At 39.2% G+C, this 72,089-nt stretch overlaps 1 long non-coding RNA gene across 1 annotated transcript; it reads right to left on the bottom strand.

The window, feature by feature from the left end:
* Positions 1-29,967: 29,967 nt before the first annotated feature.
* Positions 29,968-59,817, bottom strand: LOC125963448 (uncharacterized). The gene is made up of 4 exons (XR_007475447.1): positions 52,159-59,817; positions 49,408-49,495; positions 48,475-48,584; positions 29,968-32,088 (listed from the first exon to the last, which is right to left on the bottom strand). It is a non-coding gene; the product is annotated as an uncharacterized LOC125963448 (long non-coding RNA).
* Between the last annotated feature and the right edge of the window lie 12,272 nt (positions 59,818-72,089).

Below are 72,089 nucleotides of genomic sequence, written 5' to 3'. Positions count from 1 at the left end.
AATTAACAATGTCATGATAGTTTCAGGTGCACAGCAAAGTGACTCAGCCATACATAAGCGTGTATCCATTTTCCCCAAACTCCCCTCCCATCCAGGCTGCCACATAACATTGAGCAGAGGTCCCTGTGCTATACAGTTGGTCCTTATTATGTTTACCTATTTTATGTATAGTAATATCTGTATGTTAATCCCAAGATCCTAAGCTCTTAATTTATCTCCGTCCGACCTGCTATCCCCTTTGGTAACCATTTGTTTTCTATACGGACTTTTTTTTTGGCCTGCCTTCTAGCTAAAAAATTATCTTTAAAAAAACAGTTTAGGGCTTCCCTGGTGGCGCAGTGGTTGAGAGTCCACCTGCCGATGCAGGGGACACGGGTTCGTGCCCCGGTCCGGGAAGATCCCACATGCCGCAGAGCAGCTGGGCCCGTGAGCCATGGCCGCTGAGCCTGCGTGTCCAGAGCCTGTGCTCCACAACGGGAGAGGACACAACAGTGAGAGGCCTGCATACTGCAAAAAAACAAAAACAAAAACAACTCCAGTTAACGTTGTTTGTATAATAAGCTTTTTGTTTGTTTACACACAAAAGTATATCTTCTGCTATTGCTAAATTTCTGAATGATATTATTGTCTTCTTTCCTTATTAATTCAGGGAGTGTCTGTGTGTGAACACTTCGGGATGGGGGAAGAGTAGTGAGGGATGGATTGCTGGCTTTAGAACCTCTGGATGAAGTTTCCTGGAGATATTGACAACACCAAAATTTTGGCCTCAGGATATTGTTTAGGTGACGGAACTTACTGGGACATTGTTTAGGTGATGGAACTTACTGGCAAATGAACAGAGGAAAATGAGCGAAGATGATTTCAGAATGCTGAACACCTCCGCTGTACTATTTAAAGGATTTTTAATCCTTGATATCACTAGTGATCTCTTTAATATAACATGACCGCCGTGTGTGTGTGTGTGTGTGTGTGTGTGTGTGTGTGTGTGTATATGTATATATGAATTATTCTGTCACCTCCTCTGAAAAGACTAGAGCACAAATATTGATTTAGATTTTGGGGTTTTCTTATTATACAAACAACGTTAACTGGAGTTGTTTTTGTTTTTGTTTTTGTTTTTTTGCAGTATGCGGGCCTCTCACTGTTGAGGCCTCCCTCGTTGCGGAGCACAGGCTCTGGACACGCAGGCTCAGCGGCCATGGCTCACGGGCCCAGCCGCTCCGCGGTATGTGGGATCCTCCTGGACCGGGGTACGAACCCGTGTCCCCTGCATCGGCAGGTGGACTCTCAACCTCTGTGCCACCAGGGAAGCCCTGGAGTGTTTTTTTGTAAAGAAAGTAATTCCAAAATATCACCACCATAACAAATTGTGGCCTATATTCAATCAAAATTTTCCATTTTTTTATAGAAGAAATGTAAATTGTATTTCTGTGTGCAAAATAAAATGATCATAAGCATTTTCCGGTGGTGACGAGGTATGTGAAGGCAGTCAGGAAGGAGGAAGGCTTAGCAATTGAGGTGGGAGTTTGGATTCAGACTACCTGGGTTCATATATATGGCTCCACAGTTTATGTGTTGTGTGGCCTGGGGCAAATTACTTAATATCTCTGTTCCTCAGTTTCTCATGTGTAAAATAACATTTTAAGAAGTCCTTCAGTTAGAGATGTACCTAAGCCAAAACAGTTCATTGCAGAAGCAAAGAACATATATCTAGTATCCTAATACAAGAAATTAGGGTAAATCGATTGGCAAATTCAATGAAGAGGGATGAGAAGTTGAGGGAGATGCAACTTTAGACAAATGATTTCAGCAGATCCATTCAGGTGATTCTGATGAAGTGAAAGGTGTAATGAACAAATTATTTATGGGATCTGGTAGCACAGTTTTGAGTTCCTACTGGTCCAAAGTAGGTAAAAGGATAGGTGAACTCAACCCACCTGATGCTACCAGATAGGAAAAAAGTACTAAATGAATTTCTATCAGTAAAAAAAAAGGAGGATTGTTGAATAGATTTTGTGAAATAACTTATGCAATTAAAGAGTACCTAACTGAATGCTCTGTGAATGTTGGCTATTCTTATATTTGTTACATTTGTATGTTTATAGAAATATATTTTGTTTACATATTTTATTTTATACAATAAATAAACATTTATTTTATATATTTGTTTCATGTATATATTAATATAGTATTTATATTATATTTTAAAAGTATACTAGAAAAAATATATTGATGACATACTATCTTATTTAGGGAACTAGTGTCAAAGCTTGTGCAGATGATATTCATCAAATAGACCTACATCTTCCTTAACTCTTCCTTGTGCCTCGAGAAAGTGCTAGTGGATAGTGTTGTTTTAACAACTGAGAGTGAAAAGGTGTCAGAGATGGTCCCTAGAACATAGCTGGGATTCATGACAGATCCAGAGGGAAGAATACTACCTACTGAAATTCAAATTTCAAAATCTATTTCTTCATCATGAGAACTTAATGATCATAATAAACTTAATAAGATGTAACACTTCATAATCATTTAATTAGTTAATCTGCGAAACATCTTTGTGAAGTAGAAAAGGGGCATTACCCTTATGATTACTCATAGGATTCGCCAAGAAAGCAGTTGAGACTCCAGGCCATGACTCTCCAACATCAACTGCTCCACTTCCTTAGGTGACTCAGGAGAAATTTTGTCTGATCATAAAGATTGGAATAGTGTTTGTGAGGAAATTCTCAAGCACCTCATTACATTTGTACTCTCTGTTTCTATCTGCCCTAGATATCTGTAGAGCCACTATTCTTAGTTCACACTCGGTCAATTCTTACCAAGAGAAACAGAACACCCTAGGAGGAATGACTTCCCTTTTTGTTGTTTGCGTGGATAACCCAACACATTACAAGTGTCTTCAGCTGGTTTTTGCATATGTTCTCCTAGATTTATGAAAGGAGTAGACCACCTACTTCTCTTTCTTGAAGGTAAAAGGAACTGGATCACTTTCCAAATTTCTTGATATTTTGCCCAAATTCATGATCATAAAACAAGTTTATTCCAGATTACTTTGTGTTTCAAATACATATTCTCCTCTAACTAATTAGGTATAATTTAGAGGACTTAAAATACTCATCTCCATTCCTCCTGTCTTTACTTATGTCCTTATATGTTGTAGTAAATATAGAGAGAAACATTTGATCCACGGCATTAGTGCACTGAGGTTGTTCTCAGTGGGTAATATTTACTTTATAACAGCTGACCAGACACAAACTCTCTTTTCTCTGAATTATTTTTAAGTCCAACCTGTAAAGCAGTTTTTCAACATGTACTGAAATCAAAGCCGAGACATTTAGGCACAGAGTATATTCAGTAGGTTTAAAATATCCTGCTTTTTCTTCATTTAGCCTTTTGTCAACTATTTATTCACTCAATAAATATATATTTAAAGACTTGGTACCAGGATATGTACCCAATATGAAAAAAATCGTATAGTGACTTCAGTTTATAAACACTTTCACAAGAGTAATCTATAGTTTAAGATGGATAGAGCAGAGTAATAGTTAAGAAAACTGGTTTAACGCTCATTCTAGTCTAAATTCAAGTCTCCACTTTGCTACATATAAGATCTGTGGAACTGGAAGATTTATTTTACCTTCCTGTGCTTGACTTGTCTGTTAAGTGGAAAATATAACCTCTCTGTCATGCTGCTATTAGGAGGATCAAATAAAATAATAGCTGTAAAGCACTTAATGTATTGTTTGAAACACTGTAGTGTTAATAAAGTCTAGCTAGTTTTATAAAAAAAATTAGGGATTCCCTTTAGATTGAAATTTACTTCGTCTCTCTCTCTTTAAAAATTTTTTTTACTGTGGTAAAAGTCATATAATGTAAAACATACTATTTTAACCCTATTTAACTGTACAGTTCAGTGGCACTAAGTACATTCACATTGTTGTGCAACCCTCACCATCAGCCATCTCCCGAAATTTTCATCTTCCTAAACTGAAACTCTGTCCCCATCAAACACTAACTCCTCATTCCCCCTCCCCACCCACCCAGCCCCTGGCATCTACCAATGTACTTTCTGACTCTATGAATTTGACTATTATTCTAGGTACCTTGTATGAGTGGAATCAAACAGTATTCGTTTGCACATAATGTATATTGGAATGCATTTTTAAGATTAACTTAATATATATCCTGCAAACAGATTGTACTTTTTTTCCCCCTGTGCTATATAGTAGGCCCTCACCAGCCATCTCCTTCAAATATAGTAATGTATGTACATCAATCCCAATCTCTCAATCCATCCCACACGCCCCTCCCCACACTAGGTGTCCATGCATTTGTTCTCTACGTCTGTGTCTCTTGAAATTTACTTGGAAACAAATCTTTGAACCTGACCTGGTACATCTTCAGGCCGGGAACTTCAAGTCCCCTTTCTATCTGTGATGCAGTGAACAAAAGTGCCTGAAAGTGACTCTGGATGTTGGTTCTGGATTAACTAGATAGTTGCCAGAGACTAGGAGATGTTCCCTCTCCTAGTGGGAGGGACTGCTCCCAAGCTCAACTTCCCACCAGACCTGAGGTACCTCCCAAAGTCAGGGTACTACAAATCCTATTTGCCATCTGGACTTCAGGTGCTGGGCAGCTGGCATTATCAAACGAGACCAGTGAACAGCTGGTACCCCATCTCCAAGTAGCCTGTGTATTGCCCCACTGATAAGGCTGCTTTCTCATTTTTGCCCTATAAAAGGCTTAAGTGGCAGGAAGCAGTAGCCCTCTAGCAGAACACAGACCCATAAGACAGGAGCAGAACCTCTGGCTGCTGTGTACCTCTCTGTGGGATGATGGCAGTCAGAGGACTCATGCTTTCTCTTCTCTTGCAGATCCAGCCCCCTAGGGTTTCTTTTCCCAGTATAGCCTGTATCCTGTGATGAGGTAGAATTCATCTTGGGCCCAGTGCACCACAGGTGGTGGCCCAGAAGGGACTCACCGGACACAATACTTCCAGATTTCATTTCCTAATGGATTCCTTTTCAGTTTGCTAAGATTCCCAATGGGAAAGCTAACATAATTGGCAGCAATCCTGGGTCCACACCATTCTGGGATTTACTATTCGAACATTTCCTTCTGTCCATCCAGGAATTAAAAAAAATAAAATAAAAAACCCAGTTAATATTATCATCCAAGTGTTCAATAAAATAGAAAGGTTTTTTCTTCACAAAAAGTCTATGGATTCATAGATGGCAGAGACTCTTGATGAAAAGAATGCATATAATTTAGAAGATTTAAGAATGTAGCCTGTTTTCAGTTCTTTTGCTCCTGTATTAATGGAGTAATTTGCCTTTGCTTTTCATTCTGGTGAGTAAAATGAAGAATATGATTCTAATCAAGTTCACTATTTTGTTTGGAGACATAAATAATCGAAGCTATTATAACATATTTTTCTTGTATTATAAAATTTTAAAAATCCCTCTTACTTGAAATATTTCTATCATGTGTATACCTGCTCTCTTAGGTGGATAAGAGAAATAGCATAGCATAATGTAAAAAGCAATTTTCATTTCTTTGACACAGGTTAGGCTGAACTTTTTCTTTTTTGTCTTCATTGGTAGTTCTTATTTCTTTTTTTTTGTGAATTGCTTCTTAAATATTATTCAGATACTACCTGAAAGTATTTTTTAATTTGAAAATTCTTTATATTGACATTTAAAATAGACATATTCGAGTATTTTATCATTTGGTCACTTCTCTACTTCTTTTGTTTATATCATAAAATTCAAGCATGCCAGAATTTTACATTTTTGTATCATTTAGCTTTTTTCTTTAGAGCTTTTGTTTTGCTTACATGTTTAGTTCATCCTTTCCTAATCTAATATTACATAAATATTTATCTATGTTTCTTTGTTTTTTAAACAAATTGTCTATTTTACATTTAACTAATTTAAGCTCTCTGGAATAAACTCTGCTTTAAAATGTAATATAAAGATCTATTTTCTCCCTGGTAATTAAGGCTTTCTTTCCATAGCGATTTTGTTGAATAATCTCTTTGTAAATTTTTTGTATTGGTGTAACTCCCTTCTAGCTTCATTCTGCTCAGAAGCCTGCTTTCTGAGAGGTACATTCTATCATAATTCCCCCAATCATGCTTTTTATCTCTTTGCTCTGTTTTCTTCTACATCACACTTTTCATTACTTGACATTATACTTGACTTCTTGGTACACTTATCTGTTCATTGTCTCAGTCATGAGCATGTTAAGTTCCAGGAGAGCAGGAACTTTTACGTTCATTCATGATTGTATCTCAATGCTTTGAAAATGTCCTGCATATATAAAAAACAAAGCAAAACAAAACCACTTCCTATATAGTTATCGAACAAGGGAATACTTAGATACAATGTAGATTTTCTGCCTTTCATGTTATCTGACTTTGTAAATACTTTCTCCTTATACTGGATCTTTCTTCATACAATGGATCTTTTAAGATGGAATAAACGACATATTCTTGTCTGTGCCTCATTTGAGTAACTGAGTTCAATTGTTTGCTCTGAATGTCTCAATTTTGTTTTAAGTGATAGAAGCTCTGAAAAGGTTATATATCTCAGTTAGATTGTGATTGGGTGTTCTTTTTGTATAGATTGGTAAAGTAAATGATATGAAGTAACTTTATGATTTCAGATGCTCTTAAGTAAACAAAAACAGCAAACATGATCATTTTTCTGTAAAAGGAAGTAACTTATTCTAGTTTTTGTTTTTGTCTTTTAAGACTCCTTATAATGTAGTGTTATCCTAAGAGGGACAGATCTTATTTATTTTTAACTTTATTTTCCATGGAAGCTGTCAGTCCTTAGAAACAATTTGGCAGCTCATGGCACTTTTTTTTTCCTGCCAGTTCTCAGACGTGTAAAATCATGATAGAGGAAGAGAAGGAAATTGGTTTGATGGTCTCTGTGATATTAACTGGTTGCTGAGCAGAGACGGTAATCTGTCCTGAGTTCCTACAGGCTTTCAGGGAGTGTTTGCTAAGCTATAAGGAGTTTGTAGTTGGAATTCCACTGGCTAATTGGCTCTATATTATCACAACTGGAGGCCACTTAGGAAAGGGTGGAGCACACAAAGAACTGTGTGTAATTTATTAGGGTAAGGTCTGAGTGCCAACTACGTAGACCTCTCAATTCTCTCCTAGATTACTTGAGGATTGAAGCTCTAATTCATCTTACTAATTAATGGATTTAGCTTAATTGTTGTAAGTTTAGATTTCCTGCAGGAGCCCAAAGACCGGAAACTACTGTATGTGTCATACATCAGTGATGCACGTAAGTCAACTTGATCTTTTGGAGCCGTCTGTCTCCCTATGATGGCAGTCCCCCTGGCCATCATCTCAAAATCAAGTGACTTTGTCACCTTTATTCCCTCCCAGGAAAGATCCCTTGACTTAAAAGAAAGGTGATTGAATCACAGGGCGCATCTGTGCATACCCAAGATCATTTCTTCTGTTTTTCAACTGTTTCAAAAATTGTTTTAACCGTACTGTGGCAAGTTTGGGGCAACATTCATAAATTTTGTCCTACTTCTTTGTTGGCACACAGCCACAGGTATGGAGCCAGGGCTTTCTTGTGGAAAACTGTCACGTTTGGGGTTTGGGAGCAATAAAGTTCCTTTTCATGTGTGAGGTCTGGGAGCCCTTCAGCACTTCCTGCTCTGGGGATGTCAACGTTCATCTCCAGTGAGACACGGCAGATGGAATCCAGCAAAGCTGTACAGGAAGCCAGGAGATAATCTGGTCTCTGCACGGTGGGCCAGAGCAAGTCCCAAGCCGGCAGGGCCCATGGCAGAGGGCTCAGAGGAGGCTGCTGCTCCCTTGTCACCTTGGAGAAGACGTATCCCGGCTTCTTTCTTAGGCAGGCTTTGAGAAGGGAGCAGGGGGATATTTGAGAAGTTGCTTCTCTTCTTTTGGGCTCTTTTTCCTGTGTCGACATCGTTCTTTTACTTCCAATTATGTAAAGAGACAATATAGATGGGGCACTTTTCCCATCACTCTGAAGTAGGGCAAAAAATCTCCAAGCTGGACAATATTTTTTACTCTAATCCATTGGGTTCATAGGTCACTGGGGGATATGCCCAGTTGCCATTTGAGGTCATCGGAAAGAGAGGGGAGAAAAGCATAAAGTTAATCTAACTTGCTGATTGAAGGACAGTTTTTTCTCTCTCTGCTTTTTTAGCTTGCTGGGGGCGTGAGAATATGACTTATGGTTCAGGAAGGTAAGTTCTCAAGATAAGGTAGAAAAAACGACTCTCCTAGCGACACGATTGAATTAAGCAAATATCCTCTGAGCACGTTAGAAAGTGCTAAGTAAATATTTTGGTGTACAGTTCCATGAGTTTTAACACGTGCATAGATTCTTGTAACTACCACCAGAATACAGAACAATTCCAACGCAGCCCAAATACTGCATCACTGTGACCCTCTGTGGGCAGATGCTCCCCTCGCCCAACTCCACCTTTAATCTCTGAATTTGGTAGAGAGTTCTTTGATATATCTGACCCAGGAACACTATCCATAAGGGGGAAAACAATGAATAAATTGGACTTCATCTGAGTTAAAAAGCTTACTCCTTGAAGAAAACAGCGAAGAGTGGAAAGCCAAGCCACAGACTGGGAGAAAACACTTGCAAATCACCCATCAGACAAATGTTCATGGCACTTTGAGTGAGAGGAAATTGAATAAGGCATGATCTTTTTTCTACAAGAAACGGTAGTGAAGGGCAGCCAGAGATCAATATGTAATAAACTATATATGAAGAAGGATGTGACTAATGCTAAAATCATGGGAGTACATCAACAATACAGCAGTATTTGAGGCGGGGAGGGGGCTTTGTTCCAGCTTGGGAAATTAAGGATGGCTTCATGGGGGGCATGGAAACTGGCGGGAGGGGGTGTTCCGGAGAAGAGATTCATGGAAGAAAAGCTAGAGAAGTGAGAAAATACAGGGCATAAACGGGAAAAAGCAAGTAGTCTACTCTGGTCGGCTCCTGTGTCACTTCCACTTCACCGATGGCGGGATGGAGAATGAATACAGACCTTCTCAGTTTCTGGTACATCTTCTAATGAGCCTATCCTTCAATATTTATCCCTTCCTAGGCCACAAGGATAAAAAGGCAGCTCTCTCATAAGTAGAAGTTGCTCCCAAAGAATAGACTCCCTGGTTTTGCTGAAACAAAGAAAACCGTTAAGGGTCATTGAAAACAAACTGAACTGTTTTAGAAATGCAAATGTTAACTGCTCTGTGATAAGCATAATAAACAAAACAAGGAAACCATTTAGAAGGTTGTTTTTTTTTTTTTTGCAGTACGCGGGCCTCTCACTGTTGTGGCCTCTCCCGTTGCGGGCGCGCAGGTTCAGTGGCCATGGCTCACGGGCCCAGCCTCTCCGCGGCATATGGGATCTTCCCGGACTGGGGCACGAACCCGTGTCCCCTGCATCGGCAGGCGGACTCTCAACCACTGCGCCACCAGGGAAGCCCTTAGAAGGTATTTTTCAGACATTTAGGCTTTGATTAGTTATAAAGGCAGAGAAAAAGACCCAGCAGTTTGATCCTATTTGTCTGCAGATGGAGTCAATAATCTTAATAGTTTTGAAAGGTCCTGAATGTCTTGGGTCTCTTAGACACCTGCCACGGCTCCTTTGTGGTTAGACAATCTGTAATGGGACCAGTTTCCCCAAGTCATTTTTCCTGTGTACCATCAGGCTTAGATATAAATGAAACATAGGCTTCTGTAATACTTAAGCATCTTTTCTACTGGGCAACATTCCTGAAAGAACTGATTCTTTTGCTGCTGGTCAACTGTTGAAACAAGCATAGAATTAGCATTTAAATTATGTTAAACAGTGGAGGAGTGTCAGAATATAAACTTATGCCACTTTCATGTTTTAGATAGATGTCAGGCTTAACGGCTGCTTTTTAATTCTGTTTTATACCTTCTTTAATACAAATAAGATTGTATGCATTGAAAAGCTCTGATTCATGTCATTTACATTCATTTTCCTTCAGATATATTAGATGTGAAAGAGATTTTTCAAGAATTTACATTTACATTTTTGAGTGTGTATAGTACTGTGTGTTTTAACATGTGTATAGATTCTTGTAACCTCCCACTGCAAACAAGATACAGAATAGATCCAACCCCCCCAAATTATTCCCTTTTTTCTGACCCTTTTTAGATAAGCCCCCCGCCCCGTGATTTTGGCAAACACTATTAATAAATGAAAAATTGATAAATTGAATTTCATCAAAAATTTGCTCTTCAAAGAACACAGTTAAGAGGTTGAAAAGGCAAGTACAGATTGAGAGAAAACATTTGTAAATCATGTATCAACTAAGATCGTATATCCAGAAAAAAGAACTCTTGAAACTCAACAGGAATTGAATAAACAACTCAGTTAAAAAAGGGGCAAAAGCTTAGAACAAAGACTTCACCAAGAAGATAAAGGGCAGGCAAAGCAGCAAATGAAAAGATCATTAGTCATTAAGGCCATATAAATTAAAACCACACTGTGATACCATTATACACCTATTAGAACCAATAAATAAAAATTACTGATGATACAAATTGATAGCGAATGTGGAGCACCTGGAACGCAGAATGGTACAGTTACTCTGGAAAACAGGCTGAGACATCCCATGTGACTCCACAACCCCAGTTCCAGGAATTTATGTTAGAGAAATGAAAACTTAGATTCATACTAAAATCTGTACGTGTTTATAGCAGCATTATTCATAATCACCAAAATCTGGAAACCACTCAAATGCTTGTCAAAGGCTGAATGGATAACCAAATTATGGTACATCCATAACATGGAATACAAGAAATAATATAGCTGAATCTCAAGATAATGATGCTGGGTAAAAGAAGTTATATTCCATTTAGGGCTAATGAGTAACCTCTTCCTTTAAGGAATATCTCCTCTTATTCTGCTTATGAAACATCTTTTTCCTCCCCCTCTCCTCTCAGGCCTCAAATTATTCCTGCTTCTGTCCTGAAAATCTCATTTGTGCGTATTTTGGGTATCTTTTGCTACATAACAAATCACCCCAAACTTAGTGGCATAACACAACCACCTTTTTATTATTCTCATGGATTCTGTAGGTGAGGACTTGTCTTCGCCCTGAGACCACATTTTCCTGACAGCACCTAGGATTTGATCTTTGCTCTGAGGCTATTTCTTACTTTGAGGACACTTTACTAGCTGTTACAATCTCTCCAAAATTGCTAGTTGTTACATTTCCTCCAGCGTCTATGTTTCCTTCAAATTATAGTCAAAAACAAAGTAATTAATTCTTTAGCTTATGTCTTTTACTCTTTCATTTTATTTTAGGGTGTTAAAAGTGAGGGGACAGCTTTAACACTCTTCCTAAAATTCCTCTTACCTTGATCATTGAATTTAGTATGTATTCTCTTTCTTTCAAGCTGTCTCTGATAGCTTCCATGAGGCCCACGAAGCTTTTGTCTGTCATTGGGTTCTGAAACCAATGCCATAACTTTTAGATTTTGTTATAGCAGAGCCCACTTCTAGGTATCAAATGCAGTTCCAGTTATTGCTGTAACCACCCTAAGCTGGGAGTTGTGAAGCTTCAACCATTTTACTGTGCTCATGTATTCTCTGGGTCAGGAATTAGAGTGGATTATGGTGAGGACAGCTTACCCCTGTTCCATGTTACCTTATCAGGAACCTGTTGATGGCTGGGATATGATTCCAACAATGGGAGCTTGGGATCATCTGAAAGCTTCTTCACTCACTTGTCTGGGTCTTGGACTAGGATGACTTGAAGGTTGGTTTCATCCAAGTCTCAACCCAAGCATCTAGATACATCCTCTCCATGTGACTCAAGTTTCTTACATCATGGCAGCTGGGAACATCCAACGAGTCAGGATGCCAAGAGAAGCAGGCGGAAGTTGCATCACATTTATGACTTAGCTCTGGATATTATTGATACATCTTCTGCTCTCTGCAGCTTGGTACACCCCTCTCCCCTCCAGCCATTAAAGTCTTTCCTTCAGAGCAGTTGTAAGTCTTTCCAGACTCTTGAGTAGGGGACATAGATCTCACCTCTCATTGGAAAAAGTGTCAAAGAATTAAGAATGCTGTTTAAAAACTCCCACAGTGCCCACAGCTGTACCCATCCTCCCAGAGATCAAGTTATCTCTAGCCTGGACTTTTCTCCTGAACACTAGGCCCACAATTCACACGTCTCATAAATATTTTACTTAAATTCACCAGCATCAACAACAAACAGAAATGGACCCACCTAGAATCATATTTCAGAGCGTCTATCCCAAGAAGAGTACATAAGTCTATTCAACACAAGGTGATTTAAAATACCAAAAAGTCATAAGTAAGCAAAATGCCCAGCGATAAAAGAAACTGTGAAGTCAGCTCTAATATATCCACTGGATGAGATGGAAGATATCCATGAAAAATGATAAGTATGAAGATTATGTAGCAATGTCTTTGAAATATCACGTCATAAAAAAAAAAGAGCATCTTGTGATGGACACTTCCACTGCAATTAAAAGCAAGAAGATGTACATAAAAATATCATAAGAAAAATTGTCGAGGATCATTGTGTTGGGAAAGGTGACATTACGAATGATTTATTTTTCCTCCTCTCTTCCTCCCATTTTCCTTTCTGGTATTATATTACTTTAACAACCTAAAAAAGTATTTTTAAAATTCAAAACCAAAACGATCTGTCCCAAACTGAACTTGTCATTTCATACCTCCTGCCATTCCCCCCACCCCACCTTTTTTTTCTTTCCTTGACTCTCAATTAAAGCCATTATCATCCTCTTACTGGTCCAGGCTAGATGTTCAGAGTCATCATTCTGACCTTTTTATTTATTTATTTTTTAACAGTATTTATGTACAGTTAACCTCTGAATACCCCAAATTCTACTTCTCCAATATCTTTGCAATTATAAAATAATATATGGAATTATAAATTATAAAATAATTAATGGAATAGGCATAAAATTATTTTTAGAATTATATAGAACTATACTAATATCTACCAGGTTCCAATCCCCACTTCACTGCTTACTCTCTGAGTGAGCCTGGACAGGTTTCTCAGTCTTCCTAAACATCAGTTTCCTTATCTGGAGTGTGAGGATAGCATACGTGTCCTGTACATAATTTTGCAAGAGTTAAATTATACGATATACGTAATGGCCAATACAGTGTCTGGAATCAACTAGGCACTTAATAAGTGGTAATTATTGTACGCAATGTAAGAATCTTCAACTATAACTGTTTGTACTCACATGATTTCCTAGCACCTCAATGAGAAAAGCAAACACACAAAACCACACACACATTTAAAAGCAGGATTCTATATCGAAATAACTGTATCTAAGTATTTCTCACTCATTCTCTAATACAACCAATCAGCCTCAGGTGGCTGTAAAACAAGTTTACCATCAGAAATAAGATGCACAGAAAAATCAATAGCCTTGTGGTCAATATTAATCTCCCATCAATGAAGGCCCATATCTTTCACTCTTTATGGTAATTGTCCCAGTGATCTACTTAAAGTGCTTAAAATACTTAGAGGGGCCTGCTGATAGCATCTTATCCAGGCTCTGAGCAGCAGTGTCAAGGAACACCCAGGAGCTGGGGCTGGTTCTCCTGCTGTTTAATTGGACAAAGGGTCTTTGGGTGTCACAGACACCAGACCGTGTTTGCCGATGGGTCTGACTTCCCTCCTTCCTCTCCGAGATGAGGGTGGTTGTCCTTTCTTCTTCTGAGGCGTTCAGGGTTCACTGAAACAAAATAGGCCTGGGCTCAGCTCACCACTTAAGCCAGTGTTGTTAGGAATCTCATTGTATGCAGTCTAGGAGGCTTCGACATTAAATTACTCCGCTGGCAGCAAATGAGACCCCTCTTCTCCACGGAAGTCTATTAATATGCACACTTAGAGCTTATTGGCGTTGACGGCTGTTGTCCAAATAGCTCAGTTTCACTTCCAATAAAAGCCTACTATTCCCATAGAAATCTTGCTTCCATCAACTGACTTGCATTGTTCTCCAAATTAACATCAAGTTTAGGAATTTAAAGATCTACCGTCAGTGGGTTAATTTTGGTTCAAGACGCTTTGCCGAGAATGAAGACATGGTCTATGAAGGGTGATATCCTCCTTCCTAGCTATACCTTGTCTTCTTTTCTTTCTCAGCAGCTGACCCCCACTCCCACCTTAAATACCATTGTACCACCATGGAGGTCATGGAGGCAAGAATCCTTCCTGAGCTTGGTGCTTCCAGTAATTATGAAAAAGCACACTTATTTTTGAAGCTGAGACCCCATATAAGGCATTTGTAGACAGTGATGCCCCAGTATAACACACACACATACATGTAGTTGTGCAAAAGTTTAATGTCTAATGCACTTGTTCATTTTCAATTGTCTTTTAGATTTTATATGAACAGACTAATTCAGAAATATACAGGAGATCTCACCTTCTACATGCCTATATTCTATTTTAGGTAGTCGACCACATCCATTTTTATTTTATATTTTACCCAAACCTTTCCAAGTGGAACATGCTGTTTGAAATCATAATGACAGGCATTACTTTGATGTTACTTTTTATCTTTAACTTAGCCATCATTCACAGCTGCTTCTGCTTCGACTGAACAAGGCACTTAAAAAAGGGAAGATATTATATAAATTAAATTTTCATTTGTCTGTAACTTATCAAAAGATTGCACCAGTTCTGATTTACAGTTAGGATTGGAAATTAACTTCAAAGGGCAAGAAACGGAAAAGTGGAGGCATATTCTTTCATGGCTTATTACTGAAAAGGGAGAAGTGATGTAATGATAACAAAAAGGTCTCTCCTCTTGAACAATAGAAGAAATATCAATTCCTCTTGTACCTGTGTGTTTATATCCATTTATAAGCTTTGTCTACCTCTTAACCCTTTGAACTCATAACTACAATGCAAACAACTCCTATGATACAATCATTATCGAACTATGGCATAACAGAAATTAGAGCTTGGAGAGACATCAAGAGACCAAAAAAGGCCAGCCTACTGCTTTCAGGGAGATGTAGTATTAATAGAACCATTTCTAGATGTGACACAGATCAGAGAGTTTACCTGTCCAACTTACACCTGATTAGTGGTAAAGTGAACCTGGAACCAAGTCATCTCATTCATCCTCATTCAGTACTCTTCTCATTACTACGCAGGACCTAATTTTGCACTCCTCCAAGATCTCACATTTGATAAACCCCATCTGCAAACACTCCCTCTTTACTTGACACCTCTTCCATCCTCTGTGCCCACTCACTTTCTTTTTTGCTTCTCAAGCTTGTCCCCCTTCCATTCTTCTCCCCTGAGTAGAATCCAAAAATCTATGGGACTTCCCTGGTGGTCCAGTCTTAAGATTCCGTGCTACCAAGGCAGGGGGGCGCTGGTTCAATCCCTGGTTGGGGAACTAAGATCGCACATGTCCTGCAGCGGGGCCAAAAAAAGTCCCCAAATCTGTGCCACCAGCCACTTACGTAACACCCTCAATAAAATTCTAGACTCCTCCTTTTTTTTTTTTTTGCACACTGTCTTTATCCTCTGATGACGTCCATCATTGACTTTGTCATTTGCTGCCCTGACAGCACATATCCTCATAACTTTCATGACCCTAGACACTTTTGCCAGTGTGGGTCCCTTCCTTCATTAAAAAACATTAAAGCATATTTTATGACTGCTTTGGTATAAAGATAAAGATAATCTTCCACGCTGAAAGTTCATTATTCCCCCCTCTGATCTTAAAAGAAATTAAAACATTTTCCTGGACCCCTTAAAAGTATTAGAGGGAGTAGGCTCAGTATGTACTCTACCTGATGGATTAGTTGGCCTGGAGTTAAACCATGGAAAAGCATAGATTCGATCCTGTGCAGCATTAAACTTTTCTAGTCTATTTCTAGTCCATGCTTCTTACCGATATACACAGTCAAAAGAAAGACACTCAGATGTGCACAAAATGGACACTTCTCTCTATTCTTTGAAAAAAGTCAATATTGACTTTGAAAATCAGTGATGAATAGAGTGATAAGTGATGAAACCCAAAGTTGCAAGGGTTCAAGAGAGAATACGATTATGAAATGATAGGCAATCTGTATTCTCTTTATAGTACTTCCAGTATTTTCTGATTTTTAAACATGTATTATACATTTTAAAAATCAAAAAATTGACTTCCAAGAAAAGAAGTGGTGAAGAGAGCGTGGAAGAAACCAGAAGTTTAACTATGAATCTAAGAGAGAGAGAGGAAATAGTACAAACAAAGGAAACTTTTAGTCTGATAAGTATTAGGGAATAAACATCAGATGACCACCTGGCTGCTCTCAAAGCCCAGTTAAAATTAATTCTGCACAGGATCGAATTCTAGCTTCTGAGCCTCTCTTTTTCCTTATCAGTATCTCTGGCATTTCTCGCTCACACGTACATATAAAGACATATCCATATTTTATTGAAAGACAGAACTTGGAAAAGGAAACCAGCAGGAAGTGTATTTTTATTTTCTGTTCTTGGCAAGTAAGTACATCAAATTCTTCATGATTTAGTAGGAAGAACATTTGGTTTGGAGCTAGGAAAACTTGATTTCGGTCCCAAATCTCTTATGTATTAATTGGGTAACCTTGGGGAAGTCATGTCTTCTCTGTATTTCAGCTTTATTATCTATGAAATGAGCCCAACAATACTTTATTTGCCTAAAGGGAAAAAGTTAAGCAACGTAATCTTTTGAAAGCCCATCCAACATCATCTGATGCAACAATTGCAATGAATGGGTGAATATTTTTAATTGACCAAGACTGTTTATTATCTGCTAGGTTATCACTTGAAAAATATATCATTTCCACATAATGTCGTCTGTGACACTTAACTATAATTATAGTTCCAATGTGGATATATATGGATACATATATCCACATATATTTTATAACAACAATTTTTTTGTGTGTGGTAAGTTTGGGTCACATTACAGATTTTTTAAAGTTGCTAAATTCTATTAAACATAAATATTAGAAAGAGTAATTAATCTTGAGTATATAGTTGATAAATGTGATCTTTATCAAAATCTTAGGTCAATTACAATGTACTTTGGTTTCTTGATTGTAAATATCAGATAGCCCCTAAATATAAATTTTCTATAATTTGAAATTCAATTTTAGGAACATTTAATATGTGCCTAAAAGGTGCAAATTACTTTCTAGATGCTAAACATAGAAAGGTGAGTAAAACACTGTTCTAGCAGAAAGATGAGATGCAAAAGACTGTGAAACTGGACTAAGTATATATTTGAAAGAAGAAAAAAAAAGACTTGGGAGTTTAAGAATTGGAGAAAACCCATTCTTTTGGAAATATCACTAAAAGACAGGTGAACTACGTAGTATTTGTTGATTTCTGTTTTAAAATTTGAACGCCTATTTATTGTAAAGAATGTATGCTTAAAACATAATGTCAAAAGTACTTTCTAAACTGGTTATGTAACTTTATGCCCCTATCACCTATGTACGGAATTGTTAATTTCCTCCTATTCTTTCAACAATGACAACTATCCCATTTTTATGATTTTCAATGGCATTTTAGTTGGATAGAAGAATACTATTTGTATCTAATTTTGGTTTTATTTTTAACACCTTTATTAGTGCTATTTGAAATTCTTTATATATGTGTCAGGCTTTTACGTTTCTTCTTCTTCTGTAAATTGCTTGCTCATGCTTTCTGCCCACTTTACCACTAGAATATTAGTCTTTCATTTGTTGATTTATGACTGTTTTGTGTCTGAGGTTGCTGTTGTGAAGGGAAGATTCTTTCCCTTATGTTTTCTAATGGGTATCTATAGCCTACGTGGAAGCTGTAGATTATTTTTTAAGGCTTTTTTTTTTTTTTTTTTTGGAGCAGTTTTAGGTTTACAACAAATTGAGAGGAAGGACAGAGATTTCCTGTGCACCCTCTGCCCCCAGGCACGTATTACCACCCCATTATCAACATCACTCACCAGATGGGTATATTTTTTACCAGGAATGAACCTTCACTAACATTTCATCGTCACTCAAAATCCATAGTTAGCTTAGGGTTTACTCATGGTGTGTACATTCTGTGGGTTTGGACAAATGTACCATGACATATATTCATCATTATATCATAAAGAGTACTTTCACTGCCCTAGAAATCCTCTGTCCTCTGACTATTCATTCCTTCGACCCCTGGCAACCACGGATCTTTTCATTGTCTCCCAAATTTTACTTTGTGGTACATACTTTTAACCACTTACTAAGTGTTTTCATTTTGTCTATTAGTTTTCAAGTTAATTCTGGGTAGAGAAACATTCATCTCTAAATAATAATTTTATCTTTTCCTCAATATGTCTATATCTCTTTGTTTTTTCTTGTCCCATTTACTTCTCTGAAACATTCAGAAAAATATTAAGAACAGCCCGTTCAATGACATTTCCTCCAGTATTTCACTATTAAGTATGTTCAATACATTTTCTTCTATCATATAAAATCAGAAATAGATATTAATTTTAACCAAATGCCTTTCTGGCATCTATTCACAGTAGAACATTATGTGAAAACAAAGCAGGATACAAAATATTATATAGAAATGGTTATCTATGTGATATGTTTTTTGGATGATTTTTTCTCTTTTCATTTCTTACATAATTAACTAGTATTATTGTGTTAAAGATAAACATAGGTCACAAGCATTCCTTGGGTTACTAAATATTCTTTAAGTGATGTTACTATGCATTTTGTCATTCCATCTTGTATATTTATCATAATTTATTTAATTAATTGGCCATTAATGGAATATTTAGTCTGTTTTTCCCAATATGAATAAAGTTGCAATGAATATCTGTATACATCTTTATTTATGTTCATTACTGATTCTTTCCTTAGGACAAGCTCTCAGAATGATTTTACTAGGAAAAAAAGTATAAATCTTTTAAGGCTGACTAGGTACATTTGCCAAATTCCCTTCCAGAAATGCTATAAATTTTAATCCCTACTAGCAATATATGAAGATACCTGCTTTTCTTCATGTTTGCCAATATAGGAGGTTTTTAAAAAATTATTCCTTTACTTTTGGGGGAATCTAATGGGTGAAATAGTTTCTCATCATTGTTTTCTTTGGCTTTTCTTTCATTTTTAATGAGGTTAATCATTCTTTCATACATTCATTGACCACTTAAAAATTTTTTTTTTCTAAATTCTCTATTCATATCCTCAGCTTTTTCCTTTGCTTTCATGATTGGTAGGTTTTCTCTTCCCCTCCCTTCAGAAAAACCCTACAAAACCTGTATTTTTTTTTTTTTTTTTTTTGTGGTACGCGGGCCTCTCACTGCTGTGGCCTCTCCCGCTGCGGCGCACAGGCTCCGGACGAACAGGCCCAGCGGCCATGGCTCACGGGCCCAGCCGCTCCGCGGCATGTGGGATCTTCCCGGACCAGGGCACGAACCCGTGTCCCCTGCATCGGCAGGCGGACTCTCAACCACTGCACCACCAGGGAAGCCCCCAAACTGTATTTTATTCTCATTGTTTTATATTTTTGTTTCTTAAATTTAACTCTTTAATTGACGGTTAGAATTTTGATAGGTGAGTAGGGTGAAATGAAGAAAGAACTGTTCTTCGGAAGAAAGAACATAAATATAAGGCAACATGTTGCACTATGTAGGAAATTAATAAAAATAAGCTAAATTATTTATAGGTAATGGCTGATATTAAGGAAGGAGAGGTAAATAGAAAAGAAAGAGATTCACAACCTTAGCACAGGGGAAGATATTTCTAGGGAGCTTCTGTTCTATATATCTAACTAAGTATCTGTTATATCCACTTGGATGTCCCACATCATGCTTATGTCAACACTCATACTCACATTCAGCCTTACACTCATTCTCACACTCAACGTGATGAAAACTGAGATCCCCCAAGCCCACTCCCCCTATATTTCCTACGTCGGTAACAGTGCTCTCCAGCTATTGCCTAAGCCCCAAGCCCCGGTGCTATCCCTGATTATGATTGCATTATAGCCCAGCCCACATTAGTGCCTTGTAAGTTCCTGTCAATCCCACTTCCTCAATAGCTCCTGAAAGTGTCTAGTTTTCTCCAGGTGACCCTACCTCCGTCGAGGAGCATTTCCTTAATGCAGATTACTTTCCTCTCACCCAGATTAAGGCAACAGTTTCCTGTGGGATCTCCCAGCCTCTGTCTTGTTCTTTTCCAAGTCATTCTTCTCAGAGCAGCTGTGGTGAATTTCTAAAATGGAAACCCGATCATTTTTTAAAATTCTCTGGTTGTTACCAGTTACCCTTAGGTCTTTCCTGGTCATCCCATCTAAGATAACCATCTAATCACTCAATCTCGTCTCCTTAGTTAATTTTCTTTGTAATATTTACTCCGCCTTACATGCTGTTGTTGACTGGTTCACGTTTTTACAAACATTGATACAATTAGGGGCTCTCTTGTCTGCAGTGTGAAGTTCATAGAGCCGGGACCAGCTCTCTTGTTGGTTAACTCCACACCAGCATGTAGCAGGGTGGCTGGCACACAGTAGATGCCCATAAATATTATGTTTTGAAAACCCCGCACATTCCCTGCTACTTCCAGCTATTATGATTTGTTTCTATTTCTGCTTCCTCAGGATCTCTGCTCTCATTCAACTTAGCTGTGATTGATCCTTTAGGACTCAGCTTTGAGGTTGTATCACAACGAATTTTTTCCTAATTCCCTTCTTATCAGTCAGTGTGTTTCCATAGCAACCAATATACTGCCTTGTCATTGCATTGATCACCTTACGTTATAAACATCTATCTCATCTTGGTTTCTGTGGTAGACAGTAACCTACCTGAGGAGAGGATTTATATCATATTTATCATTGTATCCTCAGGACTTGGCAATATGTTTGGATCATCACAGAAGCTCAGTACATACTTACTTAAAAAGTAAACTATAGGGCTTCCCTGGTGGCGCAGTGGTTGGGAGTCCGCCTGCCGATGTAGGGGACACGGGTTCGTGCCCCGGTCCGGGAAGATCCCACATGCCGCGGAGCGGCTGGGCCCGTGAGCCATGGCCGCTGAGCCTGTGCGTCCGGAGCCTGTGCTCCGCGGCGGGAGAGGCCACAGCAGTGAGAGGCCCGCATACCCCCCCAAAAAAAGTATATTATAATATATAATAATTATGATATTTACATATTTATATTATCATGATTTATTTTTTATAAATATATTTAGTACACCACAAAATTGTTCATTTTGAGCAACTGAAACAAAACTAAATTGTGCAGAATTTTTTAAAAAGCATACAAATAAAAAAAACTTATAAATAATGTTTCTCATGCAAATGGTTAAAATAATATAAAGGGATATAATTCAAGTTTCTGGAAAATTCTTTGACACTATTGGCTAGCTAAGTTATAATGCAATAAATCATGTTATAATACAATAAATGCAATAGATTATAATAATGAACATAATAAGTTATAATACAATAAATCGTGTGATTACTGTCTTGTAATGTATGTTACATTGCCTCATTCCTTCATTGTCCCCTAAAAACCAAGGAAATCAAACAAAGATTTCTGTGGGGCAAAATGTTATATCCAATAAGTGCTTGGGTATTGGAAAGATACCTTCTTACTGCTAAAATTCTGTTGAAAACTGTTTTGGACATTTTGAGATTTAGTTATTTCTGGAATTTAGCGGCGGCATTTTCTAGGTCAGGCTCTCTGTTTTGGAAACTCATGGCCTATCTCGTTGGTGAAATTTGGTGATCTTTAGCCAGTGAACTGGATCACATTTGCATGTTTTAACTTTTTTTGAATTCTGCTTTAGGTGGGTCAATTCTGCTTTCTTTGGGAGGCAGGAGAACTTGAGTACAATGTCCCCTCAACTGTTTGAGGTAGCTTTCATGGTGGCATGGAATTATACACACAGATCCACATAATGATGAAATCAATGGCAATGGGGATAAACAACATCTAACAACAATCATTACTACCATCCCATAAAACTATAACCACTGATTTGTTAGTTTTTTAAAGATATATTATCTACCCCGCCCCCGCCAAACATCCGTATGTGCTATGCACATAAAATCTGTACCCTCTTGGAGATGTCTTTCATCAACCACTGGCACAGGCTGAAAAGTCTTAGCTTACCTCTAGTTTTATTGTTCAAAATAATTAATGTGCTTTCTATTTTAACAAAGAACGCTTCCCCCAAGAGATATTTATTAATTAACAATTTATGTATCGGGAAACAAAAATGCTACTTGTTTGTGACTCTCCATTTGATTGGAAAAGAACTATCAGGGCGGAAGATAGATAAATAGATTGATAATATCTTTTAAAATAATAATTACCATCATCAAAGTTAACATATTTTGACAGGTTAGTATATTAAAAGCCATTAACAAACAGCTGTTTAGCTGTAGGGAATTTCATTCTTAGGCTGAATCCAAAGATACGTGTAGGTATTTATTCAGTAATCAATCATAGAAAGAAAAGACCTTGAATTTTAGTTGGAAGTTTTTATTTTTATCCTTTTCCTCACTCCTGGTCTTTAAACCTGCTCTGAGGAGAGCTATACATGCCAGCCTAATGCTCATCAAAAGCAAGCAATCACAGCTAAATCAGCATGCAAAATGCCACTCAACCTTGGGCCTTTATTAAAATTTGCTGGGACTCAATTTGAGATAGCGATCATTCTTATTAAAAAGCAAAATGTAAGATAGTTTTTTTATATAAATCTCTGGATGGAATGGAATTGTTAATCAGCATAGGCTGATGTGATTTCTCTGTTGCAAATCCTGCCGAGGGCTCAGAAGTGGCACATTACCATAATTCGTAGGCTAGAGCTGGCAGCTTGAAAAAGACCTGCAAGAATCTTTAAAATGCTTAAGCAAAGCTGCAAGTCACAGCAAAACAACACAGGAAGAGCTGTTCCCCGGTGTTTCTCCTGTTATATAACGAAGTTTTGGCCTCTTCCTCTTCAATTGCTTTTCTTCGTGCTTCCCTTGTTTATGTTGCCGGGCGTTGTTTATAAACAACCTCTGGGCAGAGCATTTCTGCGCTGTCAAATCCGTCCATTTACCATGTTCTGGGCTTGCCATGGAGGTTGACTGAAAGAGCTTGGGTTTTTCTTTTAGGACAGAAAGTGGAGCCAATCAATTAACCACATGCACTTAATGCATTGTTTGTCTCCCATACCATATCCTTTCTCCCTGTTTGACATCACCCTCTGTAATTTCTGTCCTTTAAAAAATAGAGCGGCTTCCAAAAGATACAGAACCCTTGCTGGTTGCACAATGGCCTGTTTATTTAATGCCTGTTTTTCACCTCAAGAGAATATTGTTTGATGGGGGAACCAATCCTTGGATTGAGCAGAGTCAGAAATTTATATCATTTTTCCCCACTGAGGGAGGGTTACACTCTCTCCTTTGTGGAAAAACCCATGGCATATCCACTAGGGGACGTCAGCATAAACTGCAATCATGTGATTGGTTATATGGTGGAAAATTTACCAACAAAGGCCGTCGACTTTATGTGAACTGAAGACAATCTGACCTAACTGAATATTTACAAGGATTTTGTATGAGTCTATGGGCACGGACAACACAATAGACACACCTTTCTTATGAAAAGTCCAAATAGCTTGGTCATTTGTAAGCCAAATTGCTGTCGAATATTACGCGTGTTTAGGAGACTGGGGGTCTGAGGAAGAGAATTGCTCAGTGTCCTCGGATGTGGAGGTGTTGTATGGAATGGAGAAGTCGCTTTCTCCATCTTTTGAGCTATACTCTGAATTCAGAGGTGTTTCATTAGAACGCTAAACTACAATAAAAGTGAAAGGCTCAAACTTTTCATCAGGGATCAATGATAGCGTCAAGCTGGTTCATCATCAACGAGATGTTAAAAGAATAGCTCCTCTGGAGTGCTCTCATGAGGACACGAGTGGGCTTTCACTAGAAAGGTAATTTTTTTAGAGTGTATTTCAGCGCACGTATGTAAGTGGATGAGCACACGGGTTTTAATGAATGAAAAATATCTTCTCTTTTTTCATGGCAGCTGAGTTCTGTCGCCTTGATTCCACTCCTCAGGTGTACTCCGTGCTCATGAGGCTTTGATGGAACAGGGTGACATCTAAAGTTCTGTTAGGAAATCTGAATCTGTTCAAGTATGAACGGACATCAGTTAAATGTGTTGGAAATTTATTAACTAGTGGTTGGGAAATCCAGTGGGCAGATTTTTACTGTAACACATGAAAAACGGGAACAAAATTAAACAAGACCCAGAGAAGAGATGAGAGCTAGATTCAAGGAGATGTTCGATCTAACGTCTCCTTTTGACATCTCATCTGAATCCCTCATTAAAGCCAGAGAGCTGGAAATGGTTTTCTAGTTAAACACAGCAATCAGATTAAACAGATTAGAGGATCCGTGTATTTTTCACGTCCAAAAACACATTACGAGGGCATTGTTTCAGAGCACGGGCACGGGGGCTTGGCGGCCCCCGACCTTTCTTTCCCGTTTCTTCCTCCAAAAACGACTCTGATTGCTCAGCGTCACCGGGCACAGCTGGACTCCACAACCCCATGTGCAGGCGATGCTTCATCTGAAATGCTGGTAGTATTTGTCAGCTTCGAAGTGTCTTGAGGCTGCTTCTGGGAGATACAAGGAGGAAACTGATAAGGAGAGCATCAGAAGGGCAGTTAATTGCCTCCAGTCTCTCGGTGCTGGGAATATTTTAAATCTATGGGATTAAAGGCAGATTAAAAACTGTGGAAGCAGGGGCCCAATAGCGCTGAAAGATCACAATCAGCAAGGGTAATGGCAGAGAAAAAATGAATGTGGCAAATAAAATGACAGATAGGAAATTCAGATCCGCTTCTAATGCTCTGAGTTCCATCTTGTAAGCACAATTCATCTACGTGTAAATCATTTTTTGGCTTCAAGCTTATCAGCCAATCGGTGAATTAAAAATGCTCTTTCCTTGGAGGATTAAAGAGGTTGATTGAAGTCAGTGTGAAAACTGGCTAATAAGTCTGGAAATGTCAGGAGGGGGCTTCAGAGGAACTCAGTGTACTCCCCCCCCCACCTCAGTGCTATGAAACAGGAAGTTTGCAAAGCTATGAAGTTCTGTTACTTTGAGAAATGCTTTTGCATTTTCTGTGGGTGACAAAAGTGTCAGGAAGGAGTGTTTGGATTTGCAGGGTAAATGGAGGTATTTACACTTAAGACACCTAGGTAGGAAAATTTGAATGAAAACAATTGCTACTTACTTAGGGAAATCCATTCTCCAAAGGGAAGCTGTTATAAATCGGGGCCCATAACGTTAGCAGCACTAGGTGTCTTATTTTTAAGTTGTAGCACTGTGACAAGGAGTGTCTGATTTGGGGACCGTCAGTTTAATTGAAAATTTGCTGTTTATTTGGGCTCCTGGATTAAATGCACTATACTGTAAAATGTGAGTGAAAAAATTATTTCTCACTCAATTGAAATACTAGAGGTGGAGTCCGTTTCTCCTATACTAGACACTTGTTTTCTAAAACAACTTTTGTTTTCAAGTATGCGGCCATCTACAGTTTGGTTGAAATTTTCCTTAGAGGCAGTATTGATAAGGAGACCCGCGTGTTGGTTCTGGGCTTCACTGTGACTTCCGCAGAGGCGACAGCTCGGTGAGCAGGAAGGTGAGATTGTTCAGGAAGGCATTCTAAATGCAGGTGTACCCTTTTCACCCCAAATGCCCAGGTGACCAGGGAACTCCAGCACAAGCACCAAACTGAGACAGGTTGTGAGTCCGAGAAACACTTCTTTTACTCTTCTATAGTTTTTCATGCTCATCTGCAGCAAGTATCAGGTAATTACTTTATGCTAGACCTTGTGTTACATCCGATAGAGAATGACCTAGAATCTTCTAACAGCATGGTGAAGTAGGTTTTATAATTCTGATTTGATAGATGACCTAGCCACTTGCTCAAAGTGACTCAGGAAGAAAAGAGAGAGATCTAGATTCCAACCCAGGTCTGTCTGACGTCTAGAATCTTACCACACAGCAATCTCACGTCCCTTATGCATTTTGAAGAACAGGTAACACACACACACACACACACACACACACACACACACACAGCCTAATATGGAGAGGTAGTTTTTTAATATATTTATAAATCAAAGAGGTGGTCTTAAGATACAGTATTGATTGATACGGGGGTGCTAGGGCATACTTGAAGTGACAGATATGTTGTCTGATTTGAAGAGTCTTGGGAAAGTTCCTTCAGCCTTTTCCATCCTTGATTTGTAGGATGCCATCATTAACAATTTCTTTCATGGCATTAAGGTTTTCCTGTAAACTCAGCACTATTTTAAAAATCCTACTCTCTCTTGGTAAATTAACACATTCTGTTTCGATTACTTTAATACCTACACATTTATTAGGATGGAGAAGTAGGGCCAAAAAGGATGGTGGTTTGATCTTACCCCGCCCCCCCGAAGTCACCAAGATCATCTCGGCTGGGTTTCATTCGGGACTCGAGCGACTTACTGTCTTTACTTTGACCGGGTCTTCCTTTCCTTACTTGCTAAATGAGGTTACTCATATTTATTTTTCTCTCATTTCACCCTTTAACTTCCACAGAAATTCTAACAGTAGGAAGAGTCATTGGGTCCTTTGGTTTTGAGAGTGTGCATTGGGTCGGCTATCGGTAGAATCCGGTAGTGGACGGAATTTGCCTTGGCTCTTCCACACTCATGCTGGACAGATGTGGGGACACTCTTGCCTGGAACTCATGGCTCAGCTCTAATCTCTTATTCAGCATCTTGAACTGTCTTCCAAAAGTTTTCATTCTTAGTTCTAACACTTTCCCAGTCCTTACCCATACAATCTGGGAATTGATCAGTGCCATCTACGTGCAGAGGAGGACAACGAGATCAACCACTTTCTTTTCTTTTTTTTTCCTACTAACTTAATTCCTTGCCTGAATCTCTACTTCTCTATTTTTGGACTAGAATTTTGATAATTAATCTTTATTTACTTTAAAACTGTTACTGTTTTCTTCTGTTTTAAAAGCATTATGTGTTTGTTATTGAAGATTTGGAAAATTTATAAAAATATACAAAGAAAATTGAGTCCCTGCCATTCTGTGATGCAAGGCTAATCACTGTGAGCTTTTTGGGAATATATACATTTTGTTATTTATGGTCAAATAAAACTATATTTACTTTATTTTTAATAAAAGAGGAATTGATTTTTATTCAGTGTTGTTACTTAATTTTTCATGCAGTTTATCTTATTTTCTTATGCCAATAAACATTCTTCAACATTACATTTTAAAATTGTAGGTGCATAAGTGTAATATATGGATGAAACATACTTTGTTGAACTAATCCCTATTTATGGACACTGTTTTCTGTTTCCAATTTTTTGTTATTGTAAATAAAATACAAATGATCATCCTTTCACATTAAGCATTAATTAGTCTTTTCTAGATTTTTACAGTCAAGCTAATCATATTTATTGTAGGGAATTTAGAAAATACAAAAGGGAAACAAATTAAAAGAATCAGTCATAATTTCCATTGAACCATTCACATTCATTGTATATTCTTCCAACCCTTTTCTATAGATTTTGTGTGTGTGTGTGTGTGTTTATGTGTGTGTATGGTTACAAAAATGGGGGCCAGTTATTGATTCTCGATGCTATTTACAGATAACACTATTTGTCATGCACTATTCTAAGTGCTTCACATAGGACAATTTATTTAATTAAATCAATTTTTAATTCAACAGTCTTATGAAGTAGTTACTCTTGTTATTCCCATTTCATAAGTGAGGAAACTGAGGCACAGAAAGGTTAATTTAGGAAGGGTAGAACCAAAAGTCACCGGTAGAGTTTGGCTTTTGGACGCTAGACTCAGGTCCCTAGATTCAGAGTGAGCCTAGGGCTAGCAGCTGGGAAAGAGAGCCTGACAGCCATGTGATTCTCTGGTGACTTGGATTTCTGGACCGATAGCTTCCAGCCTAGAAGAATGCTTTTGGTCTGCCTTCCCCATTCCCTGAGGAGAGGAGCCCTGTTACATTTACCTGTCCTGTGTTTCTTTTCCTCAGGGCTATGCTCTGCTAATCTGATGAACTAACCTGGGCTAACGAGTAGTATCTCTTGGGTAGAAACATATTTACCTGTGAAAGGGAGCTTCTAGAAACTTCTCCATTGCATAAGTATTTGTGAAACTGGAAAGTTATTTAGGGAAAGTGGATTTTTTTTTCTGGTCTCTGAAATGGCACAATTTAACTGACAAGCCTCTCAAAAGTCTGGTTCTTGTACACACACATAGAAGATTATATTAACACATGAGGCTTCCTTTAAGACTGTCACTTTTTGAATGGCTTTTGCATTCAATTTTCTGCATAAAATTTCATTTTAGTAAGAGGAGTCAGGGATTCTCCTTAAATGGAAGTAGTATCCTAAGAGTAGAAGGGTTTATGCTTAGGAATCTTATTAGAATGTTCAAAGTTGAAAAAAGTGAAGTGAACAATCTTAGGGGCACAACGGGTGTTTCGGGACCTCAGATTATGACAACAAACAAAACAAGCAACGCTAGATTTTCTTAAAGAATAGAGCCTAGGAAATAAATGCTCTTGGCTTATCCTCCTCTACAGTGCTCGTGAGAGATTCATAATGGTCATTTCTGTTTGGCAATTTGTAAATATGAGATAGTCCTTGCTCAGACAAATAAGGAGTATTTCTCTCCAATGATGGATTTGGCCATTTTACACCATAGATAAGGCTGGTAAGCAATAAGCTCGTGGGGAAATTCAAGCAGAACTCCAGTTCCCTTTGCTCTCATTCAATTGTACCTTTGAAGGTCAGCTTTTGGAAAGATCCTGACGTTACATAAAGTCAACAAGATTACAGAATGTCCTTGTAAATTGTTCTCCCAACAACCACCACTTTGTTTTACATTGCCTTTAATTATAACCTTAGGTAGAAAGGCAGGAATTGCCAGGGCTAAGAATTCTTTTGCATTTGCATCACAAAAATCTTAAGATCTTAGGAATTTTCCATTTATTTTTTTACATTCTGGTAAGGTAGCTTCTGCCACACCCACAGGGACCAATATCGATGTTTATCTCTTTTAGTCCTGAAGGAAAAAGCCTCAACATGTACTGGTTCTCTGAGAATGGGGAAATAACATCCAAAGGACAAATTTGAGCAAAACATTTTCATTTTTTGAGGTCGGCGCGGCATTCTGTAATTCCAAGGGAAAACTCACTCATTCCAGTGAATTTATATCTGAAAGCAAAGAAAGGGGATGGAATAGGACTGGCAAAGAATACCCTCATGAAGCTGTACTCCTGCAAATTCAAATTGTTGGAGAGAGGTACTAGTTATGTCATGCAGATAGATAGCCGGTCTATCTGCTACATAGGTTAAAGTAAGTCCTAGGTCAACCACTGTGTGAATTTCTCATCATCATTATCAACTACCAAAGACAGAGACTTTTTCTCTCCTCCACATCAGAGTACCTATCCTCATCCCTTCTCTCACTCACTAAGTGGAGAATTTCAGATTTTCAGGTGCTGAGATATACCCCCCACCCCACCCCCCAACACTGTATTGCCTATTCAATCAGATGCCCTGTGGTCCCAGGACAGGCTCTGACGATGGGACCTAACCAGCTGGCAGTTCCACCTAAGTACACTGCAGGCTAAGCCCCACCTGTCTGACCTTTTAAACTTGCATAGAAATCTCTCTAAGCTCTATCATCTTTTTAAAAAAATATTTATTTATTTATTTAAATTTATTTTTGGCTGCATTGGGTCTTTGTTGCTGCACGTGGGCTTTCTCTAGTTGCAGCAAGCAGGGGCTACTCTTCACTGTGGGGTGCGGGCTTCTCATTGCGGTGGCCTCTCTAGGCACGGGCTCTAGGCACGAGGGCCTCAGTAGTTGTGGCCCGTGGGCTCAGTTGTTGTGGCCCACGGGCTCAGTAGTTGTGGCTCGCAGGCTCAGTAGTTGTGGCTCACGGGCTTAGGTGCTCTGTGACATGTGGGATCTTCCCAGACCAGGGATCGAACCCGTGTCCCCTGCACTGGCAGGTGGATTCTTAACCACTGTGCCACCAGGGAAGTCCCTAAACTCTATCATCTTTGACATTGCTATAAAAAAACCAGTTTCAGTGATAAGATGAACCAAGCAGAATAGCAGTCTGGGATACGTGGCACAGCTATATTCTTGACCCATATTTTAAAACTTTGGATGCAACAGACATATCTAAGTAAAGTTGTGCCTTGCTGGCGAAAAGGGAAGATTAATATCCAATAAATTACTTCCCCAAGCCCTGCGTCCTGAATTTCAGTTCTTAGTGCGCAATACTGTACTCCATCAAGGAAAATCAATTCATCTTCTTATTTTATTTTTCTCATTTTTTTTGATGAATGTGTTTTTATTTTCACAAATGTCTCAAAGGTCTTTGCATGTTATGAAATTTTAAATATATTATTAATATTTGATTTTTTTAAATCAAAGTCACAGAATTTTCCTCTCTGAATATGTAAAAGTAGAATAGGGTGAAGGATTATCGTTTGAGAATTATTTTGATCCAATCCTTTCTGGAGGCAGTAGAATTAATTTGACCTTTAAATGTCTACTTCAAACCTATGCATCTCTAAAAACATAATCTGAGTTAGGTAGGGGAGAGCCAAATCTCTGCTAAAATGGGACATAATCCATACAGTAGGTACTGAATTAAGAGATAAAGTATCCTTAATTAAAAAAATTGTAACCAGATCAAAATTAGAGATAGTCCCTTCTTTCCTTTTCACAGTTCCTTCTACTTTTAGGGTCCAGTAATGAATACATTATAGGGCTGGTTGACAGAATATGGATAGCTTTTCAATTTGAATCTTACCTCATGATCCTAGGATCTATTTTAGTTTGTCTACCTTATTTCTTCATCTATTAAATGATGGAAAGTTTATTCCTTTTCACCCTTTATAGCAGTATAATGTGGTGGAAAGAACTTGAGTTTTGAAGTCAGGGATACCTGAATTTGGGGGTTAATTTTTCATCTTAATATCTGGGTAATAAAAGGCAAATTCCTTAGCGTCTCAGAGTTTTATTTTACTCACTGTAAAATGAAATAATTATATTTTGATCTCAGTTTTATTATGACGGTTTATGAGATTACGTATGTACATCACGGACATACAGTAGATGCTCTGTAAACATCAATTTCCTTCACCTAATCTTCCTTCTCTTAGATCATTGCATCTGACAAGGGTTTATAATATTGAACAACAAGGCTAACACGTCTATAGCACTTACTAGGGCTTAGGTAATCTGCTAAGAGTTTGATATATTTTGTTAACTCATTCAATCCTCATAACGACCCTAAGAAACAGATGATATTATTATCTCAGTTTTACAGTGAAGGAACCAAGTACAGAGAAGTTAAATAACAGAACTGAGGTCACAAAGCAAGGAAGCAGAGAAGCTATGGGTCTGAGCCCAGGTCGTCTGTTTCTTAGGCCCCAGATTTAGCCACTAGCCTCTGACACCAGTAACAAGCCTGGCTCACCTGACGGGGCGGGCCTGATGGTAGTTGGAAGGCCCTTTGAAAACTTTTGTCCAGCGCTACCTGAACTATTTGAACACACATAGTATTCTTGGGGAAATATGTTTGGGAAACATTACTAAATCAATTTATTTGTTGTAAACGTTTTTCAGAGTGTCTCAAGGAGGCATTTGATACGTGAACGCATATTGCAAATCTCCAAGAATGTGCTCTGTGTGTGCGTGTGAAATTCAGTGATACCCCCAAATTATTTGACCGCACAAGTCTTTCAAGAAACGCTTAATAACACTTCTGAGGTGCACAGTTTAATACCTATGAATACAATCCAACTGTCTCCTTTCTTGGATGGGGACGTGGACATGCACCGGTAGGATGGAACTTGCTCTCATCGCAGACAGAGATGGGATAAGACTCAGGCCTTTGCTTTCAGATCCAGCGCTCTGGCCACGATACACCATGTAATGGTGCCCTAGGTAAGGAACCATAGTATTAGTTTCCAATATTCCTGCCTCATTTATTTGGTACATTGACTTGAACGGACATGTAGCTTTACATCATAATATCTTAGTTTTTTAAAAAGCAGGCAGTGTTACTTCAAGGGGCATAATCACCGCAGCAGCTTATGATGGTGTGATTTTCCTCTCATTCCTGCTTCTGGAGCTCGTGAAAGTCAGACATCAGGCTCAGGGCTGGAACTTGGTTGGTTATCCTACTCTCAAGTGCCCAGAGATCACATCTCTAAAGCGCTCTTTAGAGAAGTGGGTCATACAAATGAAACAGCTTTGAAACATGATTCTAAAATCTCTGAAATATTTTTAACCCGACCAGACATTTGAATATGACACTAGACTATCTAGCAAACAAAGGGTGTCATTGTCATTTTAACGATAAAAGGTGAATTCTGGGTAGGGGGTGGATTGGTAAATGCAGGCAGGACAAATTACAAAGTGATATGAATAGAATGACGGTAGCTCTCATAATACTGGAAATCCAAATTCCCGAATATTAAAGAACAGTGGAACTTGATTTGAATCGGTAGCCAGCATCTGCCTGTCCTTAATTTATGGAGAAATTATTTCAAGGGAAGGACGATACATTGAAGCCAATTTTCCAGTGCACCCTAATTCTCTGTAACGATAATGCATTTCAGTGGAGTCACTTGAGAATCTGTTGAGGATCCTTAGTGGTCAAGTGAGGTTTTGGTGATACAGGAAACTCAAAGTTTCAATGTTGGAGAATCCTGTGTTGTCATTCTAATTTCAGGAGAGTAAACACTTACATTAAAGATTGAATCAATCAATCAATTAAACCCATGAAACCAGGACACAGGAAAGATCTTGATTTCTGGAGGAGCGAATCTGAATAGGAGACGAGGATAATCCCCTGTCCCCCATTCTTCTCCCGTAATCACAGTGGGTTTACAGATGTTTCTCTGCAGCTCCAGTGGGCAACTGGTTCTGTAACGCCTGCAAGCAAGGCTGTGCGGAGCCTGTTTAAAATGATATATTTGATATGCAAATGAAATGCAAAGGCATAAAAAGGAGCAGGCTGATAAGACTCAAGGCCAATTTCAAGTGAGGGTCACTGTGGGGGGATAAACAATGATCAAATTCATGAATTAGATTTCTGTTTACCCTGCCTTTGTCAAAACTAAATATTTATTCATTAAACCAAACAAGGCTGGTGTGTACAGATGAGCAAATTAGCACATCAAAACCTTGGATAAGAATTCGTGGGAATCATAGGCCAGGGGGAGGAACCTGGGAAAAGAAATAGACACTGGAGTTTACAGGGTTTCTTCTTGATATTAATCAAGTAATATCCAGGCGATCTGCTACATCTGAGGCAAAAACGTCACCTAACAAAATTGCTGTTAATTAGCCTGGAATAAGTTTTAGTTTCTTTTATTGGCAGGATTGATGACGGTAAATGTATAGAAAATGATGGTAGCAAATTTGTTGTAACAGCAAATTTCAACTCACCAACTCTTGTAAGAGTATAGCCAACGGACAACAGAATCTTACACAAACGTGGTGAACTTGGTGAAACTACTATCTATGGCTAGTCCCTCACTTTTACCTCCGCGGGATTTTCTTAACTGTCCAGTTCTGGAATTTCAGAGTTTGCTCTTCTGCCCGGCTTCCTCCAAACTTTAAACTTTTAGTAAGAAGTTCCGCAGATATATTTTTCCAAAGTGCCCTGGTGTACTCACAGCGGGGTGATAAAGGGTTAAGTAGGATTTACATTTTTATGGGGGACCTCACCACCACCATCTTTTCTCCATCCTCATCCCTGGCAGCCGTTACTGCATTTCTTCTGCTGCGGGCAACTCCCCTTGCTTCCCTTTACAATCATTTCAAGTTTCTTACTATTTCTTGCTCCCTATTTCCAGACTTTTCTTTTTGTGTTCCTGGTCACACACAGGCAGCTAGTAGGCAGGCCACCTCGCTCTGTGGGTTTTGATTCCTCATCAGTAAAACAAGCCTTCACTCTTGTGATTCTCAACATTAGCTCTGCATTTAGAATCTCGGGAGAAATTCCGATTTGGGGGTTTTGGGGGTGTGGCCCAGGCATTGGTATTTTGGGGTTTTTTAAGAAGATTTTAATGTACAGCTAGGGTCAAGCATCACTGAATTTCTAAAGCCTCACTACTCGAAGTGTAGCAAATAATTCCCCATCTCAAACAGCACTTCTAAATATTTTATATATTTATAAAATACTTAAAACATCATTATACATCTATCTTTAGTCTTTGGCAAGTCCGAAATGATGCTCAACCCCAGATCTTTCCTTTATCCAACTATTAGGCCAATTAACTACAAATTCCCCCCAAATCCCCTTTTGGGAAATTATAAAATTTATCGTTATTTCTATTTTTTTCCAGAGTACTTTTAGGAGTTCTAACTCACCTTCAGTTTATTCTTCTGTGCTATGTGATCCTAGACAGAAAAGGATTTGGGTGGTTGAGGCCAAGAAAGAAATAGTAAAAGAGAGAAAAGTTTGTACTCTTATACGTTCTTAGAGAAAAGTAGTGTTTGAACATTAAAGCTCTCCAGGCTGTGGAGATGTAAAAACTGCATGCATATGTGGAGCTGTTATAATTCTGACAACCGAGGAGAAAAACACACAGCTTTGCACACATTTTCTAAGATTAAGAGAGTGGGGGGCTTTTATAGTCGCTTTCGTATACCTGACTAGGACCCTGGGTCCTGGAATAAAAAGTATAAATGAGGGTTGAAAACGGTTTCTCTTTTTACTCTTATCAGAGCTGAGAATGATTGAGAACCAACTTTTTCACGTTTTGATAACTCGCTGCCTAGGTGTTATAAATAGAGGGGAGAAAAGGTAGGTTATGACTCAAGTCAACATTTAAATCTTAATCTCACAGGCTTAGATCAGTTTTATGTGGGGTCTGGGACTTGAATTGAAATGAGTATTCCTCGTTAGGGAGCGGTGGTGATCTCTAAGAGACAGGCTTCCAAACGTAAACCTAAGTGGCTTTGTGGTTTGGGCCTGTGGTTAGGCAGAAAAAAAAAAAAGCTTCCCCCCAGCCCATGTATTTACTTCCTGATCCCTGGAACCTGTGAACATGGCCAAAGAATGAATGTGACCTTCTATTGCAAAAGATGTGATTAAGTGAAGGATCTTGAGAGGAGGAGTTTATACCGGATGAGCCAGGTGAGCTCTAAATGCAATCATGTGTTTTTTTTAAAAACATTTTTTGTTTTATGTTGGAGTGTAGTTGATTAACAATGTTGTGTTAGTTTCAGGTGTACAACAAAGTGATTCAGTTATACATATACATGTATCTATTCTTTTTCAAATTCTTTTCCCAACTGGGTTGTTACAGAATATTAAGCAGAGCTCTCTGTGCTATACAGTAGGTCCTGGTTGGTTATCCATTTTAAATATAGCCGTGTGTACATGTCAGTCCCAAACTCCCTAACTATCCCTTCCCCTTCCCTTCTCCCCTGGTAACCATAAGTTCCTTCTCTAAGTCTGTGAGTCTGTTTCTGTTTTGTAAATAAGTTCATTTGTATCATTTTTTTTTTTTTTTAGATTCCACGCGTAAGCGATATCATACAATATTTCTCTTTCTCTGTCTGACTTACTTCACTCAGTATGACAAACTTTAGGTCCATCCATGTTGCTGCAGCCACTGTGGAGAACAGTATGGAGGTTCTTTAAGAAGCTAAAAATAGAGCTACCACATGATCCTGCAATCCCACTCCTGGGCGTGTGTCCAGAGAAAAACCTGGTCCAAAAGGATACATGCACCCAAATCGTGTGTTTCTTTATGACAGAAGCAGGGAAAGATGAGATGGAGACCCACACAGATGAGAAAGCAACGTGGAGATGGAGGTGGAGATTCCACAGAGCCCTACCTAGGCCAGTGCATTGGTTTGCTAAAGCTGCCATAACAAAATAGCTCGGACTGAGTGGTTTAAACAACAGAAATGTCCTGTCTCACAGTTCTGGAGGCTGGAAGTCCAACATGAAGCTGCCAGCAGGGGTTGGCTCCTTCAGAGCAGGGCTGTGAGGGAAAGATGGCTTCCAGGCCTTTCTCCTTGGCTTGTAGACGGCTGTCTTCTCCAGTGTCTCTCCACATTGTCTTCCCTCCATGCCTGTCTGCCTTTGTGTCCACGCTTTCCCTTTATAGAAGGACACTAGTCACATTGGATTAGGGCTCTCCTTAACGACCTCACTTTAACTTGACGACCCATGTAAAGACCCTCTCTCCTCTCTGAGACTCTAGGGGTTAGGACTTTTTTTTTTTTTTTTTTTTTTTGCAGTACGCGGGCCTCTCACTGTTGTGGCCTCTCCCATTGCGGAGCACAGGCTCCGGACCCACAGGCTCAGCGGCCATGGCTCATGGGCCCATCCGCTCCGCTGTATGTGGGATCCTCCCGGACCGGGGCACGAACCCGTGTCCCCTGCATCGGCAGACGGACTCTCAACCACCGTGCCACCAGGGAAGCCCTAGGAGTTAGGACTTTAAGATATCTTTTTTCTGGGGAGGGAGGGACACAGATCAACCATAACACCTGGTACCTGGAGAAGCCTTAGAAGGACAGTCCCTGTTGACCTCTTTGCTCATCTTCTTGCCCGTGTCTGTACATACCGCCTCCCATTGTCTGTCATCTCACTTCTCCCTCTGCCTCCAGTGGAGCTAGAGTCATCGAGGCCATAGATAGACTGCATCAGACGGCTCATGCTCAACTGGATGCATTAATTGTAAATGTCTGCTGGAGGTCTTAGGTCTTGTTTCCTTGATGATTTAAATCATTCTGGAGAGGCAGTGAAGACTGATGATTTGGGGAGGGAGTATTTGCTGGATGTTGGTGAAGCAATATATCTACATTTTAGGAATATGGCAGTGAGGATCAAATGAGAAAATCTGTCTAATCAAGGCTTCATATTCAGCAAGAGTGAGAAGACTGGCTAGAGGTATGGGGTAAAGAGCCCATTTCAATTTGATAAAAACTTCCACTTTCCCCAGAACTAGAAAAAAGTAAGGATGCAGAGTTCTCAGTTGTATCCTCCTGGTAATCCCAATGTTTATCATTCATTATGCAATATTTTTCTATACGGTGCCTTGAGGTCCTTAGAGGATTTTCAGTCTAAAAACTGAATGAATAATAACTGATTTTTTAAAAATGCAAGGCTAGTTTGGAATGGAGAGGCATTGAAGCTAGAATGTGGCAAAGAAAAAAAACACAGGTAGGGAAAGAAAATCTGACACAGAGATGGAGTATGTGGTTACTTCCTGCTACTTGAGGGGCTTTATTGATCAACGATATCACTCACCTTCATGGGCCGGTGTTAAAATCCCCCAGCGCTAAAATGTCCCACTGGAGGTTCATTTGGGTTGGGTTTGGCAGAGTGAAAAGCCCATAAGCTGTAGAGAAAGAGTCAGACAGACTTGGGCTGGAATCCTGAAACTAGCATTTATTAGCTTTGCGATCTTAGGGGATTTATTTAACCTCTAAAAAGGGATATTTTAGGCTTACAGAAAAAGGTTGTTGTGAGGATTAGATGAAACAATCCTTGTGAAAACAGCTCTACGAGTGTCTGTCACACAGTGGGGTATTTGTGTATCTGTATATCTTCTCCACTCTCCACCAAGAGGTGGTCAGCGGGTTCCAAGATGTTTTAAACTCCAAACATTCTAGAGGAAGTGATGTATTACAGCACAGATACCTTCATCTTAGTCTGAAATAACCTTGGATTGTTAAATTGTTTTCTTTCCTTATGAGTGGAAACGGTTGGAATAATATGAAAGCATCAGAGGGTGAAGTGGGGCAGGGGCGGGAAGGTGTGAGGGGGTGACTTGGGTGCTGGAATGGAAAGTAGGACTCATTTGGGTTAAAAGCATAAGGAAAAGATCTTGGGACCTGGAGGAAAATATCTTTTATATTTTTCTTTTGGAACAGACTGGTCTTATCACTTAGAGTCCTATGATGTTATTTCTAAGTGGGTTGTTGCCTCAATTTGCTTAATGAAGTGTACAGAAAAGTGAAATTATGAATTTTATTAGAAATGATGATTTGGGTAAATAAGGTATAATTTCCATTCAGCTATAGTCAAATCAAACTTGACTGAAAAACTAAGTGATCTAATTTGGGACTAGTTTAAATGTGTTCAAAGTGCCTAGTAGACACCTAGAAGCATAAGACCTGCAACACGATTTTGTCTTTGTCTGTTTGGGTTGTCATAACAATATCATTGACTGAGTAGTTTAAACAACAAGTATTTATTTCTCACAGTTCTGGAGGCTGGGAAGTCCAAGATCAAGGCACCGGCAGATTCTGTGTCTGGTGAGGACCCACCTCCTGGTTCATAGACAGCCATGTTCTTGCTGTGTCCTCACATGGTGGAAGGTTGGGAGGGAGCTCCCTGGGGTCCCTTTTACGAGGGCACTAGTCCCATTCACAAGGGCTCCACCCGCATGACCTCATCACCTCCCAACCATCACACCTACCAGCCATCACACTGGGGGTTAGGATTTCAACATATAAAGTTCAGGGCAATACAAACATTCAGTGAAAAGCAGATAACAAATGAGCAGATTGGATCATCTTGGTCTTACTGAATCCATCCACAGTTGTGACAGCTTAGTCTCAGATTGCTGTGTGTCACTAATATTAATGTATATGTTAGCTTTTCTATTCTCAAGGCCATGCTATTTGCTTAAGTAACAAATAAAAGTAAGGCCTGACCAAAGCTTTTATGATACAGAAATATGATTTTTGAGCCTGATTCCTTAAATTTGAGCAGAACAGATATGCATGCATATAGTTTTCTCAAAATCTAGATCTTCTGCACAGATACTTTTTTGAGAACAGAAAACTTAAAACTTTATTGCTTTATTGTGGGGTATCATTGAAATAAGCATTTAATAATTGACAGAGGCTGATGGTGTAGAAGTGACTAGGAAATGATTGTGTTCCACATTTCCGATCCACATGGAATGTCTACTGTCAGTGTGGCCATCATCCTGTTAAACAATGTCAGACAGCACCACGTACAAAGGACGTCTGGGCTGAAAGGCGTGGCCCCAGCTGGAGAAGACAAAGTACTAAATAAACCCACTTGACCCACCATTCGGTGCTCATCCTGGCTATCTCTGTTCTGCAAGGGAAGGAGAAAATATATTCATGGAAAGACCAGGAAAACTAGGTTCCCACTTGATAGGCAGAGGAGGAAACAGAATCAAGGTCAGGTTCTCTAAAGACATCGAGGTAACTCCTTTCCAAATCATCTTGGTGAGTTTATACTCAGCTTTCATCTTCATGCTTCAAGATGCAGTTTGAATAGGATATTTGATAGGTTGATTTTCTGAGGGAGTAAGCCATCCAGATGATTCTTTTTTGGCCATGGATGGTTGGCTGTTAGGTGTTACCTCCCATCTCCACATTTCATTTCAGGTATTTAATCCAAGACTGACTCAGTTAAAAGTATCAATTACCTAGGGGAATTTCCTAAAGCTCTTTTGGGTTCTTTAATTCCAGGATTGGCCAGGAATGAATTTATTTATCTAGGAATGCTAAATATAGTGGCTTAGTATTAAGTGACAGACATCAGAAGCAGTTTACTTTGAGATTATCAGCTGTTTATTATAACTGGGAAAGTAATGAGAGAAACTTCAAATGTCTCCAGGAAGATTTTCTTGTGGATTTTCTTTTTCTTCTCTACATGCAGACCTAGTAAGACTGCATTGCACGTCTCAGTCTTCAAGGTTCCAAAAATATTTTTGGATCTTGGACTTCTAGCCTCCAGAACCATGACAAAATAAATTTTTGTTATTTAATTTATCCAGTCTGTGATACTTTGTTATGACAGCCCTAGCAAATAAATACACTTGCTGATAAAAATAAAAATGTAATGAATAAATAACGGTATGTATGGCAGATTTTGGCTTCAAACTTACTTTCATTTCAGTCTACTAGTGAGGTTGTATTTTGTACCTCGAAATTTTTTAGTGGATTTTGATATTGACCCCAAATAATTTGAGGATAGTGCACTAAAAGCTCAGCTTAGTTCAGTTCAGAGCAACGGTGATAGAAGAAAAATGGCTCAAGGTGAGCTTGGAGCAGTCAGCAGGCACTAGATCCCAAGGGCCATGTTGAAAATTTATTTTCAAACGCAAGGCTATTCCAGCATTCTGATTAAGGAAGTGACATCATCCAATTTAAGCTGTATCAAATTATACTGGTTGCTGTGATGGGGTAAATTGGATGTGTCAAGAATGGAGGCAAGAAGACAATTACGAAGCTATCGCCGTTGTGGAAGATGACAAGATGGTAGGTTAATGTAGGATGGTGACAGTGGAGAAGGGGGCAAATTGCAAATGTATTTTGGAGGCAGAATGGACAAGAGTTGGTAGGGAATTGGATGAGCAAGTTAATAAGAGGTAGATGTCAGGGATGACTACCAGGTTTTGGGAACAAGGAAATGTATGGATGGAATTGCTCTTTACTTAGATGAAGAAGACAGGCAGAAGGGGCATGAAGAGAATGAGTTCAGATCTGCAGCTCTTAAATTTAAAATACTATTGATACAAGACATCTAATAAATGGAGCTGCCAAGCATGTGTTTGGACACACGAATCTGAACCTCGGAAAAGAGGTCCAAATTAGAAGTCAAGATTTGAGAGACACTGATACATAAGAGAGGTTCGAGGTCATGGGTGCTGATGAGATTTCACCAGAGGAAATGTCAATTTAGAGAAAGCTTAAGACACGATTTGATATGGAAAAGTAATGGCTAATTGCCATTATTTTTGGCTGCCAGGCACCTAAACCATCACTGTGCTACTAGCCACAGTGACCAGTGCTTGTTTTCCTGCCAAAGTTTCCTGCCTCTAAGAACCAGTCAGTCCTTTGGGATGATTTCTGGTATTTGTCTTAGTTCCATAGTTCTGAGCCTCCCTCCGATTCTACAAGCTACTCATAATACTTAATTTGAATTATTTGTCATCCATCTTTGGCTATAGCTGCTTGTAGCTCAGAGCTCTAACTGATTTAGAGAAGGAGAAACTAGCAAGGCACTGAAAATAAAAAAATTTAGAAATGAAAAGAAAATTCTACTACTGGCTACAAATGTAAGAGGAAACCATGAAAGTAGAAGTCACATAAAACCGAATCATAAGGGGCCAAGAGTGTGAAAAGTTGCTGAGAAGTCAAGGAAAATGAAAACCATTGTCTATTGGAGTTTATTAATATAGTAACAATTCATGACCTTAGCAAGAGAAGTTTTAGGTTAACTGGAGGCATGGAAGATGAGCATGTTAAGAAAGTTTATATGTACTGTTTTGAGACATTCGGCTGTGAAGGGGAGGAGGGAGCCAGGGCAGGAGCCTGAGAAGGAGATGGGATCAGGATTTGGCATTTTTGAGATGGAAGGTGTTAGAGTAAACTTAACTTTGGCTTATGGCAATGTCCCATAAACACTGTGAATGAATGGGTGGGTGGATGAATGAGCTGAGTATTGAAGGGTAAGGAGGAACTAGATGGGAAGATGAGATTAGGAGAGACTTTCTAAAGAGAGAACACACAACAGTAAAATTACAGAGACCTGGTAGGATGAGGGTAAATTCCCTCCACCAAGGTTGCTCACATATTTATGTTTTCCTAGTGCTGCATATAGCTTTTGTCTCCTGAACACGTTTATTATAAACCTAACAGATACAACACGTTCATAATAGGAGAAATATGTAAAATAATAATATAATTTCAATGTTTTCAATGTACACATAGATCAAAATGATGGCGAGTAACATTTTCATATTTATAACTGACATTTGTCCATATGCTTAGAGTTTACAAAGAAATCTTTCCATATGTTATCTTATTTGAGCTGTGCAACAAATGTGGAGAAAAAGAATAAGAAAGGTCTTAGTTTAGGTTCTTCTACCCTGAAATATGGACTTGTATGGGATGGGACAGGATAAGAGAAAGGCCATAAAAGACTACTTCTGAGCTGTCCTGCCAGAGACCTGGGAGGCTGGGCATTTATGCAGTGACCCCTGTGCCCCACTGGTTCAGGACTGCCAGGGAGGAGCCCGGGTGGGATGGTAATTGCCCCGTACTTTTAGACTGGGCTGGTGCACGTACACAGTGCTTTCCAAGGTCCTCAGAGAAAGCCAAGAGGCAGAAAAGCTGCAGACACCAGCGCTTGTGCCCCAGGTGGGACACCTTGAAACGTGCCTATGGGAAGGAAATCCAGAGAAGAGAGGAGATATGTGTACGTAGAGCTGATTCATTTTGCTGCATAGTAGAAACTAACACAACCGTGTAAATCAACTATACTCCAACAAAAATTAATTAAAAAAAAAATAAAGAAAGAAACGTGCCTACAACTGCCCATCACAGCTATGCTAACAACAGATGGGCCTCGGGAATTAGCACGACAAACACCTGTTTCAGGTCCAAGTCTCATCCTCCCCAATTTCAAGATTGAGAAGATTGATGCTCAGAAAGGACCATGACTTTCTCAAGATCACATAGGAAGACGGGATTCCAGTTTAGGTTTATCTCACTCCAAAAGCTACGTTGTCTCAAAGCCGTCACGGAGGATCCACACAGGTCAACATAGCTTACTGCATTTAGTAAGGTTGCCAAGTATACGTACCATTCCCCTAGAAACATCATAAACAGTGTGGTGGGACTGATGTTTCACTCCAGATCAGATCACATGATGTGGAATCTGAACACAGGATCTACTGGCATTTGGGGAAACATACATATACACAAATATATTTCTTTTTTCCACTTTCATCCTCTTTGGGAAAACCTAGAGACTCCTGATTGCCTCACTTCAAGTCAAGAGACTGCAGAGTGAGAAAGCCCTTTTTCTGAGACCCCTAAGTCTGTTGAGAGCCTATCGCGAAGGCATCATTTCATCTGCTGGGCTCCATGGGCGATGTCTCAGGAAAAGTCTGACTTTCCAGAGATCTCTGCCAGAGATCAGACTTTCCTGATCTCCTTCTCAGTGTGAAGGGGTTTCCAGCTCTCTAACAAACCTCTGAACCTATTTCTAAAGGAGACTTGGTTTGCATACTAAGGGTCCTTGGGGATTTGGTGAGAGTATCGTCCTGAGCATGTGCTGTGGTTGCTAGTGCAAATGAAAGAACTAGTTTGTTTGTGTTTTAATTATCTCTTCTAACAAGATCTACCCAGCAGTATTGCTCCACATGGCTTGAAAGAATTTAATTAAACAAACAAACAAACAAGAAAAACAGCCATGCCTTTGTTGTTGTAAGTTGCTGGAATGACATCAGACTATGATTATGCCAGTGTGTAGAGATTTTTTTCTTTTTCTTATTCTCCTGAAGAAACTGCTCTTAAGACTAAGGACATAAACACTTAGGGTCACAACACATTTGTTTATGTATTTATTCTGGATTCTATGCAGGGTCTCCCTCTTTCCAATGGACCAGAAGATTGCAACTTCCAAGAGATTGGCACCCTTCTATCCCATGAAAAGGCCTAGAACTCTGTAGGCTAACTGAAATAGAATGAAAGGATTTCTGTAGAACATGAGTGCATTTTTAGTTCTCCAGAAAAGCCACATAGAAATAACAGAAGATGGCTGTAGTAGCACAAAATGTCAGCTCTGGGAATAGTTTTGAGACCAGCTGGTATAGCTATTGAAAGGTACAAGGGAAGGGACCAACCAAGAGTGGTTAAGTGGCCGAGTGGATTTCCTTGGCTAATAATGGCGTGAGACTTTATTCACAAAGGAATACATTGTTGTTTTCAGAAAGGGAATATTTCTACTGTAGAAACATGATTATATATAGACAAGCAATACTTGAAGATTCCTCAAACACTCATAGCATTGAAGTCCCTAGAAGACCTTACAGTTAGACTCTTCCTCTTTTTGTCTCATTTCCTTTCATCTCTTCTTCTCACGCTGTCAGAGGCTTGCCAGAGGAAGAGAGAGTAGATGAAATTGAAAGCAGACACTGATGGTCCTGAGCAGTTTAGATAAAGTACCTGCTGCAGTGGAGAGTCTCAATTTTTAAGAAGCTACCCAACCTAACAAATTTCTATGAAACACATGCTGTGTGCAGCCCACCATCCAGAAAATTTGTGGGTATAAAAAAAAATGAATACGGCATTGTTCCTGCCTACCTTCAAGGCACTTACAATCTGGTTGGCTCCATGGGCAAAGTAGTGTATATTTTTAAAATACAAATGTCTTTTGGAGGTATTTTTCTTACTTGAGAAACAGGAGACACGGAGCTGGGACAGAAAAGTTCATCTCTCTTTCAGTTTCAAACTCTCCATTGTAAAGGTTTGGGTGGTATTTAAAAGTCAGAAAAAAAGAGCAAACATTGCTCTTAGATATCTCTCTTAGTTACTCATTTTGTATGTGATTCTTTTCTGCATCACCCCACCCTAGAAGCCAATATATAGATAACCATTTATTTACAGTAATAGATTTATTTTTTCTGCGTTGAGGAAATGTGTTTGCAGGTTACTTACTACTAAGACTTCAGAACTGATAAAGAGGTATTGATATGTTCAATAACTTTTTTATTCCTTCATTCACCAGATATTTATAACCTACAATGTTTTAAGTCATAGGTGCTGGGTGTTTTGTAGGGAACAAAACAACAAAACTCTGCTCTCATGGAACTTATATTTTATGACCAATTCTCTCTAGAGAATAGAACAATGGAACATTATAGAACAATGGAACTATTAATTAAACCTCTTAATTACAGGAGAAATATACCGTTGCCAATGCGATGCTATCTGAAGAGTGCTTTTAAATTCCTTACTTAAAAATCCCTTTCCATTGCCCCTGTAGAGATGCCCTAAATTCCACCAGCTTTGCTCCTTACAAAACACAAACATCTTTGAGACAGACAACCATTTAAGACTTAGTGACTGTCAGCAAATCAGTAGAAACCTAGTGGATCCTTTTTAACTTCATAGGTGGCTCTCAGTGAATCAAGTGGGTAGCAGGTTGGTTTTGACTGAAGGATGGTGTCAGTCGGTAAGGAAGGCGAAAGGATTAACTCTTACATTCATGATTCAGGATCATGGGCTTCAGGAGGGGAAGACAGAGAGTGCAGAGCATCCGGAGAAGGGCACCAAAGATGAACTCATACATTCACTGCTTTGTTTTTGGTTGACCTTGATCCCCTCATGCTTTTCTGTCAGACCTCTCAGTCACTGTTCGTTTAGATGGCATAGAGATTTGCTGCAGATCACTGAGAAGAAACCACCACTGCCTGGTTGACCTAAAGTTATAGTTAGAAGAATGACTTATTACTGCATGTGACAAAATGCCTTCTGCCTTGTCCTCAAAATAAATGTTCAAATACTGACTCATTTGCAGTTTTCCAGAACGATCATGTTTAGATTTTTTGCTCTAATTATTTAATCTATCATCATTTTTGCTTTGACTGTGGGCTACAGTCTTGAAGTATAAAATCCCAGAGTCTGTGGGATATAATTCTTTACCCTTCAGAAAGGTCAATCACGGGAAGCTTTTCAAAATTTCAATCATCCAAAACATGGATCTTCCAATGACTATCCCACTTTCCCAGTTTGAAGCTGGAGAATTATTATTATTTTTTAAACAGACTGTGCCTGTCCCCCTGGAAGCACAGGTTTCTAATTGAAATGTTGACATGACCTTAAAAGTATCATAGCGTGAGTGGTGTTGTTCTAATAAATCTCATCCCTAATCCTTGGAGAGAACCTTAAGCAGAGATTCACTCTCTGTATCAGGTTTCATTTACTGAAAGACTTCTGAAGATAAAGCTCATAAACTATGAAGGGACAGATACAATGTGGGCTAAAGGGTTAAAGGGCGCAGAACGCTCAGTAATTCTCAGAAATGGGAAACAGATGTTGTTTGACATTTTGAAGCAGTTTCCTTCTTCTTTGCGCACTTTTCTGCTATCACGGTTTTCAAAGCAAAGATGTATGGCTGTAAATGAGAATTGCTTTGCAATGAGCTTCCTGCTTCGAGAACAGAGGGACCTAATATTAAGACTAATTTTTATTTAATATAGTGTCTTTTCACATAACGGAATCACAAATTGCATTGGAAAAAGGAACGGCATTTGTACCATTTATCAGGAAACCTCAGGAATTAAATAACACCTCATGAAAATGAGTAAATATAATTGGAAAGAAACACTACCTGAGCCTGGAACTCTCCTACATATTAATTTTTGTTGCTTGGGGAACTGCCCTGATTTACACTGACTTCTGGTGACTTCTATACAGATAAACACCTGCAGCTTCAGCCTTGCAGGTGCAAATAAGAAATCAGGACTTGGTATTATGTTTACAGAAAGAGGAGAGAAGAATCATGGTAACAGTAAATGATTAGCACAGGAGACTCTGGGAGGCAAGATCCAAAATGAAACAGTGAGCAGATAAACCCTCAGCTGAGCCATGGACTCCCCCAGATGGAAGCTGGGAAAGTATGGGAGACTTCATATCACCAGAGTGATTTCCTGGATGGCAGGGAGGGACCAGATTGAGGGGAACCACTGAATGAACAAAAAGAGAAGTGACAGTACTGGAATTTTATAAGGTGCAGAAAGTAAACCTCTTCTCTATTTAATTTGTATCTCTGCTACCAGTTGTGATATCTATTTTGGCTTATGAGATGTAAAGCATGAACGATTGTTACATTGGCTCTTTCTGTGTGCTGGGGAGATGTCTGTTGGTTCCAGAGGGGTGTCAGATCAGAGGGAAAGTTAACGAGATGGACTGAACTGCGTGAGGCGTTGACGGCTTGTTCTGGATGTGTTCCCATGGCTACGGGACACCGTACTTACGCAAAAGGTGTGAATTTTCTGTGCTTATAAAGTCCAGTGTGTAATTACTTTTACTATGCAACATTTAATATTTAGGGAACTAATATAATAAATAAAGCAACAATATGAGCAATAGTATATATTTAATAGATAAATGTAGCTAACTATTTGACTAAAGCTACTATGGCAGGTGGGTATATATATAATGGAATATTACTCAACCATAAAGAAGAATGAAATAATGCCACTTGCAGCAGCATGGATGGACTTAGAGATTATCATACTGAGGAAAGTAAGTCAGAGAAAGAAAAATATCATATGATATCACTTATATGTGGAATCTAAAGACATGATGTAAATGAACTTATTTACAAAATGGAAATAGACTCACAGACTTTGAAAACAAACTTATGGTTACCAAAGAGGAAGGGAGGGAGGGATAAATTAGGAGTTTGGGGTTAAAATATACACACTGTTATATATAAAATAGATAATCAACAAGGACCTACTGTATAGCACAGGTAACTATATTCAATATATTTTAATAACCTATAATGAAAAAGAATATATATACTCATATATATATACATATATATATAACTGATTCATTTTGCTCTACACCTGAAACTATCACAACATTGTAAATCAACTATACTTCAATATAAAAAAAGGGAATTTTATGCCTTGTAATCACCATTAGCTGTCCCAGTGCCTTGTATGTAAGTCAACATCAATAAATGTTTGATAATGTTGCTAATAACATTTGTAATGAAATGAATCGTCAGTAAATATAGAAAAATATAATATATGTGAAGTTCCCATTTATGCCAAACACCATGGAAATTTATGGCTTAGGAGGGCTAGCGGCATGTATCAAATCTTTGGACGCACTGCTGTGCTTCCCAAGACAATCATCTTACTTCTCTGGGCTCACCGTCAGGAGTTCATGTACAACAGCTACATGGGGCTCCAGGGCTCAAAGCAGAGCCAATAAGCATGGAAATGATATTACAATTTTCTCTAAGATGAAAACAAATGCCTTTGTCTTCATGGCATGAAAACATACTACTTCTACCTAGAGCCTTGTAGGATAAGGGTCTGAACACTCTTAACAGAGTGGTTTATGCCGTGACCTTTCTTCATGCCATTGTCTTTATCATTCGAGTTCTATCAGTTGCCAGGATTTTGGTTTCTACAAGTTGGTAATGCTGCCTCGAGGTTTCTTGTGGCCTAATGAGAATGAAGTAACATGGAAGATGTTACTGCTCCAAGGGGCGGAATGCCACCTCCACAGGGCTATTCTCAGGCGTGTTTGGAGAGGCCAGGGGAACAGCTGAGGTTGGGTCTCCACCAGTAAGAGAATCCAAAGGCATATCCCTGCAATAGGGGCCAAGAAACCTAAAAACCATAATATAGAGTATTCATTGGTATTACTGCTACTTCTTTATTAAGGCTTCAGACTACTGCCCTTGCCTTTAGGTTTATGTATCAAACACTTGATAGCACACACCGTCCCCCCCACCACCAAAGATATGGTTGGACAATAAGGTTTTATGTTCTCACCTGAGAAATGGGCATTCTTGGTGGTGTACATCCCTGGTTATCTGCCTCCGTCAACCTAATACTTGTGATTATTGATGTGGAAAGCACACCATTGTGCTGTGGAGAGATTCCTGAATTGTAAGGAATCAGGAGATAGAGTTCAAATTCCACAGTCTGTCATCTCTGTGGCCCTAAGTCCAATGAATTCACCTCTCTTGGTTTAGGTCTACAACATGTGAAAGGTGGATTAGATGAACTAAAACAGGGGTCCCCAACCCCCAAGCCACAGACCGGCAGCTGTCCGTGGCCTGTTAGGAACTGGGCTGCATAGCAGGAGGTGAGCAGCGGGCGAGCAAGCGAAGCTTCATCTGTATTTACAGCCGCTCCCCATCTCTCATATTACTGCCTGAGCTCTGCCTTCTGTCAGCATTATGGTGAGTTGTATAATTACTTCATTATATATTACAATGTAATAATAATAGAAATAAAGCACACAATAAATATAATGTGCTCGAATCATTCTGAAACCACCCCCTCCCCACTCTCCCCAGTCCGTGGAAAAATTGTCTTCCATGAAACTGGTCCCTGGTGCCACAAATGTTGGGGACTGCTGAACTACAAGATCCTTGACAGCCCCAAAATTCTTGATTATTATAATTTTAATGTGAGAATTGCCCACTGGCTATTACTGATACGCAGGCAATGGAAAACAATCCATCAGAGCAAGGATTATTGAGGAGCTCTTTTCTCTGCAGTGACTTGTCTCAGTGGATTACACAATGTTCAATAAGAACTTCAGTGCCTTTTATTACCATGATACCTCTTCTGCCAGAAGATGCTTTTGCCCCAAGAAAGCTTCATGGCTTTTTCCTTCACCTCCAGGTTTCTGCCCAAATGTTACCTTCTGGAGAAGTGTTTCCTAACCCTCCTATGTGAGTTGAAACTCATTCTCACCTCAGCACTTCCTGTCCCCTTTCTCCACTCTATTATTTTTTTCTCCATCATACTATCACCATCTGACATTCTGTATCAGCCAGGATCCCTTCAAGAGACAGAAACCACATAATTAAATTAACAGAGAGAATTTAATATAAAAGAATCTTAACCAAGCATTAGAAAACTGAAAAGAAAAAAAAAAGGAACTGAAGTTTCACAGTGATGGTAACCATAGGAAGCAGCTAGGGCTGTGTTTTGGGGTTGAATTGTGTCTTCCCTAAAATTCATATGTGGAAGTCCTAAATCCCAGTACCTCTGAATGTGGCTGTATTTAGAGATGGGGTCTTCAAAGAGACAATTAAATTAAAATGGCATCATCAAGGTGGACCCTAATCCAATAGGTCTGATGTGAGGACACAAGGAGGGGACGGATGTCTACAAGACAAGGAGAGAGGCCTCAGGAGAAACAACTCTGTCCACACCTTGATCCTGGACGTCCAGCCTCCAGAACTGGGAGAAAATAAATTTATGTGTGTAAGCCTCTAAGTCTAGGGCACTTTGTATGGCAACCTGAGTGGACTAATACAGGCTGGAAGAACAACAGGAGGAGGTTGAATTTATTAAAATTTAGAGGCATGGAGGTGGGGCTCCCTTGGCTGAAATTCCGTCTTCTGAAGAAGGGGCACTGCCTCTCTGGGGTGGGCATACCTCAAGCAGTGCCCCTTCCCCAGAGTGAGGGGTACAGTGAAGCTGGTTCTTGCAGTGTGGAAAAACTGCAAATTGGAACCACTGGCTGCTTCTGGAATCAACTGTTGCTTTGAGGGTGCAGAGCCATAGCAGGGGCATTGATGGCAGGAGAGAGGAAGCAAATGGGAAGCAGCAGTTTCCATCTTCCTGCCCAACCACTGCAGGCTCCCTCCAGTGCCCTCTGTTGGCCGAACCTAGTAGAGAAGCTGGCCAAGCCCAGAAAGACTGCAGGGTCCCAGCCCCATCATGGTAAAGTGGCGTATAGAAGCGGAAAGATGATAACTTAATAAAGCTTGCAACTCTCTTTTCTGTCTCCCCCACTAGCAATAAACTCCATAAAGGCATGAATTTTGTTTTATTTCTGGATCCCAAAGACTGAGGAGAACCTGGAATATAGTAGGTACCTACTAAATGTGTATTGAATGAATGAATAAATGAATGAATATCTTCTAAATTCTGGAAGGCACTTTGGAGGAAAAAAAGTGCAACATTTTACCAATGAGAAAACAGAGGCTCATAGAAGCTAAATAATTTTGGAACTGAGTAAGTATTCTATAGCCACAACTTTCTTCCATCAGTCAAGTAAGCATGGATCACAAGGTATGGCAGGCTGGACCTTAAAAACATTTTGGAGTCTTTGAGTTTTTCTGCTTATCTTTATGGGAATTTGTGACTTTGGAGTCAGGACATGAGAGGTGATAGTTTTGTCTAAAAATCATTGGTTGACAAGAGATGCAAGAAAGTGTGGAAGGATGTTAGTAAAATATTTTTGGTGATGTCTTAAATAATTCTCAAATTATCTCTGTAAGGTAAGTTTTATGATGACCATTAAAAAGACAGGGATCAAGATAGAGAAAGTTCAAGTCATTTATTCACTGCATTAAACTGTTTAGTGGATCAGGTAGGCATCAAAGTACCTAAATGTGTATCTAGGCGTGGAGTACCAAATCATCATAATTTCCCTTTAGGTTAATCACATTAGATAAATTACCTAAAATTTTGTTCTAGTATGTGGTTTTTCTTCTGAGGAAGATGATTTTCAATTGTAAGTATCTTATCCATCTTTCTTTCTTTTATCTTCTTCTTTCTACCTATCCATTCTCTTCTGATTAATGCACCTCTCTCTACTATTTTAATGATTAGACAATTAATTGAAGACTTCCAGATTGATTATATAAATTAGGATTATATTCTGTTACATTCTGATACAAATATCCTAAAACAACTGGCTTAAGCAAGATAGAGTTCATTTCTGTCACATGAAATAGAAGCATTGCATAATGTATTTCTGGAAATCCACAAAACTCTGCTTTACATCTCATTGGTCAGACTTTAGTCACAAGGCCATATCTAGCTGCAAGGGAGGCTGAAAATGCAGTATGTTAGCTGTGTGCCATGTCAACATAAATAAAATTGAGATTCTGTTACTAAGGAAAAGAGATCAGACAGGTGGTAGAATCTACAGATAGATCAGAATCTATCTGTAGATTCTACCACACAACATTCATCTACTTTCTGCCTCTCTCTGTTTAATCTTGTATCTAATCTTGGCCCTTTCTGATTCCTTGGATGCCTTGACTATTTGGCTGTTAAAGAAGAAGATTTGGGAGGAAAGAGGACACAGGAGTTTAGAAGTCTCAAAACTCTAAAGGCTGAAGTATATTTATTTATGAAGGCTCTTGAACTGGGAATTTTGATAAAAATATAGGTAACATTTACTGAACACTTACTGAGAGCCAAGATTTATGCCAAAGTATTTTATCTATACCACCTCACTTAATACTCAAAGCAAACCTATGAGGTATTCATGATTACTATCCTTGTTTTACACTTGGGAAGACAGCCCTAGAGTGATTGGATAACTTGCCTAATTTCTCATGGCCAGTGATGGCAGAGGCAGAGTTTCTTTTTAAATCTCACTAACTCCAAAGATTTATTCAATTTCTATGTTTCTCACCACCTCAAAATGGGGAAGATAAGAGGATAGCAAGGTAATGGTGGGAAAGATCTATTTCAAGGTACCTGTAGATAGTTCTTTTCCCTTAAGCTTCTAAGAGAATATTGGCAGTGATGTATGTGGTGTGGACCCTGATTCTTGAGGCAGAGCTGATTGGTCCAGGGACAGACATCACCCCTTAAACTGCATCATGATGATTCCTTTCCTTGGAATATCCAGTTGGATTATGGAGGAACTGAACTGCAGGGGAACAGAATTGAAAGATTTATTGGAGAAAGTAGGGGCTTGGTTCTGAAGATGGAAACGGGAGAAGCTGCACAGTGTGGGTACAACTGTTGCTTCTGAAATGCCTTGAAGTCAGAACTAGTCTCTGGTTCTAGCTCTCGGATGTCATGACTAGGAACCTGAGTTTCATGGTCTCAAGGGTCTCTGTTGGGCTTACAATCAACTCTTTGATTTCATGTTTGTTTCAGTGTGTTTCTGTTTCTTAGAACTGTAAGTACCGCCAGTGTGGCAGATACCTACCTGCATTTAGAATAAATTTATTTCAGAGAGTAATGCAGCCAGACTGCTTGGGTTCAATTCCAGCTTCCCCACTTACTAATTATGTAACTTTGGGCACCTTACTTTCCCTCTCCATGCCTCAGTTTCTTTATAGAATGATCCATTAACTATGCATGGCACATAGTTAATATCACAGATGTGTTTATTATTATTACTCTTCTGTGTTACCTTCTATGAGAAAAGTAGCTTCTACTGCACAGAATAGAAAGAAATAGTAACAATAAAACAGTAACAGTAATAGCTACTATTCACTGATAGTTCGTGACCTGCCAGAGATTGTGAAATATTTTATGTAAATTAGTTCATTATCACTCCCAGCAACACCGCGAGGTAGGTAATGTTACCCCCCTTTTATTCGAATAGGGAATTGAGGCCCAGGGAAATTAAGTAAGTTTTCCAGGATCACGAATAAGGGATCAACTCACAATTCACACACCTAGGTCTGATTCTAAAATCTCTGTCCCTTGTCTGGACCACCAATCCCTAGTACTTGCTCTGTGCAAAGTAGGCTGGGGAAAATGGTCCAGGGTCTCTTTAGACCCTAATGAAATATACCATATACTTCTCAAATACCTTGTATCTGTATAGTTCTTTTTTTTGGCATTATGAAATTACTTTAACATGAATTGCCTCATTTTCTGTTGTATATGCCAGAGTTCATTGGCATAAAAAGCACATAAGTCTTTTGAGTCGATAAGAAAAATTCACTCAAGGCTTCGTTAATATCTACGAGTGTGATTTTTTTCTCCTCTAGCTCTGACCTATAAATGGCTTATTTTGTCAGTGTGTTGAGCACGGAACTTTCAGCCGGTGGGCTATGAATGAAGTCTGTGACTGATGGTGGCGGAGTTCAGGGAAGGGGAAAAAAGTGAATGACAGAAAAAAGAGGCAATCAGTGTTTAAACAATAGCCCGCCATCAGCAAAAGAAATTCCCCGCGGGCTTCAGAACGCTGCTTTGTGTGGGAGGGGTCAGAGAGACCACAACCGTAAGCTGTCTCATGTCTTTTGAATCCATCTTGGCAAATTAGCTACTTGATGGCTTTCAAATGAGCTTGGGCAGCTTGTAGTTGTAATGACTGACAGGCTGGGGAAATCTGGACCTCTATGGAATAATGGTCTTAGGGAAGAGAAAAGAAAATGTTCTGATTAGATGCCATTGAAGGCTTTATTTGCACTATTCACAACACTAAATTATGAAGGTACCATCCTGACTTGATCTATTAAAAGGGCTTAAACAGGTCTAGGAATGACAATACAGATTCTTATATAGCTAAGCCTAAAGCAAAGCTGATTTTCATCCAAATTGGCTGGGGACTGGGGGAGGTTAAGTTTGGTGTCAGGTTTGAGCAGACACTTGTCTGGTTCCAAAGCCCTAAGAAAATTTCTAAAGAGTCTTAACCCCAGACATCGCTTATTAGTTTCTTTCTTGCCCATTCTCATTTCATGTCCCCTTTCATAAACTGAAAACATCTTCTTTGGGGGTCAGATATTTTGGGGAAATGAACATCAAGATCTAGTTAGTTTTGTTTCTTTATAACAGGAAATGATATTAGTGTTCCACACGTTATTACAAATATGCTAATCTGATAGACAAATATTTTAAGACTAGTGAGAGAATCCCATCTAACCTCCTCTCCTGAGACATGAAAGTTTATTGTAGACCACAATGTTAGAGATGTTTATATTTCAGTTCAGGCATACTTTGTTTCATCATCTAGGCAGTAACCATGGTTGACTACATAATATTTTTGTACTTAGCTATGCAACTATTTCTTCATATAGCCTTCTTACATAGCGTCTTCATTAATAACCAGCTGAAATGGAGCTCCTGTAACAGGGATGATAGCAAAAATTTTAAATATGATTGTTTAGAAAGTAATACATACTAGTTTTCATAAACTTCTGATTAAAAACATTTCAGTGTTTCTGATATAATACTGTTGCATTCCTATGATCACAGTGTAGCAGGTAACAAATATATGGTAGAATGATTTTTTTGGTATTTAGAGTTCGCTTAGCATTTTTACATGCTACCTCATTAATAATTGAAGTTAGTTATTTGTTCCAATTTAGAGATGAGAAAACTGACATTGACGGGGCAGGTAATTTATCTAAAATCATTCACTGGCAAGTAGGCAATATTCAAACCCAGGTTGTGACTCTAATGCCAAGCTGTTTCATTCTCGTGTGAGAACAGCAGAACAGGGCAAGGGGAGTTATTTTGGCAGGTAGCCAGATACAAGGGGCCAGAGACTACCTCCCCATAGAGGAAGTCTTAACAAGATGCTGTTCACTCAATTCAAAATCAATTAGGAGGAACTAAGAATTTTCTTCCTAGATGAGTTCCCATTACCTGCCGTATTCATCTTCTTCCTTTTAAATCCTTTTTGTCCTTCTCGTTAAAATCACCAGAGATGAGATCTTCACTTTGTTTTTCCAGCAGAAGTTCAGGTTTTTATGGGTTAATGCCCCTGAAGTTTGCCTTGGCTCCCAGGTTCCCCAATGAAAGCTGCATAGCATCGTCCAGTGGCAGGCTTACAGAGATAGATCCACCATACAATTATCGGGTAGAGCTATAATTACCTCTGCCTTCTAAATCACAGTGTAGGATCCTTATGCTATTTCCTTTGAACGTGATTGAATTAATTGCTATTACTATGTTATCATAAGCATGAACTAATAAACCCAACTTAGCTACCTCGTAATTCGAGAGTGCTTCCATAACAAAGAACCTGGCGCCTGAGAGTGGGATCGTTGCACTGATGAAATATGCAAACTGCCTTCGCCATCAGATTGCTGTTGCTTGCCTTTAGCGGGGGATTATAGCTCTCATGAAAGTTTTAGAGGTAGTGTAAGTGTCCTGAGCCGGAGGCTTGGAAACGCCTGGAACTTCCCAGAGGCTCGAAGCCCTAGCATGGTTGACCGCACAATGGAACGTCGCTCACTGTACCATTGGTGTGTGTTTAGGAAGAGAGCTTAGGACTGGGTTTCTGTGTGCACATAAATGGACTCAGGGCATCTGGGAAGGAGTAGGTATGTCTTTACGTTCCATCAACAGGCAAGCCTGTTATACTGGTAATGCTCTGTCATGGAGAGATAGAAGAACTGGTTTGGAAAAGCTTGAACCCTTGTTCATCCCACTCACGTTCTGACCTATCACCCAGTTCTTTAGAAGAATCTGGAGCCAACGTTTGCAACATTTTCTCCCTCCTTGTAAGGTATGTTTGAATTCTGGGATAACAAACAGGTATCCTTCCAATTATGCGCTGTGCCTGGATCAGTCGATGTAGCTTGGTATCTGTCTATCTGTGTATCTTTATATCTATGTACATGCCTATTTGTGAACTTCTGTATCTCCTTATATATCTTTTTGTGACATGCTGGCATGAATAGGCCCAGATTACTAACTCCAGGCTGGAGTTCATGGATAACAAGAGGAAACTTGAAGAGGACCTAATAATTTAGAGCCTGAGGCTTTCTGGCTTTCCAGAAATCCTACAACATTTTTTTCCCTCCCTAACACGTTGCTTCTGTGATGTCTCTCGCATCTGTCTGCTCCAACTGCTACCATGCCAGCTCCTTTATTTATTACCCATCAGATGGACAATTGTGACAGTTTAGTAACCAAGCTCCCTGCCTCTTCCCTCTCAACCATCCTAAACCACATACCCTGTCTCCCGTTCAGACACTGCCAATGATTCCCCACATCTTGGCTGGCAGTTTAAAGCCCTTCGTCCACATCAGCCTCTTTCTCCTTCTTTTTCCTCCCTGGTGAGGACACTTTTTTTAAGTCCCACTAGGGTGGTTGCTGTTTTTGAGATGTTATGTGGCCCTTCCTGATTCTGTACCATTTCTTATCCAAGTCCTTCCAACTAAAATATTCTTTCCCCCACCTCAGCATTTGAGCCCATCTTGAATAACATTCTGATATTGAAAAAAAAAATCTTTGATTTCCCCAAAAAGAAGCACGGCATGGCATGTGGGATCTTAGTTCCCCGACCAGGGATCGAACCTGTATCCCCCTGCAGTGGAAGTGTGGAGCCTTAACCACTGGACTGCCAGGGAAGTCCTCTTTCAATTTTACAATCCTAAGTATATCTAGCTTGGATGCCCCTATCTACCCCCATTGCCATTGCTTTAGTTTAGGGGATGATTTCTTTGTTTTTCTAATGAGTATTTTTTTTAAATAAACTTATTTCTTTATTTATTTGTTTTTGGCTGCGTTGGGTCTTCGTTGCTGCCCTCCGGCTTTCTGTAGTTGCGGCGAGCGGGGACTACTCTTCATTGCAGTGCGCAGTGTTGTCCTTGTGGTGGCTTCTCTTGTTGTGGAGCACGGGCTCTAGGCGCGTGGGCTTCAGTAGTTGTGGCACGTGGGCTTCAGTAGTTGTGGCTCACGGGCTCTAGAGCGCAGGCTCAGTAGTTGTGGTGCACGGGCTTAGTTGCTCCGCCATATGTGGGATCTTCCAAGACCAGGGCTCGAATCCGTGTCCCCTGCATTGGCAGGTGGATTCTTAACCACTGCACCACCAGGGAAGTCCTAGGGGATGATTTCTTCTCTGCAATGTTGCAAAATGTTATTCCTTATCTTCCATCTTCCAATCATCCACACATATTGCTACCCTTGTGATATGTTCAGAACGCTAACATGATCATTTACTTATTACTCCTCTACTTAAAATCATTTCATAAGACGAGAAAATTTGGATGGATGACTCAGGGGAAGCTATTGCATTATCCTTCATATTTTTATATAAAAACACAAATTCTTTTTATACTACAAGTAAATCCTTTCATTGTTCCTTGCTTCCTACAGATTGGAAACCAGTCTGTTTACATGACATGGAAATCCCTTCATAATTGAATCGGTGACCTGTTGGAAGGTCAAGCTTCCTTGGATACCAGTTTCCAAGATGCACTCTTGACGTTTGCATTCACCATAGAGATTTGAAGGCTCTTTGGCACCTGTGTCCTGGCACAGCCTGCACTGCATCCCTGCCTGTATCCTTTGCAGGGTGGAGGGATCTCCTTAACCTCAGTGTTCAAGTGCCACCTCATCTGTGTAGTTTTATCTCCCCAGGTAAAACATGCCTCTGTTCTAGTACTTACCATGTGGCCTGTACTATTCATTGTTATTTATTTACAGACACCCAGATCCAAAAAAAAAAAAAAAGATTTAAGGTAGATTTGTGTATTTCCCAAGCCCAGGAATCTGGTACTTTTTATTTTGTACCCTGGATACCTGGGTCACACCAAATTATAGAATTTATTATTATTATTTTAATATGGATTTGTGGACCAGTTAAAACAAATAAAGCCATAAAAGCTAGAGTTAGAAGAATAAGTAGTGATTATTTATATAAGCCTTTTGCAATGTAGCTGAGGGGTCTAAGGTTTTTGTAGTCTCCTTAGCATCCAACACAATTTGCTGTATTTAAATAATTTAGTTTCTTTTCTAAATACATGTTACTAACTATACATGATTGCCTTTATATAGATTTGTCTATTTTTCTTCAGAGATTTTCTCTTCCGTCTCCTCACTGAGTTGCTTCTGAGCAGAAACCTGCTGTGATCTTCATCTTTGTTTCTTCATCTTTGATTCTTTATCTCTGATCCTTTTTCATATATTAAGATATGGAGTTTATCTTTTTCCTCTGTTTTTAAGATTTTCTCTGTATCACTGGTGTTGAAGAATTTGGTTATAATGTGTCCCGGTGTTATTTTCTTCATGTTTCTAGAGATGGGATTTGTAGAACTTCCTGTATCTATTGGTTTACAGTTTTCATCAGATTTTCAATACTTTCAACCATTTTTCTTCACATAATTTCCCCCCCCCCCCTCATTTGGAGACTCCAATTACATGTATTGGCCGCTTGACATTTTCTCACAGCTCAAGGATGAACTATTCTTTTTGAGTCTCTTTTCTCTCTGTGTTTCATTTTGGGTAGTTTCTATTGCTATGTCTTCAAGTTTATTAATTTTTTCTCCTCTAATATTTAATCTGACACTCATCCCATCTAGTGAGTTTTCCATTTCACACATTGATGTTTTCACCTCTAGAAGTGGGATGTGGGTCTTTTTTATATCTTCCATCATTCTACTTAACTTTTTGAACAAAGGGAATATATTTATAGTAATGATTGTAATGTCCTTGTCTGCTAATTCTAGTATCTGTGTCTGTTCTGGGTATGTTTTGATTGATACATTTTTCTCTTCACTTCAGATCATATTTTCTGTCTTCTTTGCTTGCCTGATTAGATGCCAGATGTGAAATTTACATTATTGGGCGCTGGATATATTTTATTCTCAGAAGTGTTCTTGAACTTTGTTGTGGGGTGCCGTCGAGTACTTAGAAGCAGTTTGGTCCTTCCGGGTCTTGCTGTTAAGATTTGTTAGGTGCATCGGATCAATGCTCATTCTAGGGCTAATTATTCCCCACTACTGAGTTTCCTCACTATGAAACTCTCTACCCAATGGCCTGTGAATCTCGAGCCTTTCCAATCTGACTTTTGGGAACTATTCCCAACTTTTTGCAAGTACTGGGCACTCTTCCTCTAAATCCTTTCGGGTGGTTCTTTTTCTAGCCTTAGGTAGTTTCCTCACATGCATGAGCTGATCAGTACTAAGTTAAATACCAGAGGGGGTTTCCATGCAGAATATCTGTCATTCTCTCTCTGAGCAGCTCTCTCTTTTCTGATACTTTGTCCTTAGAACAGGGCTGCCTTGGTCTCTCCAGAGCCTCAACTCCATCTCCATGCCAAGCTCCACCTGAGTTACCCCTCCAAGTCTTGTGGGCTGGAAACCTCCCAAGGCAGTAAGCTAGGCTGTTAGAAGGCTCAGTGTTTGCTTCTCATCTTTTAAGGATGGCTGTCCTTCATTGTCTGAGATACATGGTCTTAAAGACCATATTTTTGTGTCCTGGGCACCTACGTCATGCCAAATTATAGAGGTTATTATTTTAATATGGTCTTGTGGGCCAGTCACCAGTTTCAGGTGGGAGGGAAATTTGGTCACCATTATTACCTCTTGGTTGGATTCTCTTTATTTGAAATTATATTTCCCATGTTTCTCCTCAAATGTATGGCTAGAATTAAGTCTTCTACTTACCCAATCTCCTCTCAATGTTATTATCTTTTTAACTTTTTTTTTTTCCCCAAGAGAATAGTTCCAACCTTGCTAGAGTAGAATGATTCTTCTAAATAATGAGTTCATTGTTCTGCAGGTTTTTCTCTTCTTCATTCCCCCCGCTATTGTCCTTTATTATTGTAGAGTTTTGACACTGATCTGCAAATGTCCTGGGCAAAATATAAACTGACATGTTTGCCTCTACTGCGTCTTGTTGTATCATAAGATGTTTTATTGCAGATAGAGTGTGCAAACTGTGGGCTAAGAAGGTTCAGACCAACATTTACAAAAGTGATACACGCTTTGGGTAAAAAGAAATCATATTTCTAATATTTTGTACTATTGGATAATGTTACTAAAATCCTACCTGTAATGGTGGATTCATATTTGATTCTTTCGTGTCTCTCTCCATCCCCTGATATCTGATGTTTAATTATAGCAAGTGTATTTCTATAAAATCTTTCTCAACTGTTCTTCCCTCTGTATTTACACTTCTTAGTTTAGGTTCTAATAAAATATTCATTGACTGCTCTAATAGTTTCTATTTCCAATACCTGTGCATATTGGACAAGTCATCAAATATGTGTTTATATTCTTTGCTCTAGGAAGTGTTGAGAGCTGGCTTGGGATGGACCAATAGTATTAAAGCAAAGCTTTATTGTCTGCCTCCTTCCTGTTCAAAAACCCTAATGAATTCCTCCCTCTAAGAGAATAAAATTCAAACTTCTTTTTATGACACTCACAAGATCTTATACAGCCTACATTTTTTGTTAAACTAAAAAGTGTTTTTGTTCTTCTGATACACTGAATATTCTCTTTGCTTTGCTAGACTTTGATACAGTGTTTTGCTAGACTTTCTCCTTCAAGTTCTAACTCAAAGTCTTCTTTACCACAAAGCCAAATTTGATCACCTCCAAATTGGGTTTTCTTTTCTCATGGACTCTCTCACTTTTTACCTTATGTTATTTTTACTTATGTTTATATATCTTATCTCCTTCACTGACTATAAGACATTTTGAGGACAGGGTTGGCATTGGCTTATATTTCTATTTTCCGACATGCTTTGCAGTTAATCACAGGTGTCAATAAAAGCTTGGAGAATGGATGAGTAAATTAGGACAAGGAATCACTTAAATCACTTTTTATCAAAACAGTTCTAAATGAATCAAAAAAATTCAGGAATGTTTTATCTTGTGCCTACTTGTGACTATGGGAACAAACAGAACTCATGGCCCATTGGGTTGAGCAGGGGAGAATAGAGTCTTGTGAGATTGTTTTTGATGGTTTCCTTTTGGATCAACACAGAGTACTAAATTAGCAATTCAACACCAAGCTTCAATTGATAAAATACCAAGATGACTGGTATAGAGGTATTATAGTCCAGTTTAGTGTCCTTCATAACCAAATCCTTTGAGATCTACCATTATGGAAGCTGAGCTAAGACCAAGGTGAGTTGACAACAAATGGAGGTGCTTGCTTGGTACATTGAAATGCAGAGTAGATTCATATTTCTTTTAAGTAAAGGTTATTAATGGGGACCTTGAGGTCATGGAAGTGGAAAATAGAAAACTTAGAAAAAACAAACTCCTAGCTCTGCCTCTCTAGCTAGATAACTAGATAACTAGATAAGCTAGATAGCTAGAGCCTTAACTTAACCTAAGCCTCAATTTTCTCATCCGTAAAATGGTAATAATAATACTCCAGAGTGTTTTTGTAAGAGTCAATTAGTTATTTTGAATTAAATTCTTAGCACAGTACTTTTTGTTATGCTAGTAAGCATTATATAAGTTCTATTATTACTATTATTATTATTATATCATGACTTACAAAATAGTTACATTTTCCTTTTATCCGAGTTTGATTTGGGGCTTTATATGTGTGTTGGAAGTGCTCAAACTGTATTTGTTGACAAAATAAGTGAGGCTAGGCCTTCCCTCGTGTCCTGTCATGGAGGGGCTTATACTGGAAAGCATCCCATGACAGTGAGAACATTAAACACTGAAATGAGAGAGAGATTCGGGAGGACTCTTTTCACTGAGACCTTTAGGATTAGCATAGGAACTCACTTGCGTCATCTTAGATAGAATCCTGTTAGAAGGCCAAGAGAAGATGAGAGGGCAGGCGAAGTCATATCTAGTTCATGATTTTAAAATTGCAACTATCAGTCATTCCACCATGTAGACAATGCTGCCTCCTGGCATATTCCTCATACCCAAGTTACCTGCTTCGGAGAATATCGATTAAATCCCTTTGGGGGCATGACACTTGCTAGATTACTATAACCTAACATTGCAAACAGCACAGCAGGCTCCAACTTGCCATCAATATTAAAACATAAGACAAGAACTGGCAAAAATAATGTGTAAAAAAATATAGATGGTTGCTTAAAGTGCTGAGAAGTCACCTTATTTCCAGATACGCTCCTCTTCTTGTTGCCACAATGTCTAGAACTTCATAGTTATACATCCATTCTTTTGGGACAACATATTTGACCAGACTTATCTTTCCCCTTTCAATTTGCTATTATTAAAAAGAGGGGGGGCTTCCCTGGTGGCGCTAGTGGTTGAGAGTCCGCCTGCCGATGCAGGGGACACGGGTTGGTGCCCCGGTCCGGGAGGATCCCACATGCCGCTGAGCGGCTGGGCCCGTGAGCCATGGCCGCTGAGCCTGCGCGTCCGGAGCCTGTGCTCCGCAACGGGAGAGGCCAAGGCAGTGGGAGGTCCTAGTACTGCAAAAAGAAAAAAAAAAAAAAATGAGGGAAACCTTAAATCCTAGAACTGTTAAGACCTTAGGTGCAGTTTCCTAGCAGGGAGACAGGATAACATGGCATGGGGAAAACGTTACTTTTACATGAAATTGGGAGGAGTGGGAGACTATTTGGGTGGAAGACACAGGACTCGTTAGGAGGGGAGGCCACAGTGACTCAGTGTGGCTTGGATGGCAGAGGTTGGAGGCAGGTCAAAATAGACACAAGAGGACTGAGAAGGTATTGAAGTAAAACATCTTTGGTTTCTCACTATGGCTGAAAGCCACGTCTCATGACTCTCATAATTCAGATAAAGGCGTTGGATTAGATACAGTGTTTCTCAGCCCACCTTATACTCAGACCCTACACCTCCAACCATCTTGAGTGAAAGAATGGAGGAGAGGTTTGGGTGTACATATGGGTGGGATAAAGGCCTGGACCATTGCTACTGTCAAGGTAGAGAGAACACATGACTCTTTATTTTTGTAGAGGTTTCATCTTCTACGCCTGTGCTCGGGGGCTGGAACCCTGGGCTGCAATCCCTTCCAGCTAGAACATGCATGGATTCTGTAAACTCAGCACAACATTCTGCCTTGGAGATGTGCTATGTTCGTCAATTTGATTTAAATGTATGATCTTAGTATTTCCAGCAACTTAAAACCACTGTCCAGGTATACGGGCATGTGATGTGAGAAATGGAGCCAATTACCAGCACAACATGGGAAAAACAAACCCAAACAGAATTCAGCACGTCTTCCTCACTTATCTCTTGATTTCAAGTACCCGTGGTTTTAGGGTCTGAATTATCTACACGAATTGCCTCAGCATTTCCCTTCAATTTCTATATGGAGATAAATCAAATTATGGCCAAAATTACCATTGCCCCCAATCTCTTTTAAGCTTCAAGATAATAAACATCTCCTAACAACTTAAAGAAATTGAGATGCCCTTTTCACTTTGACCATACAGATGGGAAAGTTGTAAGTAATGGATGCTTGACCCTCTTCAGAAATAGAATGTGATGAAGAGTTCAGTCTTCTGATTAAATTCTCCCAATAAAATCTCACCTAGCCTATCCTTCCCCCAGGGATAAAGGGTTGTGCATACAATGGACATTATTTTTCTTTTGAACGTACTTGTATCTTGTCAAGATGTCATCAGTACAAGTACTTTGATGTTTTTAGTGCAACGATTGAGAAGCAGGTTGAATTTTTCAGTCCTCCCAGCCAATATAAGTCAGTCTGAGATACTTAATTTCTACTTGAGATCCTTCGTTTCTATTATAAACAGATCCCGCAGTGGGAGATAAATTTCATGGTAACAGTTTGGACTTTTTTATGAACCACCTGCAAGTTTTCTGCAAACAACATGTTTTATGGAAGCTCAAGGCAGTGTTCACCCATCAAGCCCTGACAGTAAGAGGAGGATGGATGGGGCCTTATCTTGGGCACACATGTAACCTTCCTTGTCCCCTGGCCTGACCTTCCTCTGCACTCATTTATGAAAATGATTCATCTTTAAAAAGCTTCCTCGCTCTGCCTGCGGGCTGTAGATCTTTATGCACTGGGCTTGTGTAAGCTGAGGTTATAAACTTCGGTGTGTAAGCCATTTGGAGGGGCTTCATTTCGAATATTGGAAGAAGGAAAGTGCACAATACATGGGTTTCCTTAAAGGAAAAAGTCCTGGACTCTCTTCTACAGAAAGATGCTCCCAAGGGATTCCATTGAAAGAGATTTGTTGGGATTCGACTTTTATTTATGTTGCTAACGTGCTGCCACATTTAGCACATTAACTGTTTGCCATGCCTGAGCATGGCAGACGGTGCCAGTGACATGAACATGCCACGCTCCACGTGGAGAAAGAGACCCTGCACTTTGCATTTCGTGTTTGTAAAGGGCACTGCAGTGGGAGTTATTTGTGTCAGGACTAGTGAGAACTGCTAGCATCCCTTAGAATATTCCTTTGAACTGAGAAGCCTTAGAAGGTGAGAGTAGGAACTATAACTGAGGGAATCACGAGCTGAACAGAAGTGGAAATAGGAAGAGAGAACACAGTGTGAATTGATTCACCCATTCAGGCTGAATTGATGGGTTGGAAGAGCCAGGGTTATTTCTACAGTTCTTAAGAATTGCGTCATATTTCGGAAATAGAGCAAGACACACAAGGAAATAAACATGCATGAGAGTTTTGAGTTAAGAGAGAGGGAGAAGATAGAAAATGTTGATACAACGTTTTTATTTTTAAAAATTTTTATCTTTGAATTATTTGTTTATTTTTCTTTATCTTTTTCTTCTTTTTACTGAACGACAGATTCTTTCAATTCTATAGTGCTTTACAATTTTCAAAAGGTTCACACACATGATTTCATATAATCCCATAATAACCCTTTTACCCCTCTCTCCCTAGCTTGCCCCTCCCCACCGTTAACCACTAGTTTGTTCTCCATTTCTATGAGTCTGCCTCTTTTTTGCTGTATTCACTAGTTTGTTGTACTTTTAAGATTCCACATGTAAGTGATATCATACAGTATTGATCTTTCTCTGTCTGTCTTATTTTACTTAGCATAATGCCCTCCAAGTCCATCCATGTTGCTGCAGGTGGCAAAATTTCATTCTCTGTTATGGCTGAGTGGTATTCCATTGTGTGTATATATATATATATATACCACTTCTTCTTTATCTAGATATAATGTTTTTTAAAATTCAAAGCCTGCTGCATCAATCTTGAGCTGCAGACCTTACTGGTAAAGACCTTGGCCTTCTGTAAGAAAATTTAGGGATAGGGAGGGAGGGAGGGAGATGCAAGAGGAAGGGGATATGGGGATATATGTATATGTATAGCTGATTCACTTTGTTATACAGGAGAAGCTAACACACCATTGTAAAGCAATTATACTCCAATGAAGATGTTGAAAAAAGAAAATTGAATCTATACAATTCTTAACCATCACTTAGTCTAGACTTAATCTGTACCTAACCGTTATAACCATCATATTCTTTCAGATGTGATTCCTTAATATAAAGAGATTCTTTACTTATCCAAAATAAATTCTCCGTAGAATAATTCTTTGTACGAAATATACTTTGAAACATACATCTGTTCCATAGGGTTAGATGGTCGGTCATCAGTAATGTGTTTTGGCCTATTTACTTCTAAGGTATTTACTTTCACACCTTTGTTCTTGGATTTGAAATTCTTGGCTTTGAAATGTCCGATCAGCCAAGCTGCCGCTTCACCATTGTTTTTATAACATTTGCACAGGGCCTTCTTTCACTTGAAGCTCCATGCTTCAGGACAAAGATGCAGAGCTGTGTGATCACTGTGCCAGGAGCCAGTTGACATGGAGTGATAGCAAAACCTGCCCAGGTACTGGCTTGAAAATGCTTTTGTCTTCAGTCCAGTCTGAGCATTAACCATGGCACTCCAGAACTCATCCGGTGCTTTGCATCTTCAAAGTTCTTTGCATGCATTGACTAATTCATCCTTATGACACTCTTGCCAGGTAAAAGTTACAATCATGGTGAATTAGAAGATTAGGAAATCTCAAAGTCCTTGCAGTACTAGACCCTCAGGCCCCTCAATAATGCCTCCAAACAGGAATCCCTTCAGCGGTGACCTCCATTGTGTTCCTCTCCCAGAGCAGATGCTGCCTTAGTTGGTTCCAAATTTAAACCTCAAAACAAACAAACAAACAAACAAAACATGTATTTTGGAAAGACCAAACACTGAATACCTGTAAAATACCTATCTACCTCACTGAGCTGCAAGCAGTTTTCCTTTAATTAAAAAAACAATTAAGGGGTAATTTACATACAGTGTAATTCACCCTTTTTAGTGCACGCATCTGTGCGAGTTTTCACAAATGCTGACAGTGGAATAACCACCATCACCATCAAGACATAAAACAAGTCAATCACACCTACCAATTCCCTGCCACCCCTCCTCCTGTACTCAGCCATAGGCAATGCTGTCCCTAGAGTTTTGTCTTGGCAAGAATGTCAGATAAATAGAATCATATAACATACAGCCTTTTAACGCTGGCTCTTTTCACTTAGGGTAATGCTTTTGTATGCATCTGTGTTGTTGTGTGTGTTAGTAAATTAATATACTCATTTTTGTTGCTGAGTAGTGTTCCAGGGTAGGGATGTACCACAGTTAGTCTATCCCTTCTGTGTCTGAGGGACATTTAGATTGTTTTTAGTTTTTGGTGAGTGCAAATAAAGCCACTATAAACGTCTGCGTACAGCTCTTTGTGTGAACGTAAGTTTTCATTTATCTTGGCTGGGGTGATACGTAAAAAAAATTTTTTTAGGTGAGAAAATAAGGATGGATATGTCACTTCAAACAGTAATGAGAAATTATGATTGACTCCTAATACTTAAACTTTTTGAATAAGAATGTCTTTAGACCTTAACTCACAAGTCCGCCAGATCAAAAAACACTGTGTCTTGGGGCTTCCCTGGTGGCGCAGTTGTTGAGAGTCCGCCTGCCGATGCAGAGGACACGGATTCGTGCTCCGGTCTGGGAGGATCCCACATGCCGCAGAGTGGCTGGGCCCGTGAGCCACGGCCGCTGAGCCTGCACGTCCGGAGCCTGTGCTCCACAACGGGAGGGGCCACAACAGTGAGAGGCCCGCGTACCGCAAACAAAACAAAACAAAACAAAACACTGTGTCTTGATGAATGGATAAAGGAGATGTGGTACATATATATACAATGGAATACTACTCAGCCATAAAGAAGAATGAAAAAATGCCATTTGCAGCAACGTGGATGGAACTAGATATTATCACACTAAGTGAAGTAAGTCAGAAAGAGAATGACAAATACTGTATGATGTCACTTATATGCGGAATCTTAAATGTGACACAAATGAACTTATCTACAAAATAGACTCACAGACAGAGAACAGACTTGTGGTTGCCAAGGGGGCAGGGGGTGGGGGAGGGATGGAGTGGGATTTTGGGGTTAGCAGATGCAAACTATTACATATAGAATGGATAAACAACAAGGTCCTATCGTATAGCACAGGGAACTATATTCAATATCCTAAGATAAACCTTGTAATGGAAAAGAATATTTAAGAAATAATGTATATATAGGTATAGCTGAATCACTCTGCTGTACAACAGACATTAACACAGCACTGTAAATCAGCTATATTTCAATAAAAAAAAGTGTCTTCAGACTGCATCCAAACACTTGACAATCACTTTTTCAGTCATTTAACAAATATTTTGAGCGACTACTGTGTGCCAGCCATACTTTAGGTACTATTTTTTTTTTTTTAGGTACTATTTTTGATAATGAAGTAAGAGAGAAGGATGTTTCTGAACAAAAAAAGATTCACATTTGCTGCCTTATACACCAGCATTCTCTATTCCTATTATTCCTTCTTAAAGTGTGTGTGTATGTGAGAGAGAGAGAGAGAGGGAGAGAGAGAGAGAGAGAGAAGACTTTCTCACAGATCCCCTGTATCTTCCAGCAGGGAATGGTGTATTGCATTTCTACTCTCTGTTAATTCCTTTGAAGATTTCAGAAAGCCTTGTTTACAGCAAGCACTAAGCTCTCTTATTATGCCCCCAAATTGGGTAGTGGATTGTGAACCTATAGCCGAATGGTGTTTCAGTAAGGTAAGTGAGGAGGGGGGCTGCTTATTGGTTTGAGGGGAGAGAACCTTGGAAGGATCCTAAGAGCAAATTTTATCCCCACTGCCTTGTATATAAATGTGTGAGATGCTATTAGATATTTGTTGCTTTGCATCAAGCATTCTTATAAATAATTTAAAAAATAAAACATCACATTGTACTGGAAAAGAGCATGCATACTCCAGCATTCTCCTATTCTTGTTTAGGGTCATGAAAGCAAATCTAAGGAAGTAGCTATATGGAGAGGAGAAAAGAGAACAATTGTATTGGAAGCTTAGAGGCTGCTGTGTGCTGAGGTAAGCCATGCTTACTTCACATTTTTGCCTAAGATCGATTTCCTGGGGTAAAAGGAGACAGAATTCTGTGTCCAGTGATCTTGCTTTTCAGTCTTAGAGTGCTTAGTTTTACAACCAAATCAAGAAATTAGCTGGACCAGTAGGTCTTCAATTCATTGAGTAATTTTGCGGCTGTAGAAAAAAATTTTTAGATATTTAATCAATAGAGTTGTCCCATATGTACTAACTGGTTTGGGAAACAGGAAAAGCTCTTACCTAACTAACCATGAAACAAAGTGTAGCGAAGACATTTGAAATGACAGGGTCCTACCCTACCAAGTAATCTGGGCATTTGTCTCCTAATGGAAAACTCAGAACTGGCTGCAAACATTTCCAAATGAGACACTTAATTGTTAAAATGATCTGGGCTATAATTATTTGATTTCCTATCAGCACACTTTAAAAATTACAAAGAGCCTATTTCTTTCCCCCAAAGGGCCAGGACCCTTCTTGTTAGTCAAGACCACTTGGGCTAACATTTGGCTCCAGTGATAGGGAAACCTCAGGAGGACAAGCAAGGCATTTTCTGGGAACCTTCGCTCACTCCTTTTCCTGATGAATTGTCATGCCCTTCTGAGAAAGTAACCCATCAGTCCTCTGAAACAGAGAATCAGATAACCAAGTTATGCTAAACTGATTTGCCCGCTGATAAGTGATGAACTTCACCGAGGCTACCTGCCCACAATTCTTTTGAGAACAAAACGGCCAGAGCCTGAGATAATGAGGATGTACATCAGAGTCACGCTTTTCCTTGGCCTGCGCGGCGATAACGGTGACTTCCGGGTCTTCATCAGCATCCTATGTGTACATTTCATCTGACACAGCAAATGCTGCTATAACAGAAATGACTAGAGAACTGTGCAATGCCAGAAATGCAGTCAATTTTCAATCAGTATCAGAGAATGTGGCTCACGTTGGTGATCATGGCTCTTCTCAGTGGTTTAAGCAACACGCTTCACTAGACCTGTTGCCTTAATTACCATGCCAAAGAGGCATTCCACTAAAACATGACACAAATGAACTTATCTATGAAACAGAAAGAGACTCATAGACAGAAAACAGACTTGTGGTTGCCAAGGGGGAGGGCAAGTGGGGGAGGGATGGATTGGGAGTTTGGGGTTAGCACATGCAAACTGTTTTTTTTTTTTTAACATTTTTATTGGAGTATAATTGCTTTACAATGGTGTGTTAGTTTCTGCTTTATAACAAAGTGAGTCACCTATACATAGACATATATCTCCATATCGCCTCCCTGTTGCGTCTCCCTCCCACTCTCCCTATCCCACCCCGCTAGGTGGTCTCCCTGTGTTATGCGGCTGCTTCCCACTAGCTATCTATTTTACATTTGGTAGTATATATAAGTCCATGCCACTCTCTCACTTCGTCCCAGGTTACCCTTCCCCCTCCCCGTGTCCTCAAGTCCATCTTTACGTCTGCTTCTTTATTCCTGTCCTACCCCTAGGTTCTTCATAACCATATTGTTTTCAGATTCCATGTATATGTGTTAACATACGGTATTTGTTTTTCTCTTTCTGACTTACTTCACTCTGTATGACAGTCTATAGGTCCATCCACCTCACTACAAATAACTCAATTTTGTTTCTTTTTATGGCTGAGTAATATTCCATTGTATATATGTGCCACATCTTCTTTATCCATTCATCTGTCGATGGACACTTAGGTTGCTTCCATGTCCTGGCTATTGTAAATAGAGCTGCAGTGAACATTGTGGTACATGATTCTTTTTGAATTATGGTTTTCTCAGGGTATATGCCCAGTAGTGGGATTGCTAGGTTGTATGGTAGTTCTATTTTCAGTTTTTTAAGGAAACTCCATTCTGTTCTCCATAGTGGCTGTATCAATTTACATTCCCACCAACCGTGCAAGAGGGTTCCCTTTTCTTCACACCCTTTCCAGCATTTATTGTTTGTACATTTTTTTATGATGGCCAGTGTTACCAGTGTGAGGTGATACCTCATTGTAGTTTTGATTTGCATTTCTCTAATGATTAGTGAAGTTGAACATCCTTTCATGTGTTTGTTGGCGATCTGTATATCTTCTTTGGAGAAATGTCTATTTAGGTCTTCTGCCCATTTTTTCGATTGGGTTATTTGGTTTTTTGATATTGAGCTGCATGAGCTGCTTGTAAATTTTGGAGATAAAGCCTTTCCCTGTTGCTTCATTTGCAAATATTTTCTCCCATTTTGAGGGTTGTCTTTTCGTCTTGTTTATGGTTTCCTTTCCTGTGCAAAAGCTTTTAAGTTTCATTAGGTCCCATTTGTTTATTTTTGTTTTTATTTCCATTCTCTAGGAGGTGGGTCATAAAAGATCTTGCTGTGATGTATGTCATAGAGTGTTCTGCCTATGTTTTCCTCTAAGAGTTTTATAGTGTCTGGCCTTACATTTAAGTCTTTAAATGTATTTAAAGTTTATTTTGAGTTTATTTTTGTGTATGGTGTTAAGGAGTGTTCTAATTTCATTCTTTTACATGTAGCTGTCCAGTTTTCTGGAAAAGAGGCTGTCTTTTCTCCATTGTATATTCTTGCCTCCTTTATCAAAAATAAGGTGACCATATCTGCGTGGGTTTATCTCTGGGCTTTCTATCCTGTTCCATTGATCTATATTTCTGTTTTTGTGCCAGTACCATACTGTCTTGATTACTGTAGCTTTGTAGTATAGTCTGAAGTCAGGGAGCCTGATTCCTCCAGCTCCATTTTTCTTTCTCAAGATTGCTTTGGCTATTCGGGGTCTTTTGTGTTTCCATACCAATTGTGCAATTTTTTGTTCAAGTTCTGTGAAAAATGCCATTGGTAGTTTGATAGGGATTGCATTGAATCTATAGATTGCTTTGGGTAGTATAGTCATTTTCACAATGTTGATACTTCCAATCCAAGAACATGGTATATCATTCCATCTGGTTGTATCGTCTTTAATTTCTTTCATCAGTGTCTTATAGCTTTCTGCATACAGGTCTTTTGTCTCCTTAGGTAGGTTTATTCCTAGCTATTTTATTCTTTTTGTTGCAGTGGTAAATGGGAGTGTTTCCTAAATTTCTCTTTCAGATTTTTCATCATTAGTTTATAGGAATGCAAGAGATTTCTGTGCATTAATTTTGTATCCTGCTACTTACCAAATTCATTGATTAGCTCTAGTAGTTTTCTGGTAGAGTCTTTAGGATTCTCTATGTGTAGTATCATGGCATCTGCAAACAGCGACAGCTTTACTTCTTCTTTTCTGATTTGGATTCCTTTTATTTCTTTTTCTCCTCTGATTGCTGTGGCTAAAACTTCCAAAAATAAGTTGAATAATAGCAGTGAGAGTGGGCAACCTTTTCTTGTTTCTGATCTTAGTGGAAATGATTTCAGTTTTTCACCATTGAGAATGATGTTGGCTGTGGGTTTGTCATATTTGGCCTTTATTACGTTGAGGTAAGTTCCCACTATGTCTACTTTCTGGAGGGTTTTTATCATAAATGGGTGTTGAATTTTGTCGAAAGCTTTTTCTGCATCTATTGAGAGGATCATATGGTTTTTCTCCTTCAATTTGTTAATATGGTGTATCACATTGATTGATTTGCATAT

The sequence above is a fragment of the Orcinus orca genome, chromosome 2 (genome assembly GCF_937001465.1).
Source record: "Orcinus orca chromosome 2, mOrcOrc1.1, whole genome shotgun sequence".
NCBI classification, from domain to species: domain Eukaryota; kingdom Metazoa; phylum Chordata; class Mammalia; order Artiodactyla; family Delphinidae; genus Orcinus; species Orcinus orca.
This window is presented reverse-complemented; position numbering and strand designations above follow the sequence as displayed.